Source organism: Myotis nattereri (assembly GCF_964212035.1).
Source record: "Myotis nattereri genome assembly, chromosome: 11".
Classification (NCBI taxonomy): Eukaryota; Metazoa; Chordata; class Mammalia; order Chiroptera; family Vespertilionidae; genus Myotis; species Myotis nattereri.
The window spans coordinates 22,041,746-22,113,834 of NC_138086.1; the positions used below are offsets into that span (position 1 = coordinate 22,041,746).

Genomic DNA, 72,089 nt, shown 5'->3' on the forward strand with positions numbered 1-72,089 from the left:
TAAGTATATAAAAAGATGCTCAACTTCATAAGTAATTAAAGAAATAGATAATAGACAAACATTTTTCTTAGTTTAGATCGACCAATATGTGAGGGAGCCAGTATTTGGAAGCTGTGGCAATCAGGCCCTTCAAAGAAATGTTGGTGGGAAAGAAAACTGGTATAATTTCTTTAGAGGGCAACCTGAGAACATAAAAAATGCTTGTACTTTGTGTTCTAGCAATTCCATTATTAAGAATTGGTTCAGCACTCACCAGTTTGGCTCAGTGGATACAGCGTCAGTCTGCAGATTGAAGGGTCTCAGGTTCAGTTCTGGTCAAGGGCATATACCTCAGTTGCAGGCTCCTTCTGGGACCCAGGTCGGGATGTGTATGTGAGACAACCAGTCAATGTTTCTCTCTCTCTCTCTGTCTCTCCCCGTCCCTTCCACCCTCTAAAATTGGGAAATATCCTCAGGTGAGGATTAACAAACAAAACAAAACGAAAAAAAAAAAGAATTGGTCCAATTGCCTTGGCTGAGTAACTCATTTGGTTAGAGTGTTGTCCCCATACACCTAGGTTTCTACCAATGGAAAAAGAAACAACAAATGAATGCATAAATAAGTACAACAAACGATGCTTCTCTCTCTCTTTCAAAAAAAAAAATCAATCAATAAAATATTAACCATAAAATAGTCATCTCGTTAAAAAAGAATTGGTCCAATAGAAATATTCTTTCAGATATACAAAAATATATGTAGATACATACTTAAGGATATTTATTCACTGAAGTACTTAAGAGTTGCCATGTTCCTAGAATCTGCTTTTTTAAAATGACATTTTTATTGTGTGGTTTTCTGATTAGAAGTGCCTATGCACATTGTAAGAAATTCAAATGATAGCTATGTTAAAATAGAAAGAAAATTGCATCCCAAAGATGATTACGGCCAACAGTTCAATGCATATAATTTCCAGACCATTTTTTTTTTCTGTGCATAAACACATGTAATAAGCTGAACTCTTGCTTTCCAAACCTGGGAACTGAATGGATTCGGATAAATATTTTGAGATATATTTCTTCTCATCCCAAATCTTGGTATTCTTTATCTGAAACTTCAGAGCTGAATACATTTTGAAAACTGAATATCCTTCACTATCTGAATTCACTAGCCAAACTTTACCTCTTGCTATCTGCCTTTAGATAAATAGATTTGGATAGCCAGGGATGATTGTACAGATTATTATTATTATATACTAGGGGCCCGGTGCACGAAATTCGTGCACTAGGTGTGTGTGGCGGGGAGAGTGTCCCTCAGCCCAGCCTGCCCCCTCTCACATACTGGGAGCCCTCAGGCGTTGACCCCCATCACCCTCCGATCGCCTGATCGGCCCCTTGCCCAGGCCTGCCGCTTCCGCCAGAGGTGTCAGGCTTGGACAGGGGACCCCCATCTCCCCCCAATCACTGGCTCTGGCCCCCGCCCAGGCCTGAGGCCTCTGGCCCAGGAATCATGCCTGGGCAGGGGACCCCCATCTCCCCCCAATCACTGGCTCTGGCCCCCGCCCAGGCCTGAGGCCTCTGGCCCAGGAATCATGCCTGGGCAGGGGACCCCCATCTCCCTCTGATCGCTTGCTCCACTCCCCACCCAAGCCTGATGCCTCTGACCCAGGCTTCAGGCCTGGGCAAGGGGACCATCATATCCCCCCAATCCCCGGCTCCGCCCCCCACCCAGGCCTGATGCCTCAGCCAGAGGAGTTGACCCTCATCACCCTCCGATCACCAATCACCAGATCGGCCCCTTGACCAGGCCTGAGGCCTCCGGCAGAGGTGTCAGGCCTGGGCAGGGGACCCCCAGCTCCCCGCGGTTGCAGGCTCCGCCCCTGCCCAGGCCTAACGCCTCTGGCCTAGGCGTCCGGCCCAGGCAGCGGGGACCTGCAGTGGCAGCGGGGGTTGCCGCGATCATGGGCTTCGCTTTAGGCCCAGGCAAGGGACCCCTAGCTCCTGGGACTGCCAGCTTCGACCGTGCCCAGCTCCCATCGCTGGCTCCACCCCTACTTCCTGCTATCACTGGCCAGGGCGGCAAAGGCGCCTGATTCTCTGATCATGGCTGGGGGGCAGGGCAAAGGCGGCCCCAGGGCCGCCTTTGCCCTGCCCCCCAGCTCTTAGCTCCCCCCTGGGTTTCCGATCACTGTCAGTGGCAGGGGCCTTCTTCCTGCTTTCCCTTTCACCTCCCTGCATTGTGCCTACATATGCAAATTAGCTGCCATCTTGTTGGCAGTTAACTGCCAATCTTAGTTGGCAGTTAATTTGCATATAGCCCTGATTAGCCAATGAAAAAGGTATCGCCGTACGCCAATTACCATTTTTCTCTTTTATTAGTGTAGATTTTTGGTTAATCCTCACCTGGGGATATTTTTTCCATTGATTTTTAGAGAGAGTGGAAGGGAGAGAGAGAAGAGAGAGAGAGAGATCAATGCATGTGCCTTTGACCAGGAATTGAAACTGAGACCCTTTTGTCTGAGGGCTGACACTCTAACCACTGAGTCATACCAGCCAAAATAATAATTTTCTTACAAAAATTGAATTGTAATAAATGCTATTCAACCACTTGCCCCCCCCCCCCTTTTTTTTGCTTTTTGACATCATTCCATGTTCATTCATAAAGATGTATCATTTTCTTTTAGTGGATGCCTAGTATTCCACTGTATAGATATATATCATAATTTATTGAACTAGTTTCTTCTTGAAGAGCATTGATGGAAAAGTAGCCAAATTATATTTTTAAGTTAAAAATATAATTTGGACCGTATATAGAGTCTGTCCAAAATTTTGTAAAAGAAAAAGGTAAGCTGGTAAAAACAGACACAGAAGAAAAATTCTTGTGGAATAGTCACCCAACTAGTAACAACCAGCAGAGGTACAGATTAGGGCAGAGAAGTTGGGGGTGGGCAATATAAGAGGTTGTCACATTTTTGTGTTATCATTTTCAGTAATGTTTGAATGGTTTTACTGTGAGAATATTATTTTAGAAGCAGAAAAAGTAAAGAGTATTCAAAAGTAGTGCTGAAATGTTCCTTGTAACAGGCTTTGAAATAGTAAAGATTGGATGCCATATATGAGAGACTGGTTAAATAAATTACAGTATATCCGTATAGTGGAATACAATTCAGCTCTCTCCAAATACTGTATAATCTACCACTTAACAAAAGTAGTCAATAATAACAATATGTGTTTGTATAGCTCGAAGTGTTAATTATCTCTAGAGATACCTTAATTTTCTGAGGTATTTCCATAATGTTTAATTCTTTTAAAAATATATTTTTTTTATTAACTTCAGAGAGAAAGGGAGAGGGAGAGAGATAGAAACATCAGTGATGAGAGAGAATCATTGACCAGCTGCTGGGGATTGAGCCTGCAACCCGGGCATGCGCTCTGACCAGGAATCAAACCATGACCTCCTGGTTCATAGGTCGACTCTCAACCACTTAGCCACACTAGAGAGTTGTAATGTTTCAATTCTTAATAATCAGCATCAGTTACGTTTGCAATTGGAAAAAAAAAGCCTATTATGTAATGCAGGCTGGAATTAAGGATTTTGTGATTTTTTTAAAGTTCTTGAGAATTAACTACCCTAGGTAAGTGTATTTAACTTTTATGCAGTATATTTATTTATTTTTTAAATCCTCACCTGAGGATATTTTTCCATTGATTTTTAGAGAAAGCAGGAGAGGGAAAGACAGAGAGGAATATCAATGTGAGAGAAACACACAGATTGGTTGCCTCCTGCACGAGCCCCAATCAGGGCCCGGGTTGGGAGGAACCTGCAACCGAGGTACATGCTCTTGACGGAAATCGAACCCAGGACCCTTTGGTCCGCAGGCCGATGCTCTATCCACTGAGCCAAACCAACCATGGCTACATTAGACTTTTGTATACATTTCCAGGAATCTATAATATATGTTAGTAGAAGACTATTTAGACATCACTTTTTTTCCCCCTGTAGGCCAGAGCTATCCAACAGAAGTTTAATGCAAGCCACATATGAAATTTTAAATATTCTAGTAACTACATTTAAAAAATGTAAAAGGAAACAAGTGCAATTCATTTTAATAATATGTTTTATTAACCCAACATATCCAAAATATTATCATTTTGACACATAATGAATATAAAAATCATAAAGGAGATATTTTACATTCTCATTTTCATACTAAGTCTTTGAAGTCTGGTGTGTATTTTATATTTATGGCACATCTCAATTTGAATGCTAAAATTTCAACAGTTAAAATGTCCTGCCAAATCATTAAAGTATGTTTAAAGGAAAAATATTTTACACTGCTTCTGTTTTTAAATGTAAGTAAAAATTAATTAAAATAAAATTAAAAATTCAGTTCCCTCGTTATACCGGTCACATTTCAAGTGGTCAATGGCCACGTGTCTTTCTTGTCGCTGCATTATTGGACAGGGCAGAGGTAGTACATTCCCATCATCACAGGAAGTTCTATTGGACAGTGCAGGTCTAGACAGTGAGCGCTTGGCGGATAAGATCTTATTCATTTTTGGAGCTCTATGTGTAACCGCAATGATTCCAGAAATGATCAATCCATGAACTGGGGCGCTCATAAATGGGAACCTGATGCAGGAAGAGAAGGAGCAGAAGACAGATCTTCACAACATGGTGTTGGGGGCCGGTTTACTTCCAGCTGAGCAAGAGCAAATAGTTATTTATTGTACTGGAGGTCGTCCCAGCCTGGGGTTGCAAACAGCAATGGTCTGTGGAGTCTGTCTGTTCTTCCCAACTGACTAATATAAAAAAGAATTTGTGTAATAGATTTTAGACTCAGCAAGTGCAAAGGCTGTCTTTGGAAGGAGAAGGCTGGGACCCAGTGTAATCGAGGTCCCACAGGTTACCATGGTGTTGCCTGCTACCACGGGAGGGAGCAGCACGGAGTGGGCAGGGCGGTGAGCTCTGGAGAGTCCCAAAGGATGGGTTGGTGGGAAAACGGAATATTAAGGTGAAGCCAAAGAAGGAACCCACAGACCAAAGGGAAAACCAGGTTAGAAAGCACAGTATCAAGGGGGACTCCAGACCAGGCTGGGGCCAAGGTATGAAAAACATACTGAGAACTGTGGCTTCCACCTCAGAAGATTTAGTCTTTTCTTTCTTTTTATTTAAATCATAAGTACATTGAAGAAAATTAAAGTTACTGTTAATGCAAAGAAATTTTGGCAACTGGCTGGTGTGGCTCAGCGGTTGAGTGTGGTTCCAGGAACCAAGAGGTCGTTGGTTTGATCCCTGGTCAGGGCACATGCCCGGGTTGTGGGCTTGATCCCCAGTAGGGAGCGTGCAGGAGGCAACTGATCAATGTTCCTCTCTCATTGATGTTTCTATCTCTCTATCCCTCTCCATTCCTCTCTCTCTAAAAATCAATAAAAATATATTTTAAAAAAATAAATTTTGGCAATTTGTGTAGCCAAATCACTGGGTTAACTTTTTGGTGTATTTCCTTCCTATATAACAATTTGAATACGTGCCCTTCCTTCCTTCCTTCCTTCCTTCCTTCCTTCCTTCCTTCCTTCCTTCCTTCCTTCCTTTTGTAAGCTGCCTTAAAAAAAACCCCTGCAATATCCCATAACATCTTTCCATGTCTTTCCATGGTCATAATATTCTTATATAACATAATTTTTAATGGTCACTTCATCTTTGGTTGGTGTGAATTTCCTCTGCTTGATTTAACCAGTTGCCAATTAGAAGACACTATGATTTTTCTAATTTTTCACCATTTTAAAATATATAAATTCTAGGTAAATCTTTATGTGTATTTATGAGGATCTTTTTAGAATAAATTCCTAAAAGTAGAACAGTAGGTACAGAGTTCCATATTAGTGTTGATTTTTAATCCTCGCCCAAGGATATTTCTTCCATTGATTTTTAGGGAGAGTGGAAGAGAGAGAAACATCGATGTGAGAGAAACATATCTATTAGTTGCCTCCTGCATGAGCCTTGACCAGGCTTCAGGCCTGAGGAGGAGCCTGCAACCAAGGTACGGGCCCTTGACTGGAATCGAACCTGGGACCCTTTGATCCACAGGCTAATGCTCTACCCACTGAGCCAAGCCAACTAGGGCAAGTTTTTGGATTTGAATTGTCAAATCTGTCTCTTGGAAAGTTGTAATAGTATACACTCTTCCTCTAGTGCCCATTTTCTCCAAACCCTCACCAGTTCTGGATATTAAAAACAAATATGGAATCTGTAGATTACATTGGGCAGTATGGCCATTTTAACCATATTATTTCTTCCTACCCATGAGCATGGTAAATCCTTCCACTTCTTGTACCTTCTTCATTTTCTTTCTTCAATGTCTAGAGTTTCCAAGCACAGGTCTTTTACCTCCTTGATTAAATTGATTTCTAGATTTGGGTGAAAAAGGTGAAAGGGATTAAGAAGTACAAACTGTCAGTTATAAAAATTGTCATGGGGATGTCAAGTACGGTATAGGGAATATAGTCAATAATATTGTAAAAACTATGTATGGTGTTAGGTGTGTGGGTACTCGACTTACTAGGGTGTTCACTTCATAAGGTATATAAATGTCTAATCATTATGTTGTACACCTGACTCTAATATAATATTGTATGCCAACTGTAACTGAAAAATAAATTTAAAAAAACAAGCAAACAAACATTTTTTACAATAAAAAGTACCCCGCCCAACTGGCTTGGCTCGGTGGTTGAGCATCGACCTATGAAGCAGGAGGTCACAGTTCGATTTCTGGTCAGGGCACATGCCTAGGTTGCAGACTTGATCCCCAGTGTGGGGCATGGAGGAAGCAGCCAGTCAATGATTCTCTCTCATCATTGATGTTTCTATCTCTCTCTCCCTCTCCTTTCCTCTCTGAAATTAATAAAAATATATTTTAAAAAACATACCAACAACTTTGCTAACCTGATTGATGAAAAAAATGGCATCTCATTTTTAAAAATAGCATTTCTTTGGTTACTACAGATATTGAACTTTTAGAAATATTTGGTTATATACTTGTGTATATAAGTGTGCGTGTGCTTGTTTGATCTGCCTATTTTTATTATTGTCTATTTTCTACAAGATATTTTCTTGTAAGGTTTTATAAGTACCATCCACATAGTAAGGCTATTAACCCAGTCGGGCCCAATCACTCAACAGGCCCTTGTGATTCTCCCACTGAAATACCCCTTCGAGCCCATCTCATGCATTCTCTCTGCTACCATTAATCCAGAGGCATCATTTTAAGTCCTTGGCTCCCTGCTTAGAGTATCTCTGCCGGGCAACTCATCTTACAAGACTCCTGATTGTCAATACTGTCTTCATCATCAGGTACCTGCTCAGATCTCTTCCGGGGCTCTACACTTCCCCTCTCATCTGGTGTAAACTCCTCTGCTTGGACTGGGAGGCCCTCCACCAAGTAGCCCTACCTTCCCACCTGTCCAAGGTCAAAGCTGCTGGAGTGGGGCACGTTTTCTCCCTGATCCAACCGTGTGCCATGTGCTTTCCCAGTTGTCCACTTGTTTCCCTACCACCAGAAATCCAGGCCCTCCTCGGCAAATCCTACCCACTCTCAGACTCAGTTCAATCCCCGCCTTTTCCAAGAAGCTTTTACTGGTTCCCCAAGCACACTCACTTCAGTTCATATGACTACCGTTTACTTGAGAAGTGCTGGGGATCGGAGGGTAAATTATGGCCTCAGCCTCTCTGTTTCTATTTTCTCCAGACACCCAAGAGACTAAAAGATCCCCACAGGTTTTATCCAGGAGTTTCTTAAACCAGAAACACCCTTTCCTTTTCAAGTAGGTACTTGAGAATTCTAACCCAAGGATTTAAAGTGCATGCAGATGAAGAATTTGACACACAGAGGACAGACGAATATTTCCTTGTGTCTGTTTATGGTTGATTCTTGCTAGGCTGAATATAATGTGAGTGAATGACTAAAATGCAATAAAGTATGAGTCCTAAAAGTAGCTATGTTATGGACAAGAAAATATCACCTTTGCTTTTTTTTAAAAAAAAATCTTTGTTTAAAAATCAAAATCTATGATACAATTTTTTGTTTAAGGAAAGGTTCTAAAACACAGAAATTTGGAAAGATATAAAACAAATGATTCTCTTTGGGTGGAGAACTTATTGGTGATTACGCAAAAACACTTCCGTTTTATATAAACTTTCTATTACAAGCAGTTTCATTATCATAATCAGAAAGACATTTTCAGTTTGGGAAATGGTACAGAAACAAAGACATCAATTTGGTACAAATGCAGATGGATGACTTTAGAGACAGTTCAGAATTGAATATTAAAAAGCCTTCTGTTTTGTTTTAATATAGAGTGAGAACTAGCCAGGGCCACATCTACAGGGAGACTCCGCAGATGTGGACTCAGTGATTGCAGTGTTTAAGGGTAAACATTATAAAAACAAACAAATGAGCAAACTAATGCAATGTGATAGACAGGATGCCCAAATAATTGCTATAAATGCTGTGTCCTTTTTTTTGTCAGAGACCCAGAATGGACTTTAACCTCTAGGTCTATTAATCTGGCTTCTGTCACTGAGTAGAGCTAGTGGCACTTTATGTTCAAAATCATAAATACGTAATTTGCCCTTGGTATGCTCTTTCCATTAAAGTTTGTTATCTCATCGTAGGAATGGAAAATGTACGAGTGGCAGATATCACACAGGTGGGTCTGCAACCTTGAGAATTTGACCTGCAGGTGGGAATTTTACCAGGTGGGAATTCACCTGAGTTCTTAGACTGCCGATAGGCCAGCTCAGTCACGGTCCCTATAAATAACTTCAGGACTGACACTGCATTCTGGACTCTAGGAGAACCCTTGACAATGAGGTTGATCCTGTTGTTTGGTGCCCTTCTGGGGCATATCTACTGTCGAGAAACATTTGTGGGGTAAGTTATGCTTTCTGATACCTGTCTGAATTTTGCTTACTTGATGCACAGAGGCTCTCACTGGATTGTGGCAGAATCATGGATGCAGGTATTCAACATTTTCAGAGGGTTCTCTTAGATTTGGAGAGGAGATAGTGGGATTAATAGGAGAGAGAGAGAGAGAGAGAGAGAGAGAGGAATGACATTTAAATAAAACAACAAAACTGAAAACCGAATACATATACCTTATTTCTCTCAGTCCTTACTCATTTTCCCCTCTGATGCTCAGGATGTAGAGGTGACAGGCATGACTGAAAATAAAGCTGTTTGGCCATTTATCTCAGTGCCACCTCAGTAAGTGATAGGTTATCCTCCCACCTCCTTCTCCCTACCTTTCTCGGTTTCATCCTCCATGTCAACCCTTGTCTTCCCCATCTGCAGATCTAGTGCCCAGGTAGTGGAACCTCAAGAAGTGGGAAGACCAATCCAAATCCAACTCTCATGGCGTTGTAAGATTCATCTTTGCTCCAAAATACTTTGGTTCCAAGATTCTATGAAAGGCTTTAGGCAGCATTTCTTTTTCTTTTTTTGTTATTGTTGTTGTTTTTGTTCATCCACAACCAGAGGATATTTTTCCATTGATTTTTTTTTTTTTTTTTTGGAGAGAGTGTAAGGCTGGGGGCAGGGGGTGGGGGGAGAGAAACATCGATGTGAAAGAGACACATCGATTGGTTGCCTCCCGCATGTGCCCTAATAAGGGCCAGGGATTGCCCTTGAGGGGAATCGAATCCATGACTCTTCAGTCTGCAGGGCAATGCTCTAACCGCTGAGCCAAAATGGCTAGGGCTAACCAGCATTTCTTGAAGAGTATTCCAGGGAACTAACAAAGTGGACAAATAAATTTGGCCCTCAAAAGTGGGTGGTCAAATAAACTTTGGAATTAGCAGGTTAAATAAACTATAGGATTTCTAGGTTCTTTTACTAAATTAGCATGCTCTGTAAATCTATGAGCGGGAATCTGGGTTGCAGCATCTACCCAATATTTTTGATCATGAAACTCTGCTTCACTTTTTTTTTTTTTTTAAAGTGCTGAGTAACTCAAATGGCTACTATTCCTTAGCACACACACCAGGAAATATTAGCTTAATGTATTACTTTTCCCAGTGCCTTTCCATTTTAAAGCAGGACTCCTGGGAATCTATGCATTCATCAAAAGGAATGAGACTCAAATGAAAGAATTTTCAGACCATCTGTGGCAGGTGGCTACTTGAAGACAGGAGAGCCTTGAAGATCTCATTCTATCACATATCTTCCACTCGAGTTCATTGGGAATTGCATGGTGCTTGGTTTCTGAAGGCCTACATCCTTATCCCTGTGTATGCTCTTTGTACCAATCCCTTCCCCACTGTACAAATGGGCAGGGTAGTGACACCGGAAGTCAGCCTGCTTGGAGAAAGGGATTGAGGAGAAACATCTGTCACCAAGGGTGACAAAAATCCAGCTCTGCTACCCAATTTTTTTTCTAAAGATATGTGTTTGCTTGTTTTGCAACTTCTTTTTTCCTGCCAAATTGTCCTTGATATCCTTTGTTCGCCATTATGTACATATGTGTTTGTGTGGAGAGAGAGCCACATCATGACTTTCCTGAGTCCCAGTTGTCCCAATCATGTCTCAAGTGTGGGCTACATAAATGGTGCTTGGAGATGGAACGCTGAAACATTTCAATGAACCACAGCAAAAAAACCCAAACAAACCATACTAGGTCTACCCAGATATGAATTAAATTCCTCTTACAAGCACCAAACTAATTATTCTACTTTTTTCCCCCACTTGTATCTGAAAAACAGGAACAGACAAGTTTTAAAAGCCAATTCTTTATGCGTAGCAGGTGCTATTTGAGAATAATCATTAGCTACAAGAAAGGTAACTATAATGTCAAGCTTCCTGCTAGGAGTAGGTAAACCTCTTAATTATTATTTAGATATCATACCCTTGGGGGAAGTAAAGCCATTCTATCAACTGCTCATTCTGGGGATGTGGGTCAGTGTACTGTTCATCAGTTTCTGGATTGTCAAAAAGATTATTAACTGCTGCATTAACCTCCTGGCACGTGGAGACTAATGGGAGCAGAAAGCAACAGGAAACCGTGTCCAGGTTTTGCTTTTAAGGTCATGTCTGTGGTTAATATCCTTTAGAGATCAAGTTCTTGAGATCATACCAAGGAATGAAGAACAAATAAAAAATCTGGTGGAGCTGGAGGCTGAAGAACATCTTCAGGTATCTGTCCTAGAGGGGGTTTCTGTTTCCTAGAGACTCCTCCACAGTTAGACACGATGGTTGAGATCTCTTACTTTGGGCTGCATCTAATCTTCTCTGACAGCGTGGAATGCGAACTCATGAAGCTGGGATACAGAAAACCTGGGCTCTTGTCCCAGCTCTGTGACACTGGGCAAGCCACCCATGTTTCCTGTGTCTCGTTTTCCCATTCCGTATAATGAGAATAAGCAAACCATTCTTCTATCTCACAGGTTTACTGTAAGGATGAAAAGAGAGCTTCCAGTTACTTTGAAAAATTTTGAAAACCTTTAACGCACTATTTACCTCCTAAAATGATGCATAGTCTTAACATTCTGTTATAAAATGAATTAGATCCCTTAAATGTCAACTGTTAAAAAAAAAACTGTCTTTTAGTTTTAAATAATCTGTTCCTTCTGCCCATTTTAATATCTAGCCATGGGAAGTGGGGGGTGGGGGGGAGGGTTATAGCTCATATGCGGATGCTTGGCTATTTAAAAACCCTTCTCGCATTATCATAGTGATTTTACAAGGATTCCAGTCTTGTGGGCTTGAGATAAAGTAGATATGAATTGATTTCTTGAAATCCGTCAGTGCTGAGCTGTCCTTTTCCCTGGAATTCCCCACTCACTGCCTTGGTCTTTTATCCCTTTCAGCTTGATTTCTGGAAATTACCCACCATCCCAGGAGAGACAGCCCATGTCCGAGTTCCCTTTGTCAGTGTCCAGGCAGTCAAAATTTTCTTGGAGTCCCAGGACATTGCATATTCCATCATGATTGACGACGTTCAGGTAATTATCCCAGAGACCATCCTTTCAGAGGCCTGCTGATGCACTTGAACTGAAGGACCATCCTCCTTTATCTTTGGGTTCTCTGCCAGCAAAGGGACCCGTGGGTGCCTTCCTGCCGTCTGGGCCACCCCTGCAGAGTGGGAAGGGAGGCAGTGTCATTCTCTCTTCTACTTTTGACACAAATTGGGTATGGTAATCAAAAACTTAAGGGTAAGGGCAAAAGAGAGTTTCTGGCATGAAATATAAAGGCAAACTGGTCAAAGTAGGGAAAAGTAAGATGTTATTCGTCTAGTTTTTAAAAAAATATTTTTATTGATTTCAGAGAGGAAGGGAGAGAGAGAGAGAGAGAGAGAGAGAGAGAGAGAGAAGAAAGAGAGAGAAAGAGAGAGAGAAACATCAATGATGAGAGAGAATCATCTATCGGCTGCCTCCTGCATGCCCCACACTGGGGATTGAGCCTGTAACTCAGGCATATGCCCTGACTGGGAATCTAACCGTGCCCTTCTGGTTTATAGGTCGATGCTCAACCACTGAGTCAATCCAGCTGGGCCAGTTTTAATTTTATTATTTTTTTCTTTTCCTTTTCTTTCATCTAGTTTTTAATTGGAGGGTAGGCCCTGTGAACCAAAGACGGAGCAGTCAACTCCACAGACTGTAACAGAACTTAGAGGGTAATTTACTTTTGGGAAGATTGGGCCCGAGCAGACAGACGGATGGCCTAGCAGTTTTGTACCAATTATTCTTTGCTACCAGGCCTGTTACTGTACTTTATGTGTGTGTCCTTTTTAATAGTATAATTCGGGTACTAATGATTGACAGGACAAAGGGGCAAAGAATGTAGTAGCTCCAGGGGCCATACCTCCTAATGGTTGGTGTTAGATCGGTGATTTTCAACCAATGTGCAGCAGGACTTCTTAAAACATGTAATACCTGTGCATTTAGTCAGGGGCACTGACCTCTTTTCCCTTAGATTGTCAAACAAAACAATGAACAGCAGCCAACACAATAGCCGCCTAGTGTCAACGCATCAAAATTATGCCTATTTTAGTCAGATCGGCAAAAAATATATTCTTTGGTGTGTCGCAGAATTTTGGTGATTAGTTTATGTGGGCCAGAATGTGAAAAAGGTTGAAACAGCTGTGAGAGATAATAGTTTATAATCGATAGTGTTGCCAGTTTGATACTCATCTTGGTTGTCATGCCATTCCGATGTTTCTAACAAAAAAAAATAATCATGGCTATATTTTAAGGAACTCAGGTAATCATCAATTAGAAAGCTTTGATATGCTTGCTAAGGACTGTGAAGTTGGTCAAAGGTCACAGCAGGAAACTTAAAAAAAGAAAAAAAAGAAATGAAATCCGGGACACAGAGATGGAGTTGGTTTTGTTCATATCTACATCTATATTCCCTGGGTTCCCAGAGAGGTGGGATGAAATATAAGACAACCACAGGACTGGCTGTCATTCTATATGTGCAGCATCTGGCTGGCCAGGAGCCCCATGAATGCCCCGTCCACTTTCAGGGCGCTACCAGAATAAGGGAGCCTATAGGACAGGAAAAGCTTGGGACTGGGGACGGGAGTGTTACATTTCCTTCACAATTGTAGCTGCACATGCATTGCTGTAAAGTAAGCAGAGGTAAAACTGGTTTGTCTTAGGTTCTGCTGGACCAAGAGGATGAAGAAATGTTATTCAATCAGAGAAGGGAACGGAATGGTAACTTCAACTTTGCAGCTTATCATACCTTGGAAGAGGTAGGTGTCTCAAAACAAACATCTGAGAAATGGGCCATTCTTTCCTCAGATAACAAAACCAAGACGACTGCTTGGTTGATTTAATGGAAATTATTCTCCTATGTCCTAGCTTTCCCACGTTTCCCTAGAGTTTCACAGCCAGTAGTAAGTGTCCCTTGCCTTAAGGCAGAACCTGAAGCCCTCCCTGCCCGTCTCAGGCGCCACCCCACTATTTTTGAAGCATCCAGGAGTGTCTTAAGTGAGCAAACAGCCTGCCCCGCTCCTCCTCTCGGCTCGAGGCCCCTTGCTGATTTCTAGCCCTCGCTGCCTACCAAGCCATTTGAGAGCTGTGCTTCACGCTGTCACTGATGATAGAATCAGGGGACACCTTGACACCTCTGACTTCCAGCCGTGGCAGGGTCTCCCAAGCTGCCCACAGCTCCCTACCTCACAGCGGCAGTCCCTGCTTCTTTCCCGGGTTTGCAGGAGTGAAGAGCGCTCCCTACCCCCAGCCACACACTGACACCCGGCACCTGGACAGTGTTGTCTTGTCTCTGCGACAGAACTTTTCTCGGGTCTATTTGCCCGGATTGATTTGGGGGTGAGGGATGGAAGGAAGGGGATGAGGAGGTGGGGGTTGCGGGGGGGGCTTAAGGGGAGAGGTGGGGGAGTAGGATAGAGCCAGAGAGGAGGTATCTTGCAGGTACTGACTCCCCAAATCAGGAATTACAAATTGCAAAGAACTCTGAGAACAAAGCCCCCCCCCCCTCTCCCCAATTTACTTAGTAGCAAAACGTGACCTAAACCCATTTGGGGGCAAAATCTGACCCGAACTGACTTGCTACTCATTTGTGTCACTGCCAGAAATATCAAGGCATTTGAATATGGAGCGATGCCACGTGTATAATATACAATGCAGGCTTCCCACCTTCCTGCAGCTCTCCCCCGCCACCACCAAAACCCCTTAACTTGCAAATGTGTGTGGCCCCTAAGGGTTTCAGATAAGGGATTATGGATCGATACAGGGAGGGAGGAGAGGGATGCCACTCTCCTTTGCGGGCCTCGCAGACTGGGGTCTGTCCTACGGAGCGCAAATGCTGGCCGCAGCTGGAGGAGCTGCTTTCCTGCTGCTCCTTCTGCAGACGCGCCCAGACCCGCCTCAGTCCGGCCATGGACACAGCTTGGGCGCCCCAGCCGCACAGAATTTCAATCAGCTTCGCAAATAGGAGGCGAGGTCGCTGGCGACCAGCGCATCTGCGGCCTGACCGAGCCCTGCTGCGTTTCGTAATGCTCGCCTCGCCTCTAAATCCACCTTTTTATTTCTTGGTACCGCTACCATTTGTGTTCCTCCGCGGGTAAGGGGGAGCAGCCTTCCGCCTGGGGAAGCTGCACTCCAGGGCCCGGCGAGGCAAGCCATAGGCAAGCCTGGAAAGGGCCATTTTGTTTTAAGCACAAAACAGAAAAAAAGCCGGCGCCGCAGCCGCAAAATGGCTCCCCGGCCCCAGCCCTGCAGATGCCCAGCGCCCCTCTCTCAGCCCGGCCCCAGCCCTGCAGATGCCCAGCGCCCCTCTCTCAGCCCGGCCCCCAGCCCTGCAGATGCCCAGCGCCCCTCTCTCAGCCCGGCCCCAGCCCTGCAAATGGCCAGCGCCCCTCTCTCAGCCCGGCCCCAGCCCTGCAGATGCCCAGCGCCCCTCTCTCAGCCCGGCCCCAGCCCTGCAGATGCCCAGCGCCCCTCTCTCAGCTCGGATGCAAACGTCCCCATCCAGCGGCATCTGCCCGCTGCCCTGTCCATTTTGTCCTGGGGGAATGGGAATGGGGAGAGAGAAAAGCCGCTGATAGATGCATCAGATTATTCACTTGCAAATGGCTATTTATTCATCTTAAACATTTCAGATTTCCCAAGCAATGGACAACCTCGTGGCCGAGTACCCGGGACTAGTGAGCAAAGTGACTATTGGCCATTCTTTCGAAAAACGGCCCATGAACGTGCTCAAGGTACACAGATGCAGAGGGGGGCGGGGGGGGGGTGTCTCCTCCCCAGGCTCGAACCCGCGGCTCCCAGGCGGCCGTCGTTCCCGCGCTGCCCGGGAGCCTCCCTCCGCCCCGCCTGCCCTCCAACCGGTCCTTGCCGGTTTTGAGTATCCACCTCCCCATTCCCGCCCACACCTGTCCCCCCTTTTTTCTTTTTCTTTTTCTGTCCTACGCCAACTGACGCAGGTCTGCAGGAGTGAATTAACGCTCTCATCTCGATAAATCCACTTGCAGGGGCCCGGAGGCCCAGGCGCCAATAGCAACCGAGGGAGGGGGCGGCGGTGCGGGCCCCAGAGTCTGGAGAGGATGGGGGAGGTGCAGGACACGGGGCGGGGAGAATAGGTGAGATATTCTGTATTTAATCAAGCTAGCAGTTCTGTGCGGTGTTTCTCTCCCCCCCTTTTTTCTTTCCTCTCTCTCTCTCTCTTTTTTAAAGCCGAGAGATTTAAAAAAAAAAAAAAAAGCGCCCAAGCCAGAGCTACATTTAAAAAGAAGAGTTCCCGCATTAAAAAAACAAACAAAAAAGGAGTTCCCGCTGTGTGCGGAAGGATGACAGGCAACCAAATCGCAAAGGCGAAGGTCCAGAAACAGGCATTTTTTAAAAGTATTCCAACCTGAAACCTCTAACAGACTTAGTGAGGAAATTTCAAGTTTTTTCACCTCGCCCTGAAAAAGAGTGAAAATTATTTCCCCATATTTCCTAGAAAGAGTTTTTTGAGAGAGAGAGAGAGAGAGAGAGAGAGAATGAATGTCACAACTCAGTGCTAAATTTGGAAACGTTATGGCTGAGAACCAACCGACTCGGGACAGATGGGTTTCACCAGACTGCTTTTCTCAAAGCAGGCCCGAGAGGAGTGGTTTGCCTACTTTATTGACACTGGACTAGGGCACATTTGCTAATATTCACTACCTTCTTTTAAAAATTTTCCTCTTGCCTGTTTCTGCTGCTGCTGGGTCAGGAAACCGCAGCCCCCGCAGCCCTCTCCCTACTCCACCCCTCCCCCGGCTTTTCCTGGCTTCCCTTCTCCAGGGCGGTTCGTGGTTGAGAATGTGTTTTTTTAACTACCCTGCTTTTAACATTTGAGTTCTTGGGAGGGAAAGGCAGGGAACACTTGAAAGAAAACTCTCAAAACCCGTGAAATATAATTTTTAGCAAGGATTTGCATTTCTCATTTACCGTATCTGCTATGTTTTAGAGTGCTGCGCAGACATAGAAATTGATGGTGCAAAAATAATGTTTTCCTCCCCATTTGCTGATCCAGTTGGCAAAACCACTGCTCCCAATAAAACTGAGCCACTTAGATCATAAAATTTAAACTCTGGGACGCACCTCAGAGCTTGCCATCCTGTTTTTATGAAGGACTCAAAAGGTTATCATGAACATTTTTATTGCAAAAATGATACAATCATTGCATAAAATTGGAAGAGAAACAAAAAAAAGAAGAAAAAAGGGGGGGAGGGAGAAAAACATCTCCATGATAGCTATTAGATGCTCCATATCCTTCCATTTTTCTCTCCCTTTCCCTTTATCTCATATGTTTGTATGTGTACATATACACACATACACACGAACTGGCCTTTTTAAAAAATAAAAATGGCATCACACTATTTTGTCACCTTTTTAAAAAAAAATTTGCAACATACAATGAACATATTTTCATGTCATTACATGATCTGTAATGATCTTTTACAAACACGAAAAAGGAAAAAGTCTTTGCTGTCCTTAGCCTGCACTGAGCTTATGTTAAAGGAAGGGGACCCAAAAAATCACATTAAGTGAGAAGAGTTAATTGATGCATCACTGTCTACACCTCCTCCTTCTCCCTCAATCACGTCAAATACAGGAAGAGGGACAGACAAGGCCCTCGGTAAACGCTAGGGGCCGGGGGCGGCAGCGCTGGAGCGGTCCCCTTTCCCGCTTCTCTTGCAGTTCAGTACCGGAGGAGACAAGCCGGCCATCTGGCTGGACGCCGGGATCCACGCTCGAGAGTGGGTAACACAAGCTACTGCTCTGTGGACAGCAAATAAGGTGATTCTGCCTAACGTTCTTCCATTATTATTATTTTTTTTTCTGGGATCAGGACCCACTAACCACACAACAATCCCTGTGGTCCTAACGGCTGAAGCTCTCAGCCCAGCTGCTTCTCTTGTCACGCGGGCAGGACTCAGAGCCATTCAACCTCTTTTGGTATCGCTCCAGCCAGGACCCTGGCACCCTTCCTCTGGTGGGCCGCTGTGTGCCTGCTAAAAGAAAAGCGAGCTAGAAGAGATGGAGAGGGTAGAAAAGAAGGGCCCTGGGGAGTCAGATTTCAGCCGAAGAACAGACAAGAGAAAAATTGCTTTGCTGCCTCGAATCCTCAGGGCTGGGGCACGATGTGCTAGAAAGCTAGGAAGCCACGAAGGGGACTCAGATGGGAAATATAAACGGGTGCTAGAAGAGTTTACTTTGACCTACAGATCCAAAGTGGAATTCGTTCAGGGTTTTTGGTGGCTCTGACAATTTTCCAAATCTGATTTTGAAGTCAGGGTGTAGCAATACCTCTCCTTCCACAGGTTCATTGGAATTAGAGTCAGGACACCAGGCTGGGTGTGACCTCGTCTGGTATTTCCTAAGTAATTCAAAAGTGACACGCTATAAATCAGAATGTTAATTCATGAGCAAAGGAAATCAATCCACATCAGATCATTCAAGCATGTGCAACCACGTGCATACTGACTGATACATTTTTCCCTTCAATTAAAATGCGGTTACCTTTAGGGTATTATGAAATGGATATTTAACAGTTGAATAATAATGCTTTAGGATGGCTGAGCACAGGAAATGAGTAAATTTTAATCCAGCAGAAACTTCAACTCTACTGCAATTGATTGCAAGTAGAAATTTAATTCCCCAAATGGAATTTAACTGCCTCTCAGTGTCTTTAGAAAAGTCTCCGCATATTTAAGTTATCTGATGTTGGTTGAGAGTTCTTTTGGAAAGCTACTCTCTGTGGTGATTAAGGTAAACTGCAAACATTTCTTTGATTCATAGATCCCTATAAGCCACGTACACCATTGCCTACCATTGCAAAATGCCTCACCAGAATTAATAGGAAGGATTCTACTGCTTTTTAGAAAAATGGATAAGTAATATCTGATTTTTATTTAATATAAATACTTCTGACCAGAAATAAAAGTGTAGACGCTGGCATATGAAACACATTAACACTGCAGGAAATTGGATGAAGTCTGGTGAGACTTTTCATTGACCAGCAGTGATATCTAGTTCATGTGTGGAAAAAAACACATTGCCTTAATATTCTATCCTGTATTCCCCGGTGAACGGGAAGGGTGAGCTTGACATATATGTTGTTGCCTCTGCTCAGATTGCCTCTGATTATGGAAATGATGCATCCATCACTTCCATCTTGGACACCATGGATATCTTCCTGCTGCCCGTCACAAACCCCGATGGATATGTCTTCTCTCAAACCAAAGTAAGCTTGGACTTTTTCTCTCCTCACAACAAGAACCTAAGGAGAGGTGTAGGGACTTTGAAAAACAAAATAAAAGTAATCTCTCTGCCCTTGACTCACTGTAAACAGAATGCCTAATCTCTCCGTAGTGGCCCTGCATTGAGGCAAGCAGTGGAATTTATAATCACTTCTTATTACAGCCCACGGTGGCTTCACATACTGCCTCCGCCAGTGCCTCATTTCAGCTGTTAGGCTGGGCTATTAGGGCTCATTGTTCACAGTGAGTCACCTAGGAGATTTGTTCCAATTATCTCTGTGTTTTTGTGGCAGGATTGATAGAGGAGTGGAGGCGGATGTTACCTGCTGACAATTAGATTTGTGGTAGGATTTAGGTAGGCAGTACAATACATCTCACATTTTACTTAAAATCTGTAGAAGGAATCTCTGGAGTATTACTAAAAGGAGTTATGTCGTTCTTTCTCTTTTCCCCCCTGTAAAAATCTCATTACAAAACGCCATTGTGGCAACCGTGACCCCACGTATGTTCAAAATGAGTGAGAGCTTCAAATTTATTTTTGGAGAGATCTGGCTGTGATAGCATTTTTCAACGAGGTTTCAAAAGGAACTCGTACAAATACTAGTACTCATCTTATGAGATACCCTATGAATAAAAGTTCCACAGAGAAGTTTGGGAACTACCGCCCACTACATCCCTTTCTTGGAGTTTCGTAAAAAATAAAAATAAAAAAAAAATACAGCATTAAAAAACCGTTAGAAGTTCTAAAGTAAATCAGCCAATTTAGTCCTATATTTTCCCAAACGATTCTGTCATGGAACCCTTGATTTCTCCCCACTTTTTTTGTTCTGTGTTTGTTGTTAACATTGAATAGAACTGCTGTTCTAGGGAACATGGTTTGGCGGGTCAGTATTCATTTGAGGAGATGGGGGACTGTCTGCTTCTCTCTGTGTGAAACGGACTGAAATTCCCCAGCAGAACTCGGTGGGAGGACTACTCCACACCTCTGTGCAAGGGGAATTCGTGCCATTTCACAGGGGCCTTCGGGAGGGAGGGAGGGAGGGAAATGAACAGAATTCTAAAGAGACCGGCTCCTCAGGCTGAATGACCGTATCCCACCCCCTTCCTTTTCTCTTTTGGTTGGATTTTAAAGAATCGTATGTGGCGAAAGACCCGGTCCAAAGTGTCTGGAAGCCGCTGTGTTGGTGTTGATCCTAACCGGAACTGGGACGCAGGTTTTGGAGGTGAGCGCAGGGACTTGCCTCCAGGAATGGTCTGACTTTGTCTGGCCAGCTAGCCGTTCTGCATGGCTCTGCAGGACTGTCAGTCCGCTAAGCCCATTCAGGATGCAAGCCATTTAAAAACCAATTTGGAAAACACTTAACTAAATTCCCTTCGCAGGCTCGCCGTGCTGTCACAGCGTTCTGAGCAGCGTTTAATATATTTTGTCTCACATCTTGGTTTTCCCACAAGCTGAAGCCGGGCTCAGCTGCTGAGCTCTCAGAGTAGGACGCTGCGCAATGGCGGGAGGCCTCCGGAAGCCCGGAACCAACCACTAGAGGGGGTTAGGATCTATAGGGAGAGAAGCATTACATCACCCATGGATGCTTCGAGAAAGAAAACTAAAGTCCAAATAAGACTAAGAAACTGATTTTCAAAATAGATTCAAACGAGAAAATATTAACGTGCTGCTCTGGCTTTGTTGACGTGCAGCTCTAATTGTTCGGAGTTCAGTGGCAGTCTGGTTGGCTGCTCCTTTATGCATTCAGGCATCAGTTAAAACTCCTTATATTTTATCACAGAATTGAAATTTGTTTTTTTTCCCTTATTAGGTATGATAGCAGTGAGGTGAGAAACTATCTCTTTCACTGCAGTTTTCCTAACACCTAGCACAGTGTCTGGAACATAGAAGGCAATCATGGAATATTTGTAAGACAAATAAATGAGGGGGATTCATTGAACCAAAAGAAAACTACTAGGGGATTGTGATAGGATATGGATGAGTGGCAACTTCTCCATTCATCGATTTTACCATAGTGTGTGTGTGTGTGTGTGTTAGTGTAAGGAAAAAAAAAATCAAAGTACCAGATCCAAAATAATGTTGTTCTTGTAAAAGAATCCTAAAATAAGGGTGACAGGCTAGATTTATCTTTGTCCATATCACTTAGAGACGCTGGGGAGTCTCAGCTCCTACCCATCCCATCCGTTTCTCTAGCAGTCATAGTCCTGGCCAGGCCACAGTGGACCCACTTCAGAGGTCATGAGTTACTCTAGTTGCTGAGAAAATCAAAGCCCAAGGTGTCCTTGTTGTCAGATGTAGTTGTGATTTCCTCACCGTAGAAAAGATGGCAGAGGTTCTTTGCATTTGTGGCTTTGTGACTTAGAAGTACAGATGCATAGAATCTTCTACTCTTGGACTCTAAGAATTGGAAGGGATCCCAGAAAATGAACTTGCTCAACTCCTACCCAATGCAGGAATTCCATCTATAATATTAAATCTAGCCTTTCTTCCAACAACTCCCACAGAGAGGAGACGGGCTAATTTGATAGCTCTTTTTGTCATATAGAACCATGTTTTAAAGAAGAAAGCTATGTGCAGAACCACTTGCTTCCTGACTAACATTCTTGCTCTGATTTCCAGGGGAGGGACTTAGTGATGCGTGGAAACTGCCTTCGTACAGTGTCTCCGTTCAGCTCACTGTTCTCTCCTGGGTTTCTTACATCAGGACCTGGAGCCAGCAAGAGTCCTTGCTCTGATTCATACCATGGACCCAGTGCCAACTCTGAAGTTGAGGTGAAATCCATAGTGGACTTCATCAAGAGTCATGGAAAAGTCAAGGCCTTCATTACCCTCCACAGCTACTCCCAGCTGCTGATGTTCCCCTATGGGTATAAATGTACCAAGTTAAACGACTTTGATGAGCTGGTGAGTTCTGAAACGTCATTTTAGCGCAACCACAAATATCCATTGTGTGGACAAGTAAGTTTCAGTCATAAAGTTAGGTACTGAGATGGGAGTGCACTAGTGATAGGTTATAAAGATGAATGAGACATAATATGTCCAACCACTGAGAAGATTGTGATGTGGACTTTCCTAAATTAAGTTTCCTTTGGAAATAGAATTCATGAAATTATTATGGCCTTAATCTTGATGTGGAGGACCCTGATTTGAACATAAGCTCCCAGGATGTGCTTTCTGTTGCTTAGAAAATAACCACTTGGACCTAGAATCAGAGATGCTCTATGCTCTCTTCCAGCTCCTTGCCTGATACCTTCCTGGTGTCTTCAGCTCCATGATCTGCCATTATGGTGCACTCTAATGTATGATATTGGGCATTAAACACTCACTTCCCTAACTTGATATCTTCCATCATCTTTTCTGTTTGAGGAATAGGTAAACTGGTGGCAGCCTTATATCAGATGGTAACATCTCAGAGGGCTGCTTAGAAATGAGCAAGAACTATCCTCAGCTGAAGAGAATGTGCAAATATTTCCAATTTGGCTTTTAGGCTTGAATTTTGAAACCCATATACTAGAGATCAGCCTTGAGATGTGACCTTTTGGTGGATTTATTTCCAAATAGATTCTTGTCAATAGCTCCTGGCAGAAATGACATAGATTATTCAGATTCAGGTGTAGCTTTCATCTCAGTTGGATTTTAGCGCCGTAGGGCAGGTTTCAGGGTTTTGATGGTGTATCTATCGCTCAGGGTTGAACTGGGGGAAAAAGAATGTCAGGATTGAAAAGAACCTAAAAGGTATTTTTAGTAGATCTAGATCACTTTAAATGGTCCAAACCTGGTGCTCACATCTCTGCCAGATGGGTTCCTGGCTTCAAGGTGCCTATTCCATTTTGGGGCACATTTGATTATTTGCATTTTTCCTAATAGAGAGCCAAACCACCTCCTTATGTTTTTCACCTGCCAGCCCTGATTTATCGTCTGGCTCCATGGAACAAGTTTATTTCTCTTTGAGAGGCAAATCCATTCATTACTTGAAGACCAGTAACCTGTTTCTCCCAGGTTTTTCCTTATCTCTGCTAAATACCCCCAGTTCTTTCAAGCACTCATAATAGGATCCCAAGTTTCCATACCATTCAGGTTGCTATTTTCCAAACACGCTGGTTTTTTTTCTGTGTTCTTCAAGAGTAGCTCCCAGAAGTGAATGCAAAACTTGTGCGGTGGGTTAAGCAGCACAGCAGAGTGTGACCATCACTGCCCTCATCCAGACTGCGCGCTTCTGCTTCTGCAGCCGAGGGTCAGTTAATTGGCAGTAGCACTGTACGGTTGCCTCATGCTGGGCTTATTGACAACTGAAACCCCCAGGCTCTCTGAGGATTCTGCCGAGCCAGGCTTCCCCCATCTGGTAATTGTACAGTTGTTTTCCTGGACCCAAGTTTCAGACCTTACACTTATCCCTAGCAAGGATAGTAAAGCCTCAATCAGTCAAAATTGGAACCCTCAAATAATGGAAAATATTTTGCTGAGCTCTACTTGGAAAAAGAGACAATCATGGGGAAATAAGCCAATGTAAGGATCCGGAGGGGGGGGGGGGCGGGGGGGATCAACTTTCTGGGTACATCCTGGGGTCAGTACACATTCTGTTGAGCCCCTTCCTCCCACCCTATTTCCATCCACAGCCCTGAACAGGAAGAGCTTGTGGCAGAGTAATAACCCTGGTCATTATTAATGTAAGCGTCTGGATGATCAAATAATCGGGGGAAGGGGGTCTTCATTTTGTATTTTTTTAAAATAGAAGATGTATCAGCTATTAAACTGATAGGAACATATACTACACTTGATCTGAGCCAAAAGGCCGAGAAGCGATCATGTAGTAGTTTAAAAGCCAACAAAAATGAGCTGTGCTTACTTCTCATCGAAAATGGTTGAAACAAAAAGGGTGTTGTGCTTAATCCTCAATTAACCAGAGAGTCCAGTTAACTGTCCCATTCTACATTCTGCTATTGGGCATCTGTTCTTCCAAGAGACAAGTGTTATCCATTCATCTTTCCTTGCTTCTCTCACTGTAGAACGAAGTGGCCCAAAAGGCTACCCAGTCGCTGCAAAAGCTGCACGGCACCAAGTACAAAGTGGGACCTATCTGCTCAGTCATCTGTAAGTATCTCATGTGTTTTCACAAATGATCCACTAAGATAGCAGGCACATGTGATTTTGGGCCAAAGCCTTTAAATGCCCTGATGTGAAATTCATACGCCTTCATGCATGAAACCCAGCCTTATCCAGTTTCCCTCAGCAAGGCTAGATCTCCTCCATGAGATATTTACTATGTGATATTTAGAACCAAGAACTTTCTAAATACTGGAGTTGTGTGCTCTCTGTTCTGCTTGTACTGATCCTTACACCCTCACTCTCATCCTTTGGAATCTGTGCCTGAAAATGGGTCTTTATTGAGGCCTGGTCCTAAGTCATCACTTTTATTTATTTATTTTTTTAAAATTAGAAAAAAAATATATTTTATTGATTTTTTACAGAGAGGAAGGGAGTGGGATAGACAGTTAGAAACATCGATGAGAGAGAAACATCGATCAGTTGCCTCCTGCACACCTCCTATTGGGGATGTGCCCACAACCAAGGTACATGCCCTTGGCCGGAATCGAACCTGGGACCTTTCAGTCCACAGGCCGATGCTCTATCCACTGAGCCAAACCGGTTAGGGCCACTTTTATTAATTGTACCTTTCTTGGCCAGACTTCCTAAACTCTCTCTCCCAAAGTGGATTGGGATAAAAACAAGAAACAACTGCATTGCTATGGGAAATCCCAGTGCACTCTCATGCAGATTCTGGGTCCCCCAAAGGCATCCCTCCAGTTTCTTATGGACACAGCCAGAAACTCAGGACCTTACGGTTGAATGGCCAGGAGTTCCCTAGTACTCCTATGTCCATGATCCTTTGGAAACAAACGCCTCTCATAAGTACCCACTCTGTTCACCCTTTTATTAAGCATCTAGTAAGTGCTAATCATTATGCCAAGTACTGGAGGCATAATGAACCCATAGAGAACTCACTGTTTAATATGGAAGATAAAGAGGAAGTCAATAAGCTTTGGTATGATATGTGAAATAGAAGGCTATAAATGCTGCAGAAGTATTAGAAAGTTGGAGGGATTTGACAGTGGAAGAGTAAGGAAAGGCTTCATACAGGAAGAAAGCAGGGTTTAAATGTATATATTGATTACAGAGAGCAAGGGAGAGGGAGAGGGAGAGAGAGATAGAAACGTCAATGATGAGAGAGAATCATTGATCAGCTGCCCTCTGCACGCCCCTCACTGGGGATCAAGCCGGCAACCTGGGCATGTGCCTTGACCGGGAATCAAACCGTGACCTCCTGGTTCATAGGTCGACGCTTAACCACTGAGCCACACCGGCTGGGCAAGAAGGCAGGGTTTTGAAGACTGATCACCAGAGACCTAGTGAAGGGGAAAAGGAGGGGGCATTCTGGCTCCTTCACAGCACATGCCAAGGCACAGAAGGATGGAACTTTATGATGGGCTCTGTGAACTACAGGTTTGGGGCTACAGGAATGAAAGTGTAAGAAGGGGAGTGGGGAGTTCAGGGTTTTGTGTACCATGTTAAGGAGTTCGGGTTTTAACCTAAAGGATTCTGGAAGCCCTGGAGAGTTTTCAGCAGGTCAGTGAGTGTCGAGGCATTGTGTTTTAATTTAGGTCAAACAGATTAGCTGCAGTGTGGAGGATGAAGTAATAATGGACTGGAAGTAGGAACATGCCACAGGAAGAGTAGGAAGTTTTGGGGGAGAGATGGTGGCCCGACTGTTGTGGGCTGAAAGAGCACCAGGTGTCTGACCGGTGGAGTCAGACCACATCTGGGTTTAGTAACCTAGGTACTTGGGTTTTGGCTAGGAAGGAATTCAGAGCCAGGACTCAGACTGTAAGAGAACATTTATTGGGTAAATCACAGAGGTAGAAGTAATTCCTAGAAGATGGGCTTAGGAAACAAGTTATGGAGGTAAAGGAAGGGCTTGGAGCTTGGGAGTGAGGAAGCTAATGGTAACGTGCCTGGGGCAGGGGGAGGGGGAGGGGAAGAGATGGGGCAGGGAAAGGGAAATGGAAAGGGAAATGGAAAGGGAGAGGCATGGGTGTGCTCTAGGAAGGGAGAGCGTCTGAGTCCTCAGTCCTAAGGGTTTAAGGGTGGAGACTAGGGGAGGTCCCAGGGGAAGATCTCAAGCGCATAGTCAGCAGTTTTCCAGGTGTGTCCTTTCAGGGTTGTGATCTCGGCTGACTGATTGGCAGGCACAGGGCAGGGGGTCATTATTCAATGCAGCTGGTCCTGACATCAGCGGTGGTTGGTTTGGTTGCTTATCTGGGCCTGGAGCTGAAATATAACTTAGGCCTAGATGTTATCTCTAGAGAGGTCAGGGGGTCCAAACAGCAAGACCAGCGACCAGCAGTGACCAGAGCAGTGATGTGGTAGGGGAGGGAAAGTCACCCTGGGGGCGAGGTCTCACCCTAGAATTGATTGTCTGTTGTGAAGCACCTGGGGCTTGCCACATGGATGACCTTCTGTACCTGCCCATTGTCCTTGCTCTGCTATGTCTCTCTAACTGCCTACCACACAACCAGAGCAGTGAGGATGGAAGAGAGGCATTTAGGAGGTAAAAACCAAAGGTTTTTGCCATTTATTGGATAGTGAGAGTTTCTCACCAAAGGACATTGAATGGTGCCATTAACTGAGGGAGGCATCCCGGAAGATGAAACAGGGGTAGGCTTGGAAAGAGACTGCATTGAGTTCTGGAAATTTTGAGGCTGTCCGGAAGGTATTGGGCTACATGGCCCTGAGATTTTGCAGAGATTTGGGGTTAGTGGACATAGAGAGGACGGTGGGTAGAGGTGAGCAAGATCATTTGGAGTGGGAAGAGCCCTGGGCGGAAGAGGGGAGCAAGGCGACGGGCAGAAGAGGGGAGCAGTGAGGGAGAGACACGGCAGAGCTGGGCAGAGAGGAGGCAGACAACCCTGTGTTTCGGAAACGGGGAAGGAGCAATTGTTGGACAGGTGGCAGTGTTTAACAATGACAAAGGCCACAGAAAGGCCAAATATTACAAGGACAGAATATTTACCATTGGATTTTCATCGCTAGTGTTAAAAAACAAAATTCAACTGAGTAAATTTGAAGATGTAATTGGCTTTTTAAAGCGATTCATGAATTGGACAGCATCCCATCTAGCAACTAGAAGGGCACTCTGGTGGTTGTACAAACGGAAGGTTTTTATAGGCAGAAAGAGGGTGGGACCAAGAAGTTAGAAGTGGATTATTTCAGGCAAGGACACCTTCCCTTAGGGCAGCGGTTCTCAACCTGTGGGTTGAGACCCTTTGGGGGTCAAACAACCCTTTCACAGGGGACACCTAAGACTGTCGGAAAACACATTTATAATTACATATTGTTTTTGTGATTAATCACTATGCTCTAATTATGTTCAATTTGTAACAATGAAAATACATCCTGCATATCAGATATTTACATTACAATTCATAACAGTAGCAAAATTACAGTTATGAAGTAGCAACAACAATAATTTTATGGTTGGGGGTCACCACAACATGAGGAACTGTATTAAAGGGTCGCGGCATTAGGAAGGTTGAGAACCACTGCCTTAGGGGAAGGGGGTCTTAAAGGGCAGATTAACTCACTAGTGTGGACCAGGAAATTCCAAACTGATTTGTGTAAAATGTCACTCCTGGGAGAGGCTGAAACTGCAATTAGGTTAGGTATTAAAATCTAGGTTTGGTATCATGGGCTTTTAGCACAAGTGATGCCATTTTGGGCCTGTGGTTCTCTCTTTTTAATATGAGTGTGGGGGAGGAAGAAATTTTCCTCTATCCTCAAGGTTCTTTCAGCTGGTTTAATAGACATGAGTACTGGCCAGGTGACTCATTTGGTTGGAGCATCATCCCATGCACCAAAAAGGTGGCAGGTTCGATTCCTGGTCAGGGCACATACCTAGGTTGCCGGTTCAATCCCTGGTTGGGGTGTGTATGGGAAGTGACTGATGGATGTTTCTCTCTCACTTTGATGTTTCTCTTTCTTCTCTCTCTCTCTCTCTCTCTCTCTCTCTCTCTCTCTCTCTAAAAACGTATCCTCAGGTGAGGTTTAAAAGTAAATAAACATGAGACAGATTAATAAGAAAAAAATTTAATTACATGCATATACTAGTATATGGGAACCCCACGTACATGAGGGGTCCAATGACAGAAAGGGAAAATAAGGTATACTAGTATATATATGGTCAGAATAATAAGAATAGATCTTCATTAAATTTGCCCTGTCCTATAGGTAGGTAAAAAAATAAAATAAAATAAATGATTTCTGATAATCTTTAATTATGGGTAAGGCCCCTAATTCAAATTCTTCTAGGTAGTTAGTTTGGAAAGGGCAGAAGTTTCTCTCGAGCCCACAGAGTCCTGGTTGCCTATAGCTCAGAACAGCCTGCATACCACACAGGCATATCTTGGGGTAACTTGTTCTAAACCCCTACACTAGCTATTGGTGACTTTAAGCAGAGTAGTTTATGAAGAGTGGGGAGAGTAGCTGGAGGAGTACAGGGGTGGGGAGAGGTGAGACTGGTGAGTAGACACTACTCTTTAGGGCAGGGGTGGGGAGCCTTCTTTCTGCCAAGGACCATTTGGATGTTTTTAACACCATTCGAGGGCCATGCAAAATTAGCAACTTAAACATTAGCCTGCTTTATTTGGCCAAACATTTAATTAACTCACCCCTAATGCTTTGGCAGAGCCAGACCAAATGATTTCGAGGGCCTTATATGGCCTGTGGGCCGGATGTTCCTCACCTCTGCTTTAGAGGAACCTGGATGTGAAGGGAAAGAGATTCTGGAATCAAGGATTCCTTCTTTTCTTAAAAAAAACCCCAAAAAACCAAAAAAAAACCTCACCAGAGGATATTTTTTCCATTGATTTCCAGAGTGTGGAAGGGAGGGAGGAGGGGAAGAAAGAGAGACACATGGATGGGTTGCCTCCCACAGGAGCCCCTACGGGGTTGGAGAACCTGCAATCAAGGGACATGCCTGTGACCAGGAATTGAACCCACAACCCCTCGGTCCAAGATTTGATGCTCTAACCACTGAGCAACCTGCCAGGGTTTGCTTTTTTTTTTCTTTTTGCGATAAGAGACTGTGGGGAAGGATTAAGAGAGAGAGGTGAAAGATACAGGAGAGATTGGAAGTGACCAATGTAATACTGTCCAGAGTTGGGGAGAAGAAGGGCAAGGAGGGGACAAAGTGGAGGTGGGTAGATTGAGCTTGAACAAGAGGAGGGAGTCTGCAGATATGCTGGGGGCAAAGATAGTTACATCTGTAGGAGGGTGGTGGCAGAAATCTTTGGGAATGAACACTTGTGAGTCATGGTTTTCTTAATGGGAGTCATTAAAAAGCAAAATTCAACCCAGTAAATTTTAAGTTCTTAATTGGCTTTATTAAGTGATTCATGAATCCGGCAGCATCTCATCTAGCAGCTAGAAGGGCACTCTGGGGGTTGTACAAGATGGAAGGTTTTTTTTCCAATATGTTATTATTGATTTCAGAGAGGAAGGGAGAGGGAGAGAGAGATAGAAACATCAATGATGAGAATCATTGATCCGCTGCCTCCTGCACACCCCTAACTGGGGATTGAGCCTGCAACCCGGGCATGTGCCCTGACCGGGAATCGAACCGTGACCTCCTGGTTCATAGGTCTATGTCTAACCACTAAGCCACACCGGCTGGGCGATGGAAGTTTTTTATAGGACGAAAGAGTTAAGGGTGGATTATTTCAGGCAAGGACACCTTCCTTTAAGGCAGTGGTTCTCAACCTTCTGGCCCTTTAAATACAGTTCCTCATGTTGTGACCCAACCATAAAATTATTTTCGTTGCTACTTCATAACTGTAATGTTGCTACTGTTATGAATCGTAATGTAAATATCTGATATGCAGGATGGTCTTAGGCGACCCCTGTGAAAGGGACGTTCGACCGCCAAAGGGGTCGCGACCCACAGGTTGAGAACCGCTGCTTTAAGGGAAGGCGGTTTGGGGGGTGGGGAAGTGGCGGGGCGGGGGGGGGGGGGGGGGGTCTTACCAGGCAGATTCCCTCACTCGTGTAGATCAGGAAATTCCAAACTGGTTTGTATAAAATGTCACTCCTGGGAGAGGCTGAAACTGCAATTAGATCAGGTATTAAATCTAGGTTTGGTATCATGGGCTTTTAGCACAGTGATGCCACTTTGGGCCTGTGGGTTTCTCTCGCGCGGAGTCTTGGAGAGCAGAGGAGGAGGCGTTTACTCCTCTTCCCTGGAACACTTATGGAAAGTACACAAACTACTGCTCTGGTAATATCTCGGATGGTGAAAGTTCTTTTTTCCCGGATTACGATTATTTTCTTTTTTCTGTTATGATGCGTTTAAAAACTTCATACAAAATAATCCAATAACCAACAGTTTTATTTTGTTTCAATTTCATTGATGATTTTGTCAATGAACACACATATATTTATCTAGTTTGTAGATATAAGAACTACCAAACCTGTAGAGAATTTTTACAATCATTTATGTGAGCCCAACAGAGGATACACCTGGAAACAAGATCTCAACAGAGTGCACTGTCCCTCTCAGTAGCTCGCCTTCGCCTTTCTTCTCCTTCCCCCGCTCACCCCCCCCCCCCCTCCTCATTTACCTCTGCTTTTCTCTCTCCTAAGCAATAAGGGCACATCTACTACCTCTGTAATTTTCTAAATGAACTTTCTCTTATAATGAAGGGAAAAAAAAATCTCAACAGACTGAGAAAAATGATTCAGCAAATAACAGTTTGCAGTTTCTTTTATGCATTAAGAGGGGAAGTAAGGAAGATTGCATGAAGATGAGGGAAAACAAGGTGCAATCAGATGACAGGATAATTAACATTATGGGCTCTCTTGATGGTGGTCACGTTTTTAGAAGGAGGGGTTTGAAAAGGGGCATTTCAAAAGCGAGTTAACCTAGATGCACAGAAATAATGGACATGGCCCCCTTCAGGCACAGATAAGCCTTTTATAGGCCTGGGACGTGACTCTCCACCACGACTTGCCCGGTTAGGAATTTATGATCAGATCACGCCGTGAGATTACTTGCCTTATAGCCCCTTTTTGGTCCACAAGTCTTAATCAGTGTCAGGGTTCTGTTTTGTGTCCAGCTTCTTTTAAGGTAACATTATTTCCTGTGTGATTTTATGTTTTTCCACACTAGGTATCTGTTATTCCATTATAATGCTATATCCCAGTGACTGGGTCTTTGGATTGTTTCAGCTTTTTGCTAAGCGACGCTACTAGGAACATGTTGGTACAAACTCCCTTTTCTCTTAGAGCGCTTTGGTATGGACTCCGAAGGCAAGATTTCCAAGTCAAAGGGAATGAGCAGCTTGGAGCTTGTTTTGTGTTTTTTAGGCTGTTCTCTGGAAAATTGATCTGGTCCGAGTTGCCCAGACCTTTTTTTTTTTAATATTCTTATTGATTTCAGAGAGGCAGGGAGACAAAGAGAGAGAGAAATATCAATGATGAGAGAGAATCATGGATTGGCTGCCTGCTGTACGCCCCACACTGGGGATGGAGCCTGCAACCTGGGCATGCGCCCTGACCGGGAATCGAACTGTGACCTCCTGGTTCATAGGTCAGTGTTCCACCACTGAGCCACGCTGGCCGGGCTGCCCAGACCTTTTCAACCACTTCCATGTGGGATTGTCCTCTCCTTTGGTGGGGGAACCTCCAGGGAGGAGAGCCTTCTGAGTGACGGCAGTAGGGAGGAAGGCATCATGGCCACTGACGGCTGAGGAATGCATGCTTTCTCTGGCTGGCAGCTTGAGTGGAGGCCGGAGTTTGGAATGTCAGCAGAATGGCATCATATGCCCCCAGATTATACAAAGAATCTAGTTTCCCCCCTCCGTAGCTGAGGTATTTACAAGTAAGGCAGACTTTGGAAGACTGAGTTTTAGTATGTTTTTCTTGGTAAGATCACAGGTATTGAAGACATTTTTAATAAGCAAATATCAGACAAGCATAGGGTTTGCTGTCTGATTTTTTTTTTTTTTTTTGGAACCTGGCCATTAGTGGTCAAGCAAGTTCTGGCTAGATCTGTGCCCAGAGCTGCCTCTGTTATCTTTGATCCTGGCCTCGTTCCAGTTTGGACAAGCATTGCCTCTAGGAATGGTCCCCATGAACTACTTGTTGCTTCCTGCTCCAGTGTGGTATGCAGCTCTGAGTGAGCACCTGCTTCACTCCCCCCAAGAGGTGGCTGGACTCTGTGGGGGGTGAGGCAGTTCCTCATTCGGAAAGGGCTCTGAGGAGCTGCACCACAATAGGTGTTAGGCCCAGGAGGACTTGCTACTTGAGTTGTGTCTCAGAAAGGTGTAGGGGGGAAGCACACACCTTGGGGACAGGGACCTGGGTTTGAGTTGTAGCTCCAAGTAACCTTGGGTAGGTCACTCATCTTCCCTTGGTTTCTTTTATATTTATTTATTTGTTTATTTGTTTATTGATTTGTGTGTGTGTTAATCCTCACCTGAGGATTTTTTCTTTCATTGATTGATTTCAGAAAGAAAGGGAGAGGGAGAGAGAGATAGAAACATCAATGATGAGAGAGAATCATTGATTGGCTGCCTCCTGCACAGCTGCCACTAGGGACTGAGCCCACAACCTGGACATGTGCCCTTGACCGGAATGGAACCTAGGATCCTTCAGTCCACAGACTGACACTCTATCCACTGAGCCATATTGGCTAGGGCTCCATTGATTTTTAGAGAGAAAGGAAGGGAGGGAGGAAGGGTGGAGGGAGAGAATGAGAAAGAAAGAGGGAAAATCAATGTGAGAGAGACACATCCATTGGCTGCCTCCCGCTCGAGCTCTGCCTGGGGCTGGGAATGGAACCTGCAACCCAGGTACATGCCCTTGACTGGGAATTGAACCTGAGACCCTTGGGTGCGTGGGCCAACACTCTAACCACTGTGCATACCAGCCAGGACCTCCCTTGGTTTCTTCATCTGTAAAATGAATTGTTGAGAGGCTCAAAGGATAGAATATAGAATAAAAGTGTTCACTAATTCTCAGGCACTGTATAAATGTTCCTTATTAGTTTCCTGGTGAACTACTCTCCTGGATACCTCTTCTCCTTAATGTGGCCCAACTTTTAAAATAGGATCCTAATAATTTATTTGTAATCATAGTTATAACAATAACTAACCTGTATTGAATGTCTACTCTATATACATTATCCCAGCTCCTTCACGTAATCTCTCTGAACCTGTTTTCTCATCTGTAAAATGGAAATAATACTAATATCTACTTTGTGACTCAAGTGGTGATTAAAGAACTAATTTAGCATAGTGCCTATCACATTTAGTAAGGCACTCAAAAAGTGTTGGAATTGTAAACATAATATTCTTCCATTTAATTCTCATTGCTCTGTGAAATAAGTAATACTTTTATCTCCATTTGACGGGTGAAGCATTTTGGACTCAATGAGATAAGTACATGCTTTAGGTCACCCAACTAATGTTTTGCAGAATTAGGATTCCATTTGAAGCTAGCATTGCATTCACTATGGGCTTCTTAGTGGGATTGTGTCATGTAGCTACACCAAAGGCATAAGTTAGTAATTCTGGCACCCAGGAAGGTTCAGTTCAAGTCAGAAACCACTTGGTATTTGTTATTTACCAGGTTACATAACTGTTATGAGTGAAGACAAAGACTTTAGTCACAGGAGTTCAGTGTTCATTCACAATATTAACCATGAGTCCTGTTCTTGGTACAGCCTCCCTGGTCTTCCCCTTTGCCCAGTCCTGTTCTTAGGGACTAGGTGACTTTTTCCATCTCTTCCTCAGCCATCTCCTTCATTTGACCTCTACTTGCCCTTCCTGGGCCAGGCCTCAGAACCCATCATCACTTAGCTCTTCTGAGTTATGATTGCCCAACTCTTTGTTGGCTAATGCCACTTCCTTCCTCATCTGTCGTGTCCATGGCCACACATTACACAGGTGCACTCTACTCTGTTGGGTAAACCATCACACACAGGTAGTGGGCATGTTATTTTATATCAGAACAAGGCCTGTTCCACCCTTAGCTGAAAATCCCCTGAGGGCAGGGACCAAATTGTTTCTTGTATTTGTAATCTCTCCCCTCTCTCAAGAGAAAAAAATGTGTACACCTAGCACTTTTCTAAAGAAGGAAGTGGGTGGCCTCCCTACGTTGTCGCAGAGGCGAATTAGGAGAGCAGGCAGGATTCCAAATGGGTGGGTGAAGCCAGAGGCCCTTCAGAACACCAGAGGGAGGCCAAGCATCGTGTCCATTTACATAACACCTTTTGCTTTTCAAATGAATCTTGTGATTTTTCATAAAGGTGACCCCCTACTAAGCTATCCCTGCTCTGAAGGTCCTTGCAGATAGGGGCCTAACTTACCTTTTTAATAATAGTAGAACTTAACTTGGCGGTTACATAGCTGTGAGAGGCCAGTGGGAATAGCATAACCGGACTTATTCTCATTTGCTCTTCAGACCAAGCCAGTGGAGGAAGCATTGACTGGGCCTATGACTCTGGCATCAAATACTCATTTGCCTTTGAACTGAGAGACACGGGTCGATACGGCTTCCTGCTGCCCGCCAACCAGATCTTACCCACAGCCGAAGAGACCTGGCTTGGCTTGAAGACAATCATGGAGCACGTGCGAGACCATCCCTATTAGGGCTCTGGGGTAATAAACGCCATTAAAAGCTCTCCAGTTTGAAACAAAGTCGGAAGTGATTATTTCTTTTTCGAGTCCTGATTTAGGAGAATTAGTTCTTTCAATTTATGCTGTCCTAAAATATAGTAAACCACTGAGCTGTACTCCTTCATCTTTAAAAAAAAATATATTCTTAGCAAAATGCTCCCAATATCCTCTCAACATTAAAAAATGTGGTAACATATACAAATCATAAAATTTACCATTTTAACCATTTCTAAGTGTACAATTCAGTGGCGTTGTACAGTGTTGTACAATTATCACCACCATCCATCTCCAGAACTTCTTTTATCATCCCAAACAGAAACTCTGCGCTGGTTGAGCAATAACTCCCTGTCCTTCCTCCCTCCAGCCTCTGGGAACCTTTAGTCCACTTCTGTCTCTATGAATTTGCCTATTCTGTGAATTGAACCCAGGACCCTCCAGTATTCTAGGTACCACATATAAATGAAATGACATAGAATTTGTCCTTTTGTGACTGGCGTAGTTCACTTAGCATAATGTTTTCAAGGTTCATGCATATTGTGGTATGTGCCAGCTCCTTCGTCATAATAGAGCAGCGTTTTAGAACTGGAAAGGGACTTTTGAGTTCATGTATTCAAGAAGTACTAATTAAGCAAGTACGTTGTTCCAAGCACTGTGGTAGGTACTGTGTCATCTGGTTCCATTATTTGCTTTTCCATTCCTGGGATGCTGCACTATAGAAACTGGTGGGGACCCAAGCCAACGACACTCCTTTCTGGTTGCCCTATAATTTCCCTTTAGACACTTACTTCCATTAGGGGTTTAGATTTTCTTCATGTGGATGGTTTTCTCTGGAAGAAAAGGGTGGGAAGTGAATTCCAGCTTTCCTGGAATTCTGGGCACTTGATTCTTTAGCTCACATTTCTCACAGGTTCAGGTCTCAGGTTCTCTCTTTGGTAATTTTAAAGCTGAAATTTATCTTGGTGAAGGAGAGTCCCAGTCTTTGTGATGGACCAGGGTGGGAATAGGAGCTCCCTTTCAGTGTGGGAAGGGTAAGAGAGCTCTGATGGGCACCCCAGACCCACAGCTCCTGATAAACACCCTCCTTGACCAAACCTTAGATAGGCTTCTCTGAGTCCTTTAAAAAATATATATTTTTTAAAAAAATTGATTTCAGAGAGGAAGAGAGAGGGAGAGAGAGAGATAGAAACATCAATGATGAGAGAGACACATTGATTGGTTGCCTCCTGCATGTGCCCTGACCAGGGTCAGGGATGCAGCCTGCAACCAAGGTATGTGCCCTTGACCAAAATTGAACCCAGGACCCTTCAGTATGCAGGCCGATACTCTATCCACTGAGCCAAACTGGCTAGGGTTCTGAGTCTTCTTTTTGACTAGACTTATCCTGGGCCCTAAGTCAGTCTTAGCAAAGAAATCTGCTAAGGAAGTCATCCCCCAGTATTTGGTATCTGATCAAGTTCCTTATCATCCACTTGTGATGTCTCAATCCTTGGCCTGCCTTTAGCAAGAATCCTGTTAGGTTGGTTAAGCGAGTATCCCCCCTACCCTTGATGTCTCCTCTTAGCAGTTGTCCACCCACTGACTCCTCACTCTGCTGTCTTTACTGTATTCGGAGTTGAACACAATTACTCTTCTATTTCATGACCCCTATTGCAATAATTTTGAATAAAATCTTCCTTACAGTTTTAACAAACGTCAGAATAATATTTTTTAACAGTCCTAATCATGACCGTTGGTTGTCTCCACTCCCCTTAGCAAGTGCAGAAAGTGTAGATCATAGGATGGGGGAGGCTTGTGGGATTTGGGGTTCCCAGAACAGACTCAGTGGCCTCAGAGCCCAAGAAGAAGTCATGGAGATCACAAGTGTTTTCCGTTTTTCTGCTGTGACGTGGTGGAAAGGACACTAGACTCAGAGTCCAGCAAATGTAAGAAAGTTTTATTTTTAATAATACTATTAAGACTTCACTTGAGCTCAGACTCTAAGGAAAACAATTTGTTCAGACTAACACATTCTTCCTATACCCTCTACCTCATATAATTCTACTTTCTTCCTGGAGTCCTAAGAATGATGTGTCAGATTCATAGCAGAGGCCACGAACTGTCATTGCTATGACCTGCTCTGGCGGATTCTCTGACAGGTTGTCAAATCTGTGGTCTTGGAGCTGGCTTGTGATTTCTTTGAAACCCTTCACTTTAAAAAAACAACTCTAGAGGTAACTCCGTGGTAGGTTTACAACCTGGCCTCTCCTATGACTCTAAATTCTATTTGGCACTGTGGGACTTCCTATTTATTAAAAAAACACGATTTAAATACAGTGTTGAGCAATATGGTACCTTGGCACAGGGTTTTCCAGCCCGAGGAGCAGGTTCCTGATTCACGGTGATAGAGGCTGGCCTTTATCACTCAAAAGGAATGGAAGAGTCATGGGTAAGGGCCCACCTGCCTATCATTAGAGTGGAAAGGCTGCTTGGGAATCACACTAGCATTTTTGAGAACTGAGTTTGCCTCAGACTCCTTATAAATACAGCTTGACTCAGCCCCGGTGTGACAGACACCTTTGGGACATGAAGTGGATACTGTTCTTTGGGGCCCTTATCGGGCCCAGCATCTGTGGTCGAGGGAAGTTTTTTGGGTAAGTTCCCTGTGGACTTATTATTACTGCTTGGTTAGTTCAGAGATACGGGAGGCAAATGAACTTGGAAATGAATGGCTGATGATACTTCAGGCGGTTTGGCATTGAGAAAAAAGTTCTGGGCTCCAGTCCCAGCTCTGCCCTCGGCCATCCTAGACAAGTGACTTGTCTCTCAGGCTCAATTTTACCTGTGAAATCAGGACTGGGTAGTCTCTGCAGCCCTCCCTAGCTCCCTAGCCTCCTGCCAACTAGTTTTCTTCCTAGTTCTTATTTGTCCGGTCAGTTCCAGGCATCTCCTACTTTCTTACTGCTATATTATGAATTAACAAGAGTTACCAGAAATTGTTCCTAATTTCTGTCCTGCTTAAGGGAAAGCCTAGGTCTTAGGTGTCTTGGTTTCACCTCTCTGTTAACAGAGAAGGCTTAGTAGAGCTGGTGCTTTCTTGTTAGCAGCTGGGACATGGAGATTTGATAGGTCTTGCCTAGCCACAGCTCTGAAGATTGACACGCCAGGATACACCTGTACACTGTGTACACACATGCTCTACACATAATGCTCTGTGGTTTGCAAAGGAGAGGACATTTGGGAGGTAGGAGAGATGAAAGGATGCCATGGTACCCTGCTGGAAGATTGGATTCTAATAACTCATTACTGCATAAATGCTTTGCCATTTGCAAAAAGCTTTAGCGTGCCTTATCTTTTGGATTACACAACAACTCTGACAGGCAAGGGTGTTATTTTCCTTAATTTAAACATGAAAAAAAGTCAGCTTCAGGAAGATTAAGAAACCCGCCCAAGGCCACTTAGCTGGTAAGCAGGGGAGCTGGAACTCTGAATGCAAAAACCATACCCTTTGCTGTAACACAAAGTAATCAGATAGAATCCTATCTCTCACTGATCTATCTATATCTACCTGCTCACTCTATTATGCTATCTGGCTAAAGGGACTTTGGGGTTGTTTGTTGTGGTAATTGCATTAGGCCCCCCTTATTTGTGAGGGTTGTGTTCCAAGACCCCTAGTGGATGCCTGAAACCACGGACAGTACAAAATCCTATATATATTCTATGTTTTTTTTTCTTATACATACATACATACATACTTATGACACAGTTTAATTTATAAATCAGGCACAATAAGAGATTAACAATAATAACTAACAATAGAATAGAACAATTATAACAATACGCTGTAATAAAAGTTATGAGCCTGTGGTCTCTCCCTCTCAAAAGATTTTATTGTGCTGTACTCACCCTTCATCTTGTGATGATGTGAGATGATGTGAAGAGATGAAGTGAGGTACTCAGAACGGCGTGTAATTGAAAATGTATGAATTGTTTATTTCTGAAGGTTTTCATTTAATCATTTCAGACGGCATTCTTGGGTAACTGGAACCAGGAAAAGCAAAACCCCGGAAAAAGGGGAACCACTGTACTTACATGAAATGGAGTAATTTTTATGGTGATGACTTCTGCTCACACCTGGTCTCTACTGCCAAATAGCTTCGAGGCGTTAGGCCCAGCAGGTGGCCAGGTAGGGAGACTTTTCCTCAGGCCGTTCCTGTTCCGTGTAATAACTAACTTGCTGTCAAGCGGGCTGACACCTGGAGCTGTTAGGCTCCTGCTGCAGCTATCCAGGTGGCTGAAAAAGCTTTATTTCTCAGGATACAGACTTCTCTTACAATACAGGGCACTGGGTTGAGACAGCTGGGCTGGGCCCTGGAGCCCTCACCACAGGAGTGGGCACAGAGAGTGTGCCTGGACTCACTGCAGATGGTTTTAATCATTAGTGCCGAGCTCACCCCAAACGTGGTCTCACCCAATAGTACAGAACCCAGCAAAGGTAGTGGAATCCTTCCATAGACATGCCCCAGAAAGGGAACATTTAGATCAAGAATAAAGCTGGCCTCTGAGCATTTGAGTGGATAGGAAGCCAGAGCACAGTTTGGCTTAGAGAGGGTACAGTGCCGAGGAGATGAAGATGATGGTCCCCCGCCCACTCAAAGCCTCCACCCTAGGCTCTGTTCTCTCTACTCAACTCACCGACTTCCCTAGCCTGCCTCTGCTGGTGTCTTCTGTCTTGGTCTCCAGTCATTTTAAGGTTGGGACGGTGGCCAAGATGCCTAGAGATGGGGGGCAGGCAGAGAACAGGAAGTAGTTGTCGAACTAGTTGCAGCATCAACTGTAGCTGGCAGGCATTTAAGAGTTCTGGGCATCCGCCTATCAGTATTCATAGTAGATGCTAAGCCTGGCTGGGGCTGCAGCTAAGAAAGGTACAAAGACCAGGCCGCCTGGGGAGGGACAGAAGCTCAGCACTGAGGGGACTATTGACTGTCCAGAACATGGGACAAGTGTGAAAGAGTGAGAGGGGATCACCAGCCATCGTGTAGGCAACAGAGGGACAGCCCTGGGTATCGGAATGGACCACAGTTAGCAAGAGCTGCAAGAATACCTGTGTGGAGTAGAGGGGTGAACCTGCAGATCCCATCATATCTCCCTTTCCAGGCCAATCTTCCATAGTTAGAATGAGCTTAAGGTCTTTGAATGGATTTCCAGATGGTGGACATAGGTTGTGTCCAGCCACCCACACTGGGAAGGGCATTTTCCAAATAGAGACGAGGACAGCGAGGACAAGAAAAAGGCTGCCCTTCACCTGGCGCCCACTTACGTTCCAGGTTTTGATGGACTTATGTTTATGGGAATAATGTTAAACAAGCTTCCCCCCCCCCCCCCCCAATCACGCTAGGTAGGGAAAACCTCATGGGTGACGGGAGTTGTCCGAAAGCCTGGGTGGGAGCTTGCTAGGTAACTAAGGAAAAGGGCTAGGGTGTAGGCCAGTGATGGCGAACCTATGTCACCTTTGACACGCGAACTCATTTTTTTTTGGTTGATTTTTCTTTGTTAAATGGCGTTTAAATATATAAAATAAATATCAAAAATATAAATATTTGAAAAAAAATATAAATCTTTGCTTTACTATGGTTGCAAATATCAAAAAATTTCTATATGTGACACGGCACCAGAGTTAAGTTAGGGTTTTTCAAAATGCTGACACGCCGAGCTCAAAAGGTTCACCATCACTGGTCTAGGCAGAGGGAACAGCATGTGCAAAGGCATAGAAGGGCAAAGTACATGGTGAATTTAGGATTTAATTGAGGCTGGAGCCAAGAAGGTATAGGACGGAGAAGTGGAGAAGAGATAGATGGGGAAGGACCCTACCAGCCCTTTGTCGATGTAAAAAATGTCCAAACCTGTAGAGAATTTTCATATAAGTTGTTCTGAGTTTATTTGAACCGAACGGATGACATGCCGGGAAGCAAGCTCTCAATTGCTCCAGAAAATGGCAGTTTTTGCAGTTTCTTTTATACATTTGGAATTAAGGAGGAGAGGTAAGGAAGATTACATGAAGGCAGGGATTACAGGATAGTTAACAAGATTATGTGCTCCCTTGAGGGTCTGAAGCAGAGACATTCAAAGGTGGGTTAACCTGGATACAGGAGAACAATGGACGAGGTTTGCTTAAGGTGAAGGTAAGCCTGTTAGAGATCGGGACGTGACTACCCACCAGGACTTGCCCGTTAGGAATTGCTGATCAGATTACTCTCTGAGGTTACGTTTGGTTAGATTGCAGAGCCCCCTTTTTTTGTCCGCGTCTTCCCTGCTGCCTCTCTGAATACTACAGCTGTGTGTCTTTAACCTCTGTAGCTGGGCTGCCTCGGGCGTGATGAAATGAGCTGCGAATTTAATCAGCAGCGCCAGTGAGGTTCGCTGTGACCCGTTGTCATGGACTTCCAGGGGTATGGAAGTTCTGTGCTGAAGTAACCACTTTAGAAAAAGTAAAACAAATGCTCTGGGTGAATGTGTAACATGATTTCGATAGTTCTGAGAGCTCTTTATTTTTATGTTCCTCTCTTTCTCTCTTCCTGTACTTTTTCTCTCCCATTGCTTTGTGATTGCTCTTGTCAGTGCTGTATTTTACAAACGCCTAATTTGCCAGTATCAGCGCACAGGCACTTTCTAGAACACCACTTCTAAGACGTTCTTTTCCTGGAGTGTTGGGGGTGGGTTGTGACAGAGCCTGGGCTTGGCAGATGGGCCCTGGGAGTCAGCCAGGAGGAAGGATTTCCCTTCTGATGTAAACCCTTCCCTTTTGGCGAGGCTGCCTGCCTGTGTCAGGGAAGTGGTGGTTTGACTCCTCATCCTCCCAGGGCTGCAGGCCCACGCCTAGCAAGCCTGTTGGGTTCCCACTGAGAGCTGCCCAGCCCGTGGCTTCACCTCTCTGGCCCCAGCAGCACCCAGGGACCCCATTAGCTGCCCACCTCCCAGGACCCTGTGATGAGTTGGGAGGAAGTGGGCCTTTGGCACTGGCATTTCCTCCAGACCCGCCACCTGCAATGGACCATGCCTCCCTGGGCTGGACTAGACCTCCCAGAGATCCTGGAGAACCTCACAGAACAAAGTGACACCCTGAGAGTCCATCTGGATTGAGCTGGCTTTCTGATGAGGAGATGCCGAGCTGCCACGTGAGGCTGCACGTTTAGCTCCCTGTGACAGAACCATTTTCTCTGTCAACAGGTCCTTCAGCCCACAGCTCTCTCCACCAGCGCTTCCTGCATTCATTCGTGTCAAAGGGATGACGCATGTGACAGCGTTGAGTGCAGATTCATTCGGCCCGTCACCTAGCAACGGCCTAATGGCTCCCCTGGCTACTTGAGCTGGCTGAGAGCACAAAGGCAGCTTTTCAGGCTCGTCCTTCTCCCACCCACACACAGGACTTCGGGGGGCCTCTACCCCTGCTGCTGTCGTGGATGCTAAATGGTGTACATGAAACAAGTGCAGGGCAAATGACCGAGGGGGGCTCGGGGCCGGCCGGCTCCCTCTGGGCCCTCTCAGGGCCCCCTTAGGAAAATTGAATCCCAAGTTCAGCCCCAGCACCTTGGCCTTTATCTAATTCAAATTTTTATAGGGTCCCGGAGCTGGACGAGATCAAAAGAGCACCCAGTCTCCCCCCTTTTGCTAAGAGGAAAGTAGCTAACCCTTCAGGGACGGGAGGTCTGTTCTCTTTTCTGGCTCTTTCCAGCATGGACCTTGGGACAGAGTTTCTTTCTTAAAAAAAAAAAAAAAAAAAAGGAATTGAATTAAAAATTATTTTTGATTGAATTTATTGGGGAGACATTGGTTCACAAAACCAAACTCAACAAAACAGCCTCTGCACACTGCATTGTGCGTCGGGCCAGTTTCAGTCTTCACCCTGACAGTGAAGAACTGCTTCTTTATGTCTTGAGTTAGCTTTGCGTGCAACTCAGGAACATTCCTTTCTGCAAAAATATATATGTTTTTCATTATAAAGTAATATGACCACATTACAGAAAACAGATACAAGGGGGGAAAAAGTCAGTCATCCATAATTCCACGACCCGAACATAAGCACTGTCAGCATTTGCTAGATTTCCGTTGTCTGTTTTTCTTCCAATGCATCTGCTTTTTCCATACTTGTGATCATGGCATACATACAATTCTGTGTCCTGCTCTTTCACTTAATATTTCCCTTAAAGTTATACTATAAGCACTTTTTCATATTAGCCACGTAGTCTTGTTTTTAATGGCTATACATTATAACCAAAGGCTAGACCATTTCCTCTCACTCGGCGCAATTATGTCTGGGATAGGAGGCTGGGGCTTATTTGCCAGCTGAAAGCTCACCATTATCTTTTGCGTCTCTCTCTCTCTCTCTCTCTCTCTCTCTCTCTCTCTCTCTCTTTTCTTCAGAGATCAAGTTTTTAGGATTAACATCAGAAATGGAGACGAGATCAGCAAACTAAACGACCTAATGAAATCAGACAACTTGAAGGTACCTGATTCTTCCTAATCCTCTTGGGTATCTTCTAATTTTGGTGGGAGAAGACTTGCACCCCTGGCGTCATTTCTGGCGTTTCTGTCCTGGTCGATGTGCATTTCCAAGATGGCGAGGGTTGAAGGGGCGAAGTGGCGCACATCATAATGGTGCTCGGAAGTGGGAAGCCTCAGCCGTGGGCTCCATCTTCCCATCTGCCATTGACTTAATATTTCTTGGGCTTTGCCAGGTATTGCCTGCTGGACAGGTCTGACCAGATCCAGTTGTGAAATAGACAAAGTTTGCTTTCTTGGGCAGAACCCAGCTCCTCAGGGATCACCCTGTCTTTTGGCAGTTGTTCTAGAAGAATGAGCTAACTCATTATGCCTTTTACCTGAACTGTCCTTTAACCTGGTTTCTCTCTGTTCTCTTCAGCTCAACTTCTGGAAATCTCCCCATTCCTTGGGTCATCCTGTGGATGTCCTGGTCCCGGCTGTCAGTCTGCAACCAGTCGAATTCTTCCTCAAGTCCCAAGGCTTAGATTACTCAGTGACAATTGAAGACCTGCAGGTGGGTAGACCAAGGCTCCTGACAAAGCAGCCAGAGTGGACCTGAGGCACATTTCCAAGTTCTGGTCTTATTTTTCTCCATTTTACAGATGAAGACATTGAGGTTTATGGCAGTAAAGTGCACTGACTTGTTAGAGCCGCATGTTGTGGTAGGAGGGGCATGGTAGGGTGGGGAATCAGACAGATCTGGATCCAAATCCTGATTTTGCCAACTACTATTTTTGTGACTTTGGACAAGTTTTTAATCTCTTGAGCCTATTTCTTCATTGGTAAAATGTTAATAGTGATAACTACTTGGTAGGATTTATTGAGAAAAGTGAGTAAGTGTATGTAAAATGTTGCCCAGCGCCTGGTATGTCAGAAATGTCCACAAGTATTAAGTGTCTCTCCCTTTCCTTATTTGAAGTCAGGAGGGAAGAACAGAGTAGGGTGGGTGTTGGAGACCAGTCATAAAAAGCATCCTTTGAGAAAGGGGGAATGTCACCAACAGCCCCCAGCAGAGGGAACACCACCACCCTAGCCAGGCACCCGTCTCACGACCTGTATTTAAACAGCAGGATGGTGTCTGGCTCGTGTTCTCCCCTTCACCGAGGTAGGTTATGGACTAATTGGTGATTTGGCCCGGGAGTTTCCTGATGGCGAGAGCAGCTGTGAGCTTATTAATCATCCTCACATGTCATAGACATCTGCCAGGAGCCTTCAAAGTATAGTGGTTATAAGAATTTCTTTGTTTCTGAATGGTTTCCCAAGCTGTGTATTTCAGAGGCACTGGATACCAGATGCGGGCTGATGTCTAGAGAATTCATAGTATAGAGTAACAAAATAGCATATATATTGCTTCCAGGGAGTGAGTGAGTTTTGAATGGGGTGATGTACAATGGGCCCCAAAGAGTAAGATTTTATAGATACGTGGAAGATATCCGACCTCCTTTACATCTTGGCTTTTGGGGTGCTTGATCTTTGTGCCAAAGGTGCTGCCATCTTGGCCGGCTCATGAATCACGACATGGCAGAAACAACGTGCATCTCCATCTCCAATGGACCACTTCACCGTGTTGCCATCTCTGTTTTAGGCCCTTTTAGATAAAGAAGATGAAGAAATGCAATACAACAAAGAGCAAGAACGGAGCAGTAATAACTTCAACTACGGGGCCTATCATTCCCTGGAAGCTGTAAGTGTTTCAGAGCAGGTTAAGATCAAGGTTATCGCTCTCCTGGGTTTTGTGACCCCTTTCCTTACTTCCAGGAGGTACTCATCCTCAGCATGGCATCCCTTCACTGTGGGGCTAAAATGTGTGCACTTGGATTCCTTCCTGATTCTTGGGTTGTTTAACGCTCACCAGCACCTAAGGGCATAGTGAAAAGACAAACCACAATTTCTCCCACATGCATCCTTCTTCTCTTAACAACCCCTTAAAGAAAGCAACCCCTTAATGAAATAATGGCAATCACCTCCAGTGCTTGTAAATTAATCTTCTGGTACCCCATCATAATCCTTGTATTTTATTCACCTATGTTAAAATGTTACTTATTCTAGGCAAATAGGTAAAGTGATGATTTCAAGGTTAACCAAGTATTTCCACTCATTTATCATGACTACTGAGAATATGTATTTGTTCCATAATGCATTTTGGTGCTGTGTTTAGTTAGAAACCGCTTTATATAGATGACTGACTTTCAAGGTAAGCCAACCCTTCACATGCAAAACTTGGAGCAGAATAATTTAGTACGATTAATTGGAACTCGAGGAATCAAGAAGAACTAATAGAATGGAATTGCATCACATACAATACAGTTCTCTTATGTGCCTCAGTGTTTTCTTCCTTAATCTGGAAACTACTAGCTTCGGATCACACGCCAATTTAAATTGGTATTTGCCTTCCTATACCTCAATGCACGTTGCTCTTTATATCCAAAGATGGTGCCCCTGGCATGCTGGTCATGGGGCGTATACTCTGAGTTGTTTTTCTTCTAGTGAGGGATTATTTCAAGGCTGACCAACTGTTTGCACTTCCTTCCCAGGATTATCAGTAGATTTGTTTATTGTGTACACTTCCAACTGCATTGCCCCTTGATCCTTCTTGTGACCAATGACATACATCTGCACAACAGCTGGACTAAGTTAGGAGTTCAGACCAGGGCCACAAGCGAAAGCAGAGCTCAGGTCCAAACAGGGATTAAGCCCATGATGTCAGCTTCAGCAACACCGGGCACTCCCTAGCTGAGCTAACCGGTTGCAAATGTCACCAAGACCCTGGGAACGTCATCGCCCGCTTGCCTGCTGCGGGAGCCTCACTTCCTCATTCGCTGGCTTTTGGTTTTTGTTCCCTGGAGTTAGGTGCCACTGTTACCTGCTTTACAGATATCTCTTGTTCCCTGAGAGGCCTTTTACTGTGGATTGGTGTACCATCATCTCCTCCTGGCTTGATCAGATTCAGTTGTTTTTTTTTCTTCTAAAAACAGCTTTTAAGAGCTCATCTCCTACAACCACTTAGGTCTTAGGTCTCTAGTGGGGATTTCATGTTTGTTTCTGCCAGGGTTTCTAGTTTCAGGCCATTTGTGTGTGTTGGGGTTGCTGTTATTTTTGTTAGTTTCTCAGGCGAGTTTTCCCCCTCCAGTTTGGACTCATGAGGCCGTTTGACTTTTCCTGGGTGACTCTCTTTCCTCTGTGGCTCAGGGTAGGCATCCTGCTTTCACTCCACTTTCTAGGGTCAGTGGATAGAGTTTCCAGGCCCTTTTCATGGCCCAGTTGCCATTTCCCAGCTCTCAAGTTCTAGCTCCTTGCCCCACACCACACGTCCTGTGGCCTCTATTCCCACTCCTGGTTTGCTGTAAACCCTTAGCGGCTGAGGCAGATGTGTGGGCTTCATCCTCTGCCCCCCACTCTGTCAGCTTGTTCCCTCTTCATTCCTGGCACCTGCAGTTTCCCCCTTTTCTGGCTTTTTAACTTGGCTGTGAATAATTTTCATTGTATTTTACCTGGCTTGCCTATGTATTTGAGGGATGGTTTCTTGCTTCAGTTTGCCACGGTGAATGCAACTCTTGATAAATCCTTTAAGCTTGATTTTATTCTATGTGTTGATTGCCCATTTTCCTCCTCTGTAAAGTCCTTCTTCCAGTTTTAAGGTCTAAATATGAATTTGTTTATTTCCTTTTTTTTTGACTCTCAAAAGGTTTGAGCAACTAAGATGGATGAAGTCTATTTAACTCATTCCAGCCACAATCGACAGCTCTTCACTTGTTCTCTTAAAGCCTTTCGAGGAATCACCTCCAAACTGAGTGCCTGTCCACTGGAAGCAGGAAGAAATGATTACCACTTCTTATATTTCTACATATGTATAGTGCATGCTAATATATATTTCTTAAATATATTTTTATTGATTTCAGAGAGGGAAGGAGAGGGAGAGAGAGATAGAAACATCAATGATGAGAGAGACTCATTGATTGGCTGCCTCCTACATGCCCCCTACTGGGGATCGAGCTCGCAAACCGAGCCTGTGCCCTTGACGGGAATCGAACCCAGGACCTTACAGTTCGCGGGCCGACACTCTATTCACTGAGCTAAGCCAGCTAGGGCCATGCTAATATCTTTTTTTACTAATGGAGAAAGTGATCAAAAAAGTTTGGAGATTTCAAGAACCTGGGCTACACTGGGCCGCGCTGTTGATCCAGTCCAGTATGGTCCAATATTGGAGCAGTGGACTAGTTTAGTGGACTATAATTTTGTGGATGGACACAAATGTACTATTTTCTAGAAAATTGTAGAAAAGGACTCTTGAGGCAGTTCTTTAAGAATAAGCATTCCATGCCAATTCTGTTGTCAACCTCATGGTTAGGAGGCTGGAAGAGATCGTTAAGATCATCAACATAAAGTTCACAGATACCTACCCAGAGCGGAACACATTTTTAAAATGCCTCTCGGTTCACTTTCTCACGCTTCAGATTTACCAGGAGATGGACAGCATTGCTGGAGACTTTCCTGACTTGGCGAGCAGGGTGAAGATTGGGCATTCGTTTGAAAGCCGGCCAATGTATGTACTGAAGGTAAGGCCCATGTTCTTTGAAGGGCTGAGCTAGACACGAGCTCCTGGTTCCTTGTGCCCAGGACCCAGCGATCAGGCCTCTGCCAGGGGCAGCTTCTTAGGACCTCCTTGACTTTAGGGAGGAGGGTGAGGTTAGAAGACATCTATCAGGGTTCAAATTTGGTCAGACAGGCAGTCTCCTACGTGAGCATTCTCATTCCAGGTTTCGGCTAAAAGGCAAGATTAAGGGGATGTCTTGGGGCGGGCGGAGGTTGTGGTGTGGGCGTGGGGCTGGAGGAGGTTAGTATTCTAGAAAGCTCTCACTACACACAGTCTTCTTCCTTCAGTCCCACCTTCTGTAAATAGCAAGACAAATTGGGATAGTTCTACAAATTCCATCCTGCTTCTAGGAGTACTTATTTGAAAAGCAATCTAGGAAGCTAATTTTAGGGCTGATGTAATTTTAAGCCCAGCCTCTGATCCTTGGCTGCACAAAGCCGAATTTCTAGGTATTTCCAACAGATTCAGGTCTATTTTGGCAGAGGAGGTAGATAATTTATGGCAGTAACATAAATTACATAAATAATCCAGCCAAATGAATAAAAAAGAATTTGAAAATGTGAACGACTGAGGATGCTAAGAATTTGTCAACCTCTAGCTACATATCAGCCCCAAAGAACCCAGTTTGTAGCAATGGGTAAATTACCAGCAGGAGGAGACCTGCCCCGAGCTGTTTGCTAAAATAACCTTCACAAATTTAGAGTTTTTGCCCATCTAATGGAGACCCTGGCTTCATTAGCACTGAGCTCTGTCAGGTAGGGAAGGGGGCATGAAAAGGCAAGACCCAGAATTCATTTAGTGCCATGTACAGAGAGCTAGAGTGAACCCCCTCTTCCTCTTTTTTAAAACTGAATTCATTTATTGCATCAACCAGAACAGGCTGGTTCAGGCACTCTTGCCTCTCTCTGTTGGGATACCATTTGAGGTTTTTCAGGAGACACAATATTATCTCTAATCATACAGGCATTAGTTCACAATAGCAATTGTTTCCCTTCCCCATTTGCTTCCAACCCTGGAGCTGCGGCTGGGCCCGCCAGCCAGCCAGCCAATTAAGTTCCCTAGTCACTGATCAACTGATAAATAAATGGTGACCTCAGGAACATTTGGTCTCTGAATTGTCTTAAATTGATTCAGTGACTAGGAGCGAGCTGCAGAGAGGCGAGGTGGGCTGAGAACGGGGTCAGGAGGGTCATTTTCTGGTCTCTTTTTCCTTCCACAGTTCAGCACTGGAAAAGGCAGTCAGCGGCCGGCCATTTGGCTGAACGCAGGCATTCATTCCCGGGAGTGGATCTCACAGGCCACGGCCATGTGGACTGCGAGGAAGGTCATGTCCCCTGGTATTAGGCGAGAATTCTGGTGGGCCCGGGGTGCCCCTGCAGCCTCCCATGAAGCTGGGCCCAGGGGATAAGGTGGGAAGGCACAGTAGGCCGGGGGGGCCATTTCATTTCAGAGACGCAAAAAGGCAGAGCCCCTTGGTCAAGACTCTGTGGCTAAAGAGTACATTCGTGGCAGAGGGCAAGCTAATGAGCTGCAGAGGTGGCCCTGAAACACTGACCCATAGTCAGCCCCGCAGAAAGGGAGCAGGGCCTTGCCAGCAGCAGCACTCAGATGAGCTTTGCCTTTAGCCCTTTGCCAGCCCCCCAGGCCCTCAGGGACCTCACGCTGTCTCCATGTCCCACTGGGAAGCCCTCTTTGAGCCATCTGCCCTACCCCTAGCATGGGGGCTCAGATTCCTAAGAACTGTCATGATGTGTGGCTCTCTGCTCCCCTGTCCCACCCCCTGGAAAGAGGATAAGCCAGGCAGCCCAGGCCCCTGCAGGTGATGGCATCATGCAGCCAGGCTCCCCCAGGCTTTCAAGTGCTCTGAGAGCCGTGTCTTCGATGGTGACAGGGAGGCTGCGGAGGGTGGATGGGCATCTGGGGAAGATACACAGGCTCAGACCTAACAATCCAGCCTTCAAGGGCCTTGCTGACACATTTATTATCTCTGCTTAGATTGTCTCTGATTACGGGAAGGATCCAGCCATCACCTCCATCTTGGAGAAAATGGATATTTTCTTGTTGCCTGTGGCCAATCCTGATGGATATGTACACACGCACACTGAAGTGAGTAATACCAAGTGGGCTGCTTGGAGTTAAGACTTGTTTGCTGAATTCCTTGCTTTGCCACTAAATAGTTGTATGACCTTGGAGAAAACTTCCACCATGTGCATGTTATAAGCACCCTTGGGGTCTCATTTTCTAGTCATTCTCTGAGCTGAGACTCACCAGGGAATGTTTTTTCTTAGAGAGAACAGTCTAATGAACTTCCTACATAGATCTTGAACAATTATCAACACCTTACCAATCTCTTTTTCATTTCTTTCCCTCCCACACGTTTTTTTCCTGATGTATTTTAAAGCAAATCCTAGACATCAGGTTATTTCACCCAAAACTTCTTTAGTACACATCTCTAGCTAATGTAGTTAAAACAAAGAAAGCACACCTGCCACTATCACCTTTAAAAAAGTAATGGAGCCCTAGCCAGTTTGGCTCAGTGGATAGAGCGTCGGCCTGTGGACTGAAGGGTCTTGGGTTTGATTCCGGCCAAGGGCATGTGCCTTGGTTGTGGGCACATCCCCAGTCGGGGGTGTGCAAGAGGCAGCTGATAGATGTTTCTCTCTCATCGATGTTTCTAGCTCTCTATCCCTCTCCCTTCCTCTCTGTAAAAAATCAATTAAAAAATATTAAAAAAAATAAAAATAAAAAAATTAAAAAGTAATGGAGCCCTAGCCGGTTTGGCTCAGTGGATAGAGCATCAGCCTGCGGACCAAAAGGTCCCGGGTTCGATTCCGGTCAAGAGCTCATACCTCGGTTGCAGACTCCTCCGCGGCCCAGGCTCTTGTCAGGGCTCATGCAGGAGGCAACCAATCAATGCGTTTCTTTCACCTCGATATTTCTCTCTGTCTTTCCCTCTCTCGTCTGCTTTCCCTAAAAATCAATGGAAAAAAATCCTTGGGTGAGGATTAACAACAACAAAAAAAAAGTAATGGAAATTAAGCCAATTTGTTGCAATTAGGATATCAATGAGATTTGATCCTACATTTAAAAAAATATATTTTTTATTGATTTCAAAGAGGAAGGGAGAGGAAACAGACATAGAAACATTAATGATGAGAGAGGATCATTGATCGGCTGCCTCCTGCATGCTCCCTACTGGGGCTTGAGCCCACAAAGCAGGCATTTGCCCTTGACCGGGAACCGAACCCGGAACCCTTCAGTGTGTAGGCTGATGCTCTATCTACTGAGCCAAACCAGCTAGGGCTGATCTTGTATTATAAAAGAAGATTTTTAAAATTGAATTTTAGAGAGAGGGAGAGAGAGAGAGAGAGATATACATCAAAGTGAGAACAACATCGATCTGCTGCTTCCTGCTCCTCACCTTCCTGCCCCCTACTGGGGATGGAGCCTGCAGCCCTGCAGGAATCGGGAATTGAACTGGCAACCTTTTGGTGCATGGGATGATGCCCAACCAACTGAGCCACACTGGCCAAGGGCCTATACCTGCACTTGGTTGTTATGGCTCTGCAGACTTCATAATTCCATAACAGGTAGCACTACTCCCCACCTTCCCACCCCTGCAACACACACATACTTATCTTTCAAAAAATATCATTAATTTTTAGAGAAACCAAGTAAATTGTCCGGTAGAATGTTTCACATTCTGAATCTGCCTGATGGCTTCTTGTGTGCCATTTAATTTGTTCTCTTATTTCCGCATTCCCTGTTTTCTGGTAGTCAGAGCTAGAGGCTTGGTTGGATTCAGATTAAGTTTTTCGGCAAGAATGCAATAGTTGTGCACTTCCTATCATACTAGTGATCATTCAGGTGCATAATGTTCATTTGTCCCAGTTTTACTGCAGCCAAAAGTTATTCAGTGGGTTCAGGTGCTGTCAGCCTGGTTCTTGCATTATAAAATTCTCACGAGGGCATTTTGGGGGAGTCTTTCTCTCAGAACCAGAAGGGCTCAGCCTCTTCTTTTTGGGGTGAGAGGACAGGAGCCCTGATGATTCTCCAGAGAGAACTGTACGCAGCTTGCCCCATCCATGACGCCCATTTCCATCTTTGGTCCCCAAAGAAAACCTTCACCTTGCTTGTGCTCTGGCTTATTTCTGGATGTTTGTTCCTTCCTTGGTGGATTTTTCAGAACCGACTTTGGAGGAAGACACGGTCCCTACATCCTGGAAGCCCCTGCATTGGTGTTGATCCAAATAGAAATTGGAACGCCAGCTTTGCCGGTAGGTTGGGGAGCTGGTGTTCAAATCCTGCTACCCCCTGGGTGGCCTGGTCCACAGGGCTCCAAGCTGGCAGAGCGGGAGCCGGGTTCCAGGCTGGCTCCATTGCTGATTCACTGAGAGACGGGCGAATCCCTTCCGCCCTCCCCTCTGTGTCTCATTTTTCGGTTGTGTTTAAAAAGGAATTTTGTGTGTGTGTGATTTTGAAAGGCAACAACTTAGCAATTCCTGTCCTCCTGAGAGAACACTAATATCTAAAAACCATCACAGTCTGAGACATACACATCCATGCCTCTTCCTCATACCCTGGCTGCCCCAGCTTGTCCTGGGCGAGTTACTGGGTGGGTGGGTGGAGGGGTCTTGGAGGCGACTCAAAAGAGAGCAGTTAGCACTTTTATTTTTGGTTTTGCTTTGTTTTTTAATCCTCACCCGAGGATATGTTGTTTTTTAAAAATCAGTATTACTGATTTTAGAGAGACAGAGAAACATGGATCGGTTGCCTCCCATATGGGTCTGACCAGGGATTGAACCAGAAACCTGGGATGTGCCCTGACGTGAATCGAACCCGCCACCTTTCGGTGTGCAGGATGACCTCCAACCAGCTGAGCCACACTGACCAGGGCAAGCATGTTTCTGTAACAGACAAGATCTTTTTTTAAAAAAAATATATTTTATTGATTTTTTACAGAGAGGAAGGGAAAGGGATAGAGAGTTAGAAACATCGATGAGAGAGAAGCATCCATCAGCTGCCTCCTGCACACCCCCCACTGGGGATGTGCCCACAACCCAGGTACATGCCCTTGGCCGGAATCAAACCCGGGACCCTCTAGTCCCCAGGCCGACGCTCTATCCAGTGAGCCAGACCAGCCAGGGCACAGACAAGATCTTGTGGTCTATCCTTAGATATATACATATGGGATGGAAAGAGAATAAGAATTAGGACATGGGTTGTAAGTTCCTACTGTTTAAAACCACTCTCACAATCTTGCCAACTGTGTATCACGTACTTTCCCCAAGATTGTTTTATTTACAATTCTTCCGACCTCGTGAGTGAATTTTATTATCCGAAATGAGATAGTGGACAATCTTAAGAGTTTATGGTTGAGTTAGGATCTAAACTCACCTTACAATTCCAAATCCAAATAGTTCTCTTTCACTCTCCCACAGATGTTTTGTTCTTAATATAGTTCTTTTACTTGCCTAGAAATACCACACCAACCAGTGGGGGGGAAATAATGTGACTGGGAAAGGAGCCGATAAAAAGTTAGGTCAGATAGTCCGCAGCTGGAGTGGTTTTACACACCGGATACCTCAGGGAACTATATTGTGAAGTAATATTGAAGACAGTGTTTCCAACACCTGACAAATAATCAAGAGATTTTAGCCACAACAATAGATTATTTTGGCAGTGCGTTGCCATTAAGATCTGAACCAAGAGAACAAGTTGACACCAGAATAAATGGAGTCATTTTCATTATTAATTGGTATTCATATTAATTATCTAGAATACTTATTAATTACATCTCATTGTCAAGTGTGATATTAATTATTCATGACAATTGTTAATGATACAACACAAGGTCAACTACCCTTTTAAAGGAGCCCTGCCAGTTTTCTTTCTCAGCTGTGGCAGACCTAACACCCCGACGTTCCACTCCTGCACCTCAGTATACACACACCATGGGCTAGGGGCATCTAACAGTGACCTGTCCATTGCCAATACCTTCCGTCCATCCTTTGGATTGTGGATCCTTCATTTCTGTCTTTTTGGCCTCTGGGTTAATGTTTCTGCTTGGGCTGCCCCCAACAGGAAAGGGAGCCAGTGGCAATCCTTGCTCCGAAGTGTACCATGGACCCCACGCCAACTCAGAAGTAGAGGTGAAATCGGTGGTAGATTTCATTCAACAGCACGGGGATTTCAAATGCTTCATCGACCTGCACAGCTACTCGCAGCTGCTGATGTATCCGTATGCGTACACAGCCAAGGAGGCCCCGGATGCCGATGAGCTGGTGAGTAATGGGCTGCTTTCCGCCCAGCCCCAGGCCTGCTTTACCTTCGGCTGCTGCCAGGGTGGTTGCTCTACAGCTTTACAGGGAAAGTCTGGGAGCCTGGGCTTATTTCTTTAAGGGCCCAGGCTTCTTTCCCTGCCCATCAGACCTACTGCGGATAGGAAGCAGATGGTGCCCTTGTTTCTGTGTTTGCTGTGACTTCCAAGAGCCACACCTGATCCTTGTCTTTCCTTCTCACTTGTTGTTCTGACCAAAACTTACGGCAGACCCGCTGCTTGCCAAGAGCTGGGGTGGCATTGTGTTGGGCGACGGGGAGGTGCTCCTCACTCCAGTTAAGGTGGAATTTAAGTAGGGTGTAGGCCACAGCGTAGGGGTGCTCTGTGTCTCATACAGTGACTCACCCTAGGATGTGAACAGGCACGGAGGGTGGACTGATGGAGCTGGGCTGGCATCTGCAGAGTGACTGCAGGCCTCTCCCCCTGTGCTGGTCGGCTTCTACATGCCCCTCTGCCCAGGCCATAGCTGGCCCATAAACCTCCCAGCAGACACAGGGCTCCTGGCTTGGTGTGGGCAGATTCTGGTCTCAAGTAGGCACTCCGCATAGAACACATCGACACTGAGTGGCCAGATTATTCTGACCACCCCATCAGTACAATGAAGTGAACTAGTTATGCAAATAATAATAATAATAATAAAACCTTGAGAGTATTTGCTTAGGAAGTTTTCAATATTCAGTATTTTTGGAAGTGTCAATGAAGTACTGATGGGGTGGTCAGAATAACCTGGCCACTCAGTGTATATATGGCAGCCCCACCTCTACCTTCAATCTGGAATACCCAACTCTTAGAAGGTTTTCTCTTGAACATACTTGGCCTCACCTCATGTTCATGAACTTGACATTCCCTTCCCTTAGGATAGGTGAAGATGGTGGTGCCTGTAACTAGATTCCCAATGGGCTGGTGAGCAGCCCTCCAGGTCTTTGGAGAGCTGGAGGGTATATAATACACATGCTTTCAGAATGCCTATGCGTCTTTTTTCACCTCCTTCTTTACCCCCTCCCCCAAACTAGTAGTAAAGAACTGGGGTGTGATGGGAGATGGAATTCCCCTCATTTTGTAATCAGCCTTATCTTGAGTTGATTGGGAAAGAAGAGGAGACCAGAAGGGAAAATTGGGGGAGCAACTGAGAATCTTCCAAACCATTACAGTGCAGAACAGCTGAGGAATGTCAGACTGCGGGACCCACTCTTTCTCATTCCGCTGACTCCCCTTCCTAGGACGAGGTGGCGAGGCGTGCGGCCGAAGCTCTGGCTTCCCTGTCTGGAACTCAGTACCGCGTGGGCTCCAGCGCTACCACTGTCTGTAAGTATTTACTCTTTATTTAGAAAAGGCTTTGAGAGGAAACTTGAGATGGAGCAGGAGAAGAGCAGCAAGTTAGACTTCCTCCACTGTAATCTGATTGTCTTTGTTGTTAGTAATAGACTAAAGTTATGTCAAACCTGTGTGGTAATAGCTGTTGCAGGCGGTCATCCTCATCAACATCATCCCTACTGTCTCATGCCATTTATCATGTGCCCATGATGACTTGCCTGCCGGGGTGGTGTGGTCTACATTCCTTCTCTTCCATTACAGATCCTGACGTGGTTTATCAAAAATTCATCAAGCCCACCATTCCATTTTCTTTTTGTCCTCCCTATCATTCTATTTTCAATGGAAACCCACATTTGAATGGGCAGACTCCGGTGGTAGTAGTCGGTGGATGAGACTCCTTCACCTTGCTATCAGAAATGAACATGTGTTGGAGCATGGCAGGGTGGGAACTGGGTTAGGCTGTCCTCCCAACAGTGGTTAGCATCAAGCCAGAAAAAGAGGGGGGGAAAAACACACCAAGACCCCAAATCTGAAGATGGTCTTGAGGCTCAACACCTACAACCTCAACCTCATTTTGAGGAAATACCTTTGTTTTGGTTTCTCACTGGAGTGTTTCATCTGAACAATTCACTCTGTTCCTCTCTTGCTTCCAGTCCCTATGTTTTGTGAGTCTGATTTCTAAATTAAAAAATTGAAGAACACGATCATTCTCCAAGACACCAGCTATAAATAGGAAATAAACATACAAATGTGGGGAGCTCAGCTCTGACCCCTTTTAAGTTAGTGTCCTTTTCCCCGCTAATGCCTCCTCTGTAGTTTCCAACAGTTGATCCACCCTCAGAGCCCCTGAAGATTTGTTGATACTGGATTTGTTTCCTCTTCCGTACTGTAACCCACACTCCCATTCTACCTGCTTTATTTTCCACTAGCTGTTCCCTTCAGTCTTCCTCTTCTGGGAAGATTCTTATTGATTGATTGATTGATTGATTGATTTGAGAGAGGAAGGAAGAGGGAGAGAGATAGAAACATCAATGATGAGAGAGAATTATTGATTGGTTGCCTCCTACAAGCCCCTTACTGGGATTGAGTCCACAACCCAGGCATGTGCCCTTGACTGAATCAAACCCGGGACCCTTCAGTCTGCAGGCTGACGCTCTATCCACTGAGCCAAACCAGCTAGAGTTATGGGAAGATTCTTCATCTCAACTCCAAGGTCCTCTGATCTCAGCCCTCGTCTGTGTTTCATAAGTCACAGTGCTGCATAAGGCAGGTAGCATGATGTTGGTGTTTGTGTTGCTAATTGCAGCAACAATTCATTAATTATTCATGCTTTATTATTATTAGTGTTGTTAAATGGGAACTCCTCAGAGAATAAACACATCAGGGAGTTTCTCCATCCTCTGCTTAATTAGTCAGAATCGAGTCCTGGACCAAAGAGAGCTAAACAAACTGGGTAGGAACTCTCTGAGGAGGACCTCTCAAAAGATGTTTGTGGGTCATCAGGATCCTGACTTCTGGGTCAAATACCAGGTTAAAGAGTGGCCTTGTCCTCTCACATCAAACGCATTCTTCTCCCCAGCTTAGCTGGGCCCAAATCACGAGATATTCATCAGATGCCTCCAACAGAAGAGGAGGAAGGCTCCTTTGAGTGTTGCCCAGGAGACATATTATTTCCTACCTCTTTTCAAGAGCCCATCTTCTGTATTCATTATGGGCTTTGACTGCCCTCCTTGCTTTCCAAAAATGTAATTAATTTTTGTATAATAACACTTGAACTCCGAGGGCTATGGAATATGCTATACAAATAGTTGACGTTTGCCCTTTGAGAGCTGGACTTTTTCTTGGGTTTACCATTTTAGATGAAAATTATTCTAAAATCGATGAAAATCATTTTAAAACAGAATTCACATTTTCTTGCCTTTTAAAACAGATCATGTAGAAGAGATTTAAGCTCCTTTCTTTTTTTTTCTTTTTTTTTTTTTTAAATTGATCTCAGAGAGAGGAAGGGAGGGAGAGAAAGATAGAGTAACATGGGTTGACTGCTTCCCACATGCACCACAACCGGAAATTGAAGCCACAACCTGGGTATGCGCTCTAACCCAGAATCAAACCTTTTGGTTTCTAGGACGACGCTAAAACCAGCAGAGCCACACCAGCCAGGGCTAAGCTCCTTTCTTTATGACTCAGTGGCCTCCTGAATATCAGTTGTTATATCCTGAAGGCCTGCTGTGCCCTTTCGGACTAGTTAATCCCTGTGTTAAACGGCCCGGCCTGTTTTGCCTCTTTAATTCTGTGTCTGCTTTTTAGAGTTTTCATGTCTCCTTCCTCTGGTCAGACTGTACTGCTTTCAGGCCAACTGCCTCCAGGAGCCCTTTCCTTTCCTCTTACTGATTTTGATCTACTAAGGGCTTGGAAACAAGTTCTCTGGGCTGGTTTGGCTCATTAGATTGTGGGTATTAAGGATGGCCATTACAGCATTGTTTATTGTCACAGAAGACTGGTAACCCACAAAAGACTGCTAAGCATCTACCTGTCCATCAGTCGAGTGCTGGGAAAAAAGCACATTTGGTGCATTCATCAGTGAAACAGTCCTGGAGTGAATGAGGTGGGCCTATATGTGCTAATAGGGAATAACCTTAAATGTTAGCTAAGAAATACAGTGTACTGGACAGTGTAAATAGTATGATCCCATTTGTGTTTAAAGAAAAGAAAAAAAGAGTAGATAGACTTTGAACAGGGACCCAAATAAAGCGAAGTTCATGAACTCGATCGCTTTGCTCAGTAGAGGTCTTCTTGCCTCCTTCCTGAGTTTTGAATGCTCTGAAATAGTTGAGCTTGCTGTGTAAGTAACCTCTAGACACCTCTGGGGCCACAGCCTGTTTTTTTATTCAGCATTTTCTCAGGATGGAGAAAGGCTATGGAGACCGCACAAGGATTTCAGAGGGTGTAGGAGAGCATGTCCCATCCTCTCAGGGAGCAGGTACTCAGTGGAACCAGCATCTCTAGAACAATCACAAATGGCATCCCTCAGGAACAATGGAAAAATGAAAGGACCCATGTATTTATTTACCTGGCATGTAACATACCACATGGACTAGAAGTAGGCTGAAGAAAGCATAGGCTCGATCACTAGATGGACTTGGGTTTAAAGTCTACCCTTGCCATTTTCCATCTGTATTTCCCTGGATACATTGCCCATTCTAAGCCTGGGTTTCTGTATCTGAAAAACAAGGACAATAATCCCGACTCTCATTGGGGTTTTAAAGGTTGAATGAGATCATAAACATACACTTTCCAGTATAATGACTGGCTCCTGGTGGATGTGCAATAAGTGATAGCTGCTATTGGCATACTTAGTTTATTCAATGCCGTCTACACTTTTGCACTCTTACCCAATTTTTGCTCTGGTGGAGTCTGAGAAGCAGCAGGAAAACGGGTCTCTTGCTTTTGGCAGAGGGATGTTCCAAGGGCCGTGCTTTCTCCCTGGGTTTCAGATATCTCTTGCTATGTAAAAAGTTATCCCAAAACTTAGCAGCTTAGAGCAAGACACATTTATTTTTTTAAACTGTTTCTGTGGGTCAAGAACTCAAGAGTGGAGTAACTAGGTGGGTCTGGCTCGAGGTCTCTCATGAGGTTGTGGTCAAGATGTCTTCCAAGGCTACAGTCATCTAAAGGCTGGACTGGGCTGGAGGTTGCTTCCTCCGTGGCTCCCTCAGGTGCCTGATTATTGGGAGGCCTCAGTTCTTCACCACATGAACCTCTTTTAGGGCAGCTTGTGTGTCCTTACAGCATGACAGCTGGCTTTCCTCAGAGCAAGTGGTCCAAGAGAGAGCGAGGTGAAAGCCACAGTAGCTTTTATGGCCTAGCCTCGATGGCCCCCACCTTCATTTCTGTAGTCTTTTGTTAGTTACACAGGTCAGGTAAGCCCTAATCAGTGTAGGGGGCACTATATAAGGCAGTGATGGCGAACCTTTTGAGCTCGGCATGTCAGCATTTTGAAAAACCCTACCTTAACTCTGGTGCCGTTTCACATATAGAAATTTTCTGATATTTGCAACCATAGTAAAACAAAGATTTATATTTTTGATATTTATTTTATATATTTAAATGCCATTTAACAAAGAAAAATCAACCAAAAAAATGAGTTCGCGTGTCACCTCTGACATGTGTGTCATAGGTTCGCCATCACTGATATAAGGCTGTGACTATTGGGGGACAAGGATCATTGGGGCTGTCTTGGAGGTTGTCTACTATACTCGGTCTCAGTAGAGATTGGTTTTGCATGACCTGCAGGAGTCTATGGAATTAGTGACAAGTGAGGGATGAGGATTTAAAATCTCTTCATTTGAGACTAGTGAAGACCCTCATGGTGTAGACAGCCTGAGACATATGGATCAGGCCAATGTCTGTGTCATAGGCCTAATGGTTTGCAGAAAGAACTCTGGGTCCCTAAAGAACCACAGGCAGGCAGGACTCCCGGCCCCTTCTCACTTAACCCTGAAAGAAACTGCTCTTCAAAGGTGTTTTCTCTTCTGATCTGCAGATCAAGCTAGTGGCAGCAGCGTTGACTGGGCGTATGATAATGGCATCAAGTATGCATTCACTTTTGAGTTAAGAGATACTGGGCACTATGGCTTCCTCCTGCCCGCCGACCAGATCATTCCCACTGCAGAGGAGACCTGGCTGGGGCTGAAGACCATCATGGAGCATGTGCGAGACCACCTCTACTAGATGAGGAGCCCGCTCTGTCTGCACTTATATATCCCCCATTTGGTGCGCATGCTGAAGCCATATTAAAGGGAGATTGTTCCTTCACATGTGCCAGAGCCCTCTGGCTTTGGAGAGGCCAGAGGCCAGCCCCTCTCCAGTGCCCCTCCCTGGAGGCCCTACATTACGGTGGCACACCTGAGAGAAGGGCTTCTGTCACTTGCCATATTTTTGTCCTGTTGTTTCTCTGAACCCTTTCTATTACCTTTCCTTGGGTCACTCTTAGGATCACCCCTCACTGGTGGCATGTCTCTACCTCATTTTTAGAACAAAAGGGTGTCTGAGATGGCTCTCTAACCTCATTCAGTCTAGCCAAGCTTGTGACCTTGCTCTGGTGGGGGCCCCGAGGCAGGTGCTGTGGGAGACAATGCGATTGGTCTCAAAGATGATACAGAACGAACTTCCTTTAATTTATCTCACTTCTTGAACGTATTTTTCTTTGAAAAACAAATCCTGCATGGTCATCAGTATAGGTCATCTTTACCCCCCCCCCCCCCCCCCACACACACACACTTTTTGTTTTTAAGTTTTTGGTCTGAATATAAAGTAGGTTGTCACTACTCATCACTGGGCCCCAAATTCCCAGATACTACAGTTCTGATGAGATCCTTTTTATTATTCAGTGTCACTGGGATCCCAGAAGGGCATCTGTGTCACTATAGGTACTGCTCATCAGACACTCTGAATAAAGTGTTGATCTAATAGCACTATTGCTAAATTATCCCCATCTGTCCTATGGGCTCACCTCCACTTCGCCTTTGAACTTACTTCAAAGATCTTGCCCTCACCCTACAAGTCCTAAATCACTCCCCTGGCCTGGATAGTCTCACTGCCTTGGCACATTCCTGCTTGTGCTCTGGTACCTCGTGTTTCTTTCTTTCTTTCTTTTTTTGTCTTCTATTTTGCACCCTGGCCCATGAGTACCACGGTGAAGCCAGGCTTCATCAGTCAGGCTCCACTTGTTCCATTCTGCCTTAGCGTGTTCCATCTGCACCTCCCCCACTTTTTTTTTCTTTTTTCAAACATGTCTGTAAATCTTATCCTTCTGCCTAGGATTTGTGCAGCATCTGGTGTGTGCTCATAAGCCAATAAATATTCAATATGAGTCTCATGACTGTCTCCTTTTCTTCACCTTTACCTGAATAGGAGCAAGCCACGGGTTTGAATATGCAGCTCTTTAGAACGTCAAAAGTTCATTTTAATCTCTATTCTTACCACATGACGTGTAGGAAGACCTTCTCCATCAGGTCGAGGGGCCCCCAGGGCAGCGTTGCCTTGGTGATTTCGTTCTGGTGGTGAGTCTAGTTCTTCGTTTTTCAGCTCAGAAGCTTGATATTCCGTGTCCGTGTTGATTAGACTCAGGGATGCTGACTCACGCCTACAGAGCTCAGATGAGGCATGTGATAAAACCAGCATACGAATTTATTAATTTACATTACGGCATATAACTATTTAGTGAATTGGATCCTCACGTCAGCCTGAACAGTACATTCTCTCCCTGTAGGCAACATACATGGGAAGCCAAATTATAATCAGAAGGTTGTTTAGTGAGCGGGCCATCAGAGCGAGGAAAGTTAATTACAGTCTATGATTAGAATTTTTAATGGTATCCAGCTCTAATACACAATATATCCAATTCTATAACCAGAACACACCTGCCAGCCAGCTAGCTGGTGCTTGTGCTGGCTGGTCAGGGCTGCCTGCGACCGGACAGTGCCTCCTTAGACATGACAGTACTTGCCTCTGTGACTCACCTGTAACCTGGCTGCATTTGTGCCCACTCACCCCCTCCCCAAGATGGAGACTGTCCTTTAGAGTCCTTAAACAAAGTGTAAAAATCCATAGAAAGAATACCTGCAACTATAATAATATTGAGAACATCTGTTTATTAAAAGACACCATACAGAAAGTTACAAAGTAGGAGAAGATATTCACAGTATTCAAAATACACACAACAGATAAAGGCCAGATAAAGGATTCCTACAGATGAATAACATTATAAATAATCCGATAGAAGAATGGCCAAAATATAGGAGCAAGCATGTTACATAAGAGGAAACAGGTATATCTGATAAACATACGAAGAAATGATTATTGATAGAGGACATATAAATCAAGACCATGATGAGATTGCCATTTTATGCTCCTTTAATTTACAAAAGTAAAAAATGTGGGAGAGGGTGTGGATGATAGCGCTCATATATGCATTGTTGGTGAGCATGCGAATTAGTAGAAGCACTATGGAAAACAGTTTGGCATTACCTTCCAGAGTCCATACCTTATGATCCAGTTATTCTATCCCAGGCACCGCCCCCCCCACCCCATTCTTGCACATATATGACAGGAACACACATGGGAATGTTCATAGCAACACTGTTCCTAATAGCAACAACCCCAAAATGACTCAAAAGTCCACCAGTGGGAGAATGGGTGAATAAAGTATGGTATTTTCACATACTGAAATATTACACAACAGTCAAAATTTAGTGTGATTTTCTTTCTAGAAAGTTCCAAAGAACTGAAAAATGTGTGTCTATACATACTTTTAAGGAAGGTATACAGAATTTGATAAAACAGCATAAGGAGGGAAGCAAGGTGTAGGAAAAGCGCCCAGAGCCCCTTTTCCCGGTCAAGTGCACTGATCCCTAGTTGCTATGAGTGTTGGCTGCCAACAGCTCAAGGCTCTTCCCTCCTCCGGAGAATGGCCCTTAGCCAACTGGGGCTGCCTCACCCAGGAGGCTGCGCACCTGCTTTCCCTGTATCACCTCCCCACAGGGCAGCCAATGACTGACTGACTTGGAGCTAAAAGAGCTAGTCTTTTGCCTCAAGGTGGGTCAATGCTGTAGGGCAACGTGTGCTCCCACGCCCTGAATCCAGTCTCCAGCTGTTTCTACACACTTGCCCGGCTTTTTCCCTGCACCACCCTGCTTCCCAAGCTCCCCTTCTTCTGAGCACTCCTTCAGTAAGTCACCTAAGTAAGAATCCCATCATCCCAGGCTCTGCTTCTAGGGCAGGGGTGGGCAAACTTTTTGACTTGAGGGCCACAATGGGTTCTTAAACTGGACCGGAGGGGCCGGAACAAAAGCATGGATGGAGTGTTTGTGTGAACTAATATAAATTCAAAGTAAACATCATTACATAAAAGGGTACGGTCTTTTTTTCTTTTAGTTTTATTCATTTCAAACGGGCCGGATCCGGCCCGCGGGCCGTAGTTTGCCCATGGCTGTTCTAGGGGAATGTTTCTTAAGACAGTAAGAAACAAAGAACCTGGGATTCTGAATATGATGACCCCAGATGAGGATAGGCAGGGGGATGAGATGGAGGTCAGGGCCCTATGGTTAGATGAAGGACCCTAGATTTTGTTTCAGGTTCTGTTTTTTAAAACCCCTAGTTAAGCAGCAAAATAAGTAGCCAAAGAGGGCTATACAGGGATCACCGATGAGCGTGCCATGAACCAAGGATTATGATTAATCTATTTCTATGGACCGGAAATCCAATTTTAAGGAAGTTTATAAAAATGCAGATTTTCACACAAAAGGGTGTTATTATTCAACATGCCCTTATTGAGTGTCTAGTGTGTGCCAAGAACAATTTTAGATGCTGGCAATGCAATGGTAAAAAAAAAAAAAAAAGACAAAATTTCTTCTTGCATGGAATTTTATTGAAGTTGGAGAGACAGGAAATACTCAAATAGACAAATTTAAAAATTTAATTTGGGTAATGAGAGCTGCTTTAAATAAAAAGAAAAGTGGCAGCTGAAAGGAGAGTGCTGGGTGGTGGTCGGGCCTCTAGCCTGGGAAAGTTAGAGAAGTTGGCGTTTGGACTTACATTATAATATTATTCTGAACTTTCTTCTTCATATTCTTCTTATACTCCCCCTAACCACACGAGAAAGGTGGGCTAGATGTTATTATCCACACTATATTGGTGGAACATTTAAAGAGCAATACATTTCTTGCCCAAGACAAAAAATATGTTCTATTTTCTAAGCGAAAGCCCCACTGAAAAAGAGAAAACCTGAGCCATACACCTTCATGAGCATGACTTAAATTTCTGAAATACATTTAAGTTCAAGAGGCTTTGTATGAAATCAGCCTCTATGGAATTTCCCACTATTAAGAGCACAGTGAGCAGTGATGATTGAAAAGAGCATTTTGAGTTCTTTTTTGTAGTCCTGGGGAGGGGGGTTGCTGAGCCGTCTCCAGCCCTTACACTCAAAAGAAGACCTTTGTGAAGTAGCAGACAGGGTGAAGGATACGGTCCATGGCTATGGATGGGATCGGGTGTTGTCCATGTGCTGCCACTTAAAAAGGGAGCCATTCATTGAACTGTCAGCCTCCTGGAAGGCAGACCACATCCACTTCTGTCTTCTGGGTTACAGATGGTGAGGAGAGGGAAGCAGCCCAACTCCTTTACTTAGCCATGTGAGCTTGGACTATAATGTAACCTTTGGGAGCCCCAGGTTCCATATATATAAAATATTATATTATATTTTGTTAATGCTTACCTGAGGATATTTTTTTCCCATTGATTTTTAGAGAGAGTGAAGGAGAGTGAGGAGGGGGAGAGAGAGAAACATTGATGTGAGAGAGACACATCAATTGATTGTCTCCCACACGTGTGCAACCCGGGGGCCAGGGATAGAGCCTGCAATTGAGGTACATGCCCTTAACCGGGAATTGAACCTGAGACCCTTTGGTCCTTGGTCTGACACTCTAACCACTGAGAAAAACTGGCTTCGGCTGGTTCCTCATTTTTAAAATGAGAATAATGACGTTATTTACAATGGCTTATCAGTAAGCTACTCTGCTCAGCACCATACCTGGCAGTAAAAGCACTGTGTTTGCCGGAGTTCTTATTCTCACCAAATGGTGGAAATTCATTTATGGATTAGGTCATTGGCATTTCCCCTAATTGGAAGACTTTTTTTTTTTTTTTAACTTTTCATGAGACCTAATGTCAAAGATCTCAACAGTTCACAGAAAATCAGGAGTTGGATTTAAAATTATTTTTAGTATTTGGGTTTGGAATATTGGGGTTCTTTCTCTGGAAGCTTTCCCACGTTAAGTAGAAATGGATGCCTGAAACCCTCACAGGTCCAACTTCCAAGCACAACAGTGTCAGGCATGTGGGGTCATCTTTGATTTTTACAGGTGGTGGGAAGGCCCTGCTGTAAGTCTGTTTTGGGTGAACGTGAGGGTATGTTCCAGCTCTGGAATGTCCTATGTAGATAACATTCCTTTTGTATCCCTGTATTAAGACCAACTATGAAGAATCACTTTTATCATCATCCTCCTTATCTTTCTGTTTGATGAATTCTGGAATTTCGCCAAACCAGACAGCTTGTAAAAGAAATTCTTTCTGCCATTTGTACTGAGCCTTAAATCATGAACGCCAGCTGTTTCTGATATTTGAAGTAAAGCTCCAGGTGTACTGGGGGCATCCCGAGAGCACAGGCAGAGTTTTTCTCCCCTAGAATACACCCAGAATTGTGGTGCAGCTGGGCAATTTGCTCCTTTAATGCAGAAAGTGAATCTCATCATTTGCTGTATTTCCTACAAGGCCAGGCTCAGCAGCTAGTAAATATTTGTTGATTCGATTTGCTGCAGGGCAGCAAATTAACAGTTGCATAAGCCATACACTCAACAAGTTAGGGCAGCAGGAAAAGAGTACTTTTTTCCAACAAATATTATCAGGGGATTTCTGGAAAACAGATGGGCCCGTATGTCCCTCAATTCTAAGAGAGACAGAGCATAAATTAAACCTTCAGAGATAAGGAAGACTTGATATTTGTTAAATTGCTTGCATTTTTGTAATGATTTATAGTCTGAAAATGCTTTTATAGATAATGGATAATTAAATTATCACAACCACCCGGTGATATATGCGCGGCTGGTATTTGTATCCCTATTGAGCTGACGAGGAACCGAAGTCGTAAAGAGAAGGAACACGCCAGCCCACGTGCACATGGATGGGAACGGTGAAGGGAGGTCTCAAGGCCGCTCTACAGAATGTTGGTGAGAAAGCAAAGAGGCCACCATTTGGGACGTGAATGCCTTTAAAACGCGCCAGTTCCTCTGGGTTTGCAGCCCTGCATTGTTTGCCTGGCTTCTGAAACCTCCAAGCTTCCAGTTTTCATTGATGAGAGGGAGATTAGGCAGGAAACAGCAGCCAGGTCACCCTCTGGCTGCCAGCGCTGGCTGATGTCCACTGCCAACGGAGAGAGAGGCGTCGTGTGATTCTGATGGGCCCAACCCCTCCTGGTCTGTGCTGGAGATGGTCACCCAGGGATAATTTGGGAGAGTGTTTTAATTATTTCGAAACATTTAAAATGGACTAAAGGCACTGTTTCTATCCTTTGGGGACCGTATGCCCTTTCATGGGGATTAGATAACCCACAGAACCACAAACCCCCACCGTTAACTATTAGCCTCTGGGAACCTTGGATGACAAAATGTCCACTTCTCTCAACAAACAAATAGATATATTCTGTTTGCGTATTTAAACAGCTTGGCCTAACCTTAGAAAACCATTAACCCAGGGTTTGAGTTTGTAATTCCCTCAAGGGCAAAGCCAAGGTTTTGTTTATTTTGCATCCCAGCACTGAAGCACATTATGATGCATCATGATGGTGCAGCAGGCAGGCCCTGATTGAATAGCTGCAGTGGCGCCCCTTCATACCTGATCCCAAAGGAGCCCGGTGTCTTCTTTCCACTGAGCTAACTGGCCGAGGCAGTCTCCCTCCTCGGCTCCCAGTACCTTGCCCTGGCATTGTTCTTTTCCAATGGACGTGAGAAGCACAGAGGTCAGGGAAAGCAATGACCTTCTGCTCCAGTGTCAGCAAATCTGGATGAGAAAGTTCAAGATGCAAGGCCCTTTGATGACCTATCTCATCAGTGAGAGGTATTTCTAAAATGCTTCCAGATGCAGCTGGTGGTGGACAGGTATTAACTTGTTTAGGAGGCATGTCAAAGAAGGCATCGGATCTTCCTCCCCCATCTCTCCCCCTAAGGACATCAAGAGGATTAATATTTAACAGGCACGTTTCTCAATGTCCTCCAGGCTCCCTGGTGCCTGGCGGGAGGTCTAGGAGCCTTCCCAATGACTCTGGAAAACAAATACAGGACTTGTGGAGCCAGAAAGATATTCATTCAAACTGGAAAGTGGACAAATCGCTACGCTGGGGAAGATCTGGCAATGAACAGCACCGGCCCTGGAAGAGGGTGCTCCTCTCCAACTCGTGCCAGGGCTGCAGCATGGTGGAGGCTATAGGCGCCAACTCTGCAGTCTCACAAGCCAACGTATCATGACCTTTGGGAATTATGCCAGGTCCAGAGATGACTTCCGCTAGTTCCAATAGAAGGAGAGAGAAATCATAACAAGTTGAAGGATGTTTTCCTGAGTTGCTCAAATTCGATAGAGCTTTTGTTCCAGCAATACAGTATCAGGATTTTACTTTTTTTTTTTTTTAAATAATATATATATATATATATTTTAATTTATTTCAGAGAGGAAAGGAGAGGAGAGAGAGATAGAAACATCAATGATGAGAGAATCATTGATTGGCTGCCCCCTGCAAGCCCCCTACTGGGGATCGAGCCCTCAACCTGCGCATGTGCCCTTGACCAGAATCAAACCTGGGACTCTTCAGTCTGCAGGCTGACGCTCTAGCCACTGAGCCAAAATGGCTAGGGCAGGATTTTACTTCCCTGACACTTGGATCCAAATTTGTGGACACTCCTCCAACTGCTACTATCATCAATATTTGAGCCAGAGTAAAGTTGTTGCTTAGGACTTAATGGCCCTGAGTTCCAAGACTGTTCTTCAACACCATGAAGTGTCTCTCACATTTCTCATGATCTCAAAACCCAGGGTCCCAGGAAAGGATGGGCTACACTCTTATCCCAAGAACCGTCTTTCAGAGTCAGGCTGCCTTCTCCTTTCATACATGATAAATGCCTGAACATGTATGTGTAGAAAGCCTGAAGGGCGAAGTCTAGCAGTGGACACAGATTATAAAGAGAAGTATATTCCCAGTGAGCAAAACCGCTCTACTTAAAGTTGAATGAAAACATCAGGTTATACCAGGGAGCTTGTCAGAAACAGAATCTCTGGCCTCGCTCTAGCCAGCGGCCGCCAACCTTTTGGACCTCATGGACCACCGGTAGGCGACCGCTATTTTAAACCCACGGAATCAGAGTCTGTGTTGAACACGATTCCCAGGTAATTCACATGCTCATCAAAGTTTGTGAAGCAATGAGCTAAACTATATATATTACTAATTACACTCTACCTCATTATCTTTAAGACAGGTTCTCTACCCTGGCTATACATTGGAATCACCTGGGGACTTTTGCAAACTAGTGATGCTTGATTTCCATCCCAGATCAATTAAAACAGAATCTTTGGACATTGGTTTTGTAAAGATCTGCTCAGGTGATGCTAATGGAGAGCGAAGGCTGAGGACCATTGTTTTAAACCTAATTTCTAGTGCTTTCTCTCTCCCTTCCTCCCCTCCCCCGCCCCCCCATGATTTATACATCAGCTGGAGACAAGACTCCATAGACCTCTTACTTACATTTCTGCACAACCAGATTACTCTAGATTATCTTTTCAAGAATGTTAGAACAACAAACAGCCTGAGCAGACAGAGATAATGTTTCCCTCTTGCATGAAGGGCAGATTTGCTTACTGCCCAGTATAATAAATATAATCGTTACATTCAAACTGCAGAAAAGTAAAGACAGAAAATCTTGAAAGAATCCGGAGGTGGGGAAAGACCACCTTACCTATGGAAAAAACAAGAATAAGAATTATAGAGGACTTCTTGTTGAAACCATGCAAGCAGGAAGAGAGTGGAGTGAAATTTTAAAGAACTGGAAGGAAAAAACCACCAACCTGGAATTCTTATCCAGTGAGATTATTCTTCAAGAGTAAAGGAGAAAAACTTTCTCAGATGAACAAAAACTGAGGGTATTTATCACCAGCAGTAAAAAAAAGTTCTTTAGAGAGTAGGAAAATGATATAGGTCAGAAATGTGTTTCTATGTAAAGAAAGGGAAGAAGAAGAAATTGCTCTAAAAGATAACTTTAAAGTAACAATGTATTATATTATTATAGCTTATAAATAAATGAAATATATTTCAAGCAATGTCAGAAGGGATAGGCAGAAAGAATTGGAAATACTCTGGTATAAAATTACATGTGAAGTAGTATAGTGTTATTTGAAGGTGGACATAGTTAAAAATGTTCATGGCAAACTCTCGGGCAATTACTAAAATAATTTTTTAAAAGTTATACTTGATATTCCAGTAGAGAAGATAAAATATAATTGTAGGAAATATTCAAATAAAACCAGAGAAGTCAGGAAAAGAGGAGCAACCAAAGAAATAATGAACAAGTATAATAAATACAAAACAATTACAAACATAGTAGATATTACTCCAAGAATATCAGTGATACATTTAAATGTGAATGCTCTAAATCAGTGGTTCTCAACCGTCTGGCCCTTTACATACAGTTCCTCATGTTGTGACCCCCAACCATAAAATTATTTTCGTTGCTACTTCATAACTGTAATTTTGTTACTGTTATGAATCGTAATGTAAATATCTGATATGCAGGACGGTCTTAGGCGACCCCTGTGAAAGGGTCATTCGACCCCCAAAGGGGTTTTGACCCACAGGTTGAGAACCGCTGCTCTAAATACACAAGAGTAAGACAGAGATTGTCAGAACAGATAAAGAAACAAGAGCCAACTGTTAAGTTGTTTACAAGAAACCCAGTTTAAATATAAAGATTCAGATATGTTAAAAGAGAAGGGATAGAGAAAGCTATTCCATGCTAACACTAATCAAAAATAAAATTGTAGTAGCTAGCTTAATTTTAGACAAAACAGAAGAAAAATGATTAGGGAGAAAGAGGACCATTATATAATAATGAGGGATTTTATTCTCCAAGAAGATGTAACAATTCTTAACATGTAGACACTTAACAACACAGTGTCACAATACACAAGGAAAAAAATGACAGAAATGCAAGGAGAAATAGATAAATCTACTACCTGGCTGGAGACTTTAACACCTTTCTTCCAGTAACTTATAGGTCAAGCAGTCAGAAAATCAGTAAGAATATAGTTGACCTGAACAGCGCCATCAATCAACTTGATCTAATTGACATTTATGGAACACTCCATCCAATGACAGTAGGAATACATGTTTTTCTCAAGCTCTCATGGACCTTTCACTAAGAAAGACCACATTCTGGGCCGTAAAAACAAACAAACACAAAAAACAAATTTAAAAGGATGGAAATCATAAAAGGTTTCAGGTTCCCTGCACTCAGCATTCCTCTCCTATAAGTTAACCTACGGCCTGTGCAGGTGCTGTCTGGCCTTCTCTGTGGACAATGGGGCTCAAAGAACTGGCACCAACGCCATGAGGAATAAAGTCCTTCGTCTGTGACCCGGGAGTTTTGTGTCTTCTGCTGGCATCCATGACACTGTAGCAAGCTGGTTTGTTAGCTTGAAGTCAGGGTAACATCTCGGACCTTTCGGAGTTCTTCACAACATCTTTTATAGTTTTATTCTTCTCCAGACTAGATCAATACCTAGTTACCTGGATTAATCCAATGAATGTCCAAGTGAGGCTATTGGCTTCCAGAATGTTTATTGCCAGCTCTACCTCAGTTGCATCAACTTTATCTCACTTGTTTAATCATGGGCACGAGTAATTTCAGTTTTCCATATTTACAAAGTGTGGGGGAAATGCACAAACATCGCTGCTTAGGTGGAATCAAGTAAGGCCAAAAGCTTTCACTTTTGCACAAAGTCTGCTGTTGTACGGAGACTGAGTTCAGCACGCACAGGCAGTGTGACTGTGTGACTGATGCACGCCAAGGAGGACCTGGGGTAAACATGGATCCAGCAAGGCATAGTCTCAAAGTTCTTACCCCGAAGGCCTGCCCTGGGGGAGGATGGTTCTGAGTCTATGTGACAGAAGGAGCAGCAAAGTTTTCAAATCCCAAGGAGACATCAGCGTCCTCAGGCAGAACCTTGCTCATAGCAGCGCTCAAGTAGCTTTTTTTTTTATGTTTCTCATAATACATTGTTTTCAAGGTTGGTAACATTCTCCAATAGCTGTCAACATTGGTTTAAATAAATTTTAATTTAAGAAGTCAGATGTTGTTACCCAACACTGTTTAAGAGAAGAGGCACCAGTATAGACAAAGGCACGATGGCGTACAGCTTTCCAAAACCAATCAGTGGCAGATCATGAGGCCAGCATTCTTCACATTTTTTCATACTGCACCCCTACAATGAGAAAATTTAGCATGTCACACCTGACACATGTGATTATACATTTATAAATTCTGTATAAATATCATTGTGCTCATATTGGCTATTTTATAAAACACAAACAAAAATGGAAATATAAAAGGATGAGATAAAAATAGATAGCAGCAGTCTTAAGAATTTCTTCCTTTATCCCTAATAGGAGTGAACGCCTCCTTCCCTGCACTGAGCATTCTGGAGATCTCGGGATTTGATTGAAGCGTGCTTCTAACCGGTCTCTGCCTTACCTTGAGCTCTCTAGTAGAT

The 72,089-nt window shown here is 44.3% G+C and overlaps 2 protein-coding genes across 3 annotated transcripts; both read left to right on the forward strand.

Moving 5' to 3' along the window:
- Positions 1–8,844: 8,844 nt before the first annotated feature.
- On the forward strand, positions 8,845–34,932 carry CPA2 (carboxypeptidase A2; the record flags this gene model as incomplete). Its single annotated transcript, XM_081102217.1, has 11 exons — positions 8,845–8,909; positions 11,084–11,165; positions 11,840–11,974; positions 13,633–13,728; positions 15,601–15,702; positions 17,669–17,767; positions 19,104–19,214; positions 20,363–20,453; positions 21,936–22,135; positions 24,238–24,322; positions 34,745–34,932. The coding sequence occupies 11 exons, from the start codon at positions 8,845–8,847 to the stop codon at positions 34,930–34,932; spliced, it is 1,254 nt and encodes a 417-aa protein (XP_080958343.1).
- Positions 34,933–37,521: 2,589 nt separating this feature from the next.
- Positions 37,522–60,455, forward strand: CPA4 (carboxypeptidase A4; the record flags this gene model as incomplete). Of its 2 annotated transcripts, XM_081102219.1 has the most annotated exons (11): positions 37,522–37,589; positions 43,357–43,438; positions 43,856–43,990; positions 45,062–45,160; positions 47,931–48,032; positions 49,290–49,394; positions 50,066–50,176; positions 52,257–52,347; positions 54,155–54,354; positions 55,631–55,715; positions 60,268–60,455. In XM_081102219.1, 11 exons carry the CDS (start codon positions 37,522–37,524, stop codon positions 60,453–60,455), a joined length of 1,266 nt encoding a protein of 421 aa, XP_080958345.1. The 2 variants fall into 2 exon arrangements, with proteins under 2 accessions (XP_080958345.1, XP_080958346.1); XM_081102220.1 differs by lacking the exon at positions 45,062–45,160.
- Positions 60,456–72,089: the final 11,634 nt, after the last annotated feature.